The 70,565-nt window shown below is 46.0% G+C and overlaps 5 protein-coding genes and 1 long non-coding RNA gene across 8 annotated transcripts; 1 reads left to right on the top strand and 5 right to left on the bottom strand.

Moving 5' to 3' along the window:
- Nucleotides 1-7,395: 7,395 nt before the first annotated feature.
- On the bottom strand, nucleotides 7,396-8,248 carry LOC120655886. Its single transcript, XM_039933864.1, has one exon. The coding sequence runs from the start codon at nucleotides 8,166-8,168 to the stop codon at nucleotides 7,584-7,586; it is 585 nt and encodes a 194-aa protein (XP_039789798.1). The 5' UTR covers nucleotides 8,169-8,248; the 3' UTR covers nucleotides 7,396-7,583.
- A 12,610-nt stretch (nucleotides 8,249-20,858) lies between these two features.
- Nucleotides 20,859-21,842, bottom strand: LOC120653535 (ABI gene family member 3-like). Its single transcript, XM_039931259.1, has one exon. It carries the CDS (start codon nucleotides 21,840-21,842, stop codon nucleotides 20,859-20,861), a length of 984 nt encoding a protein of 327 aa, XP_039787193.1.
- Nucleotides 21,843-22,835: 993 nt separating this feature from the next.
- LOC120655882 (probable magnesium transporter NIPA8) lies at nucleotides 22,836-27,927 on the bottom strand. Of its 3 annotated transcripts, none has more exons than XM_039933861.1 (14): nucleotides 27,386-27,927; nucleotides 26,265-26,564; nucleotides 25,527-25,614; nucleotides 25,377-25,438; nucleotides 25,023-25,108; nucleotides 24,853-24,926; nucleotides 24,526-24,628; nucleotides 24,316-24,444; nucleotides 24,103-24,202; nucleotides 23,885-24,004; nucleotides 23,715-23,805; nucleotides 23,584-23,638; nucleotides 23,378-23,477; nucleotides 22,836-23,298 (listed from the first exon to the last, which is right to left on the bottom strand). In XM_039933861.1, the coding sequence occupies exons 2-14, from the start codon at nucleotides 26,355-26,357 to the stop codon at nucleotides 23,137-23,139; spliced, it is 1,263 nt and encodes a 420-aa protein (XP_039789795.1). In that variant the 5' UTR covers nucleotides 26,358-26,564; nucleotides 27,386-27,927; the 3' UTR covers nucleotides 22,836-23,136. The 3 variants fall into 3 exon arrangements, with proteins under 3 accessions (XP_039789795.1, XP_039789792.1, XP_039789794.1); XM_039933858.1 differs by having other exon boundaries at nucleotides 23,584-23,641; nucleotides 27,386-27,741; XM_039933860.1 differs by lacking the exon at nucleotides 27,386-27,927 and having other exon boundaries at nucleotides 23,584-23,641; nucleotides 26,265-27,362.
- A 2,908-nt stretch (nucleotides 27,928-30,835) lies between these two features.
- Nucleotides 30,836-35,289, top strand: LOC120655885. Its single transcript, XR_005667752.1, has 3 exons — nucleotides 30,836-31,069; nucleotides 31,154-31,207; nucleotides 34,947-35,289. It is a non-coding gene; the product is annotated as an uncharacterized LOC120655885 (long non-coding RNA).
- On the bottom strand, nucleotides 32,171-35,067 carry LOC120655884 (zinc finger protein GAI-ASSOCIATED FACTOR 1-like). Its single transcript, XM_039933863.1, has 3 exons — nucleotides 34,908-35,067; nucleotides 33,774-34,170; nucleotides 32,171-33,138 (listed from the first exon to the last, which is right to left on the bottom strand). The coding sequence occupies exons 1-3, from the start codon at nucleotides 35,044-35,046 to the stop codon at nucleotides 32,205-32,207; spliced, it is 1,470 nt and encodes a 489-aa protein (XP_039789797.1). The 5' UTR covers nucleotides 35,047-35,067; the 3' UTR covers nucleotides 32,171-32,204.
- A 1,282-nt stretch (nucleotides 35,290-36,571) lies between the features above and the next one.
- LOC120655883 (potassium transporter 19-like) lies at nucleotides 36,572-39,729 on the bottom strand. Its single transcript, XM_039933862.1, has 8 exons — nucleotides 39,545-39,729; nucleotides 39,214-39,436; nucleotides 38,879-39,118; nucleotides 38,756-38,806; nucleotides 38,420-38,680; nucleotides 38,267-38,319; nucleotides 38,044-38,158; nucleotides 36,572-37,961 (listed from the first exon to the last, which is right to left on the bottom strand). The coding sequence occupies exons 1-8, from the start codon at nucleotides 39,656-39,658 to the stop codon at nucleotides 36,814-36,816; spliced, it is 2,205 nt and encodes a 734-aa protein (XP_039789796.1). The 5' UTR covers nucleotides 39,659-39,729; the 3' UTR covers nucleotides 36,572-36,813.
- Nucleotides 39,730-70,565: the final 30,836 nt, after the last annotated feature.

Raw genomic sequence — 70,565 nt, 5'->3', positions numbered from 1 at the left:
CAGATAGCTGAAGTTCAAAAGATTTAGATTCGAAAGGGAAAGATCAGTGGCATATACAGATAGCTGAGCCTAGGTGAGCAGTAAGTTCAACAATATTTACAATTATAAATAACAGTAAAATAACCTGAAGTCTCTACACTTGCGAGGGTGTTATTTCTGGATCAATAAATTTTTAAGTTGTTCACCGCAGGTCCATATGCATCCACATATGCATGTAACGTTGACATGGCACGGTGATTGTACATTCCCGAAGCTGCCAACGTGGATTATAATGAGAATTGACGCATTTGCTTTTGGTTTTCTTCTCCACCATGTCATTTCCCTCCTCTAGTCTTCCTCTTAGCTGGTGTCGTGGTGTGCAAACCCACAGCCGGGTGGCGTAGTGCACCCGCCTAAACCCAGAGGGTGAGTACTCGGGGGTTAGCTAGGATTAGCCCAATCTCGGTGGAAGAACGCGATGAACACAGCAGGTTTAGAGTGGTTCGGGCCGCCGGAGAATAATACCCTACGTTCACTGTGTGTTGTATTGCTTGCGCTCTCAAGAGGTTGAGAGCAGGGTTGTTCGGAGTGAAACCGAGCTTGTGTTGTGTGAGTCTTGGCGTGTCCTTTTGAGTCTGCAGCGAGCACATCCCTTTTATATCTCAAGAGAGGCGCGTACATGGCCATTTAGTCCCCGACAGGTGGGCCCAACGATGTAGTATAAAATAACATACTGTACAGACATTATGGCGTTGCAGGCAACGGAGATCTTATTCCTGGATTTCCTTGCTTTGCCCGTGGGAATCTTCCGTCCGGCATAGCCATGCCCTATTTTGTCGAAACAGCGCCAGGGGGTAGCTTGCGGCATTGCCTGCCGCGTAGCTGAACGGGCCGTGTAGCTTGTGGCGTAGGCGGTATGATGAAAAGGTGACGTGCCGTCGTATCCATTTAATGCGGCAGACGGGCTCTGCGCGGATGCGGCGCATGCGGCTGCACTGTGTACCTCGGTAATATGCAGTCTACAGTGAGGCCTGACAAAGGCTGCCCCGCGTGCCACGGCGGCAGAGCACGCCTCAACCACCCGCATTGAATGCGGTGGGTGGGCGAGTCTTCCAGCGGAAGACTCGCGCCCGCGCCTGCGCCTGCGGGGTACGTGGCGCCCCCGGACCCCGCCTCGTCGGTATGTTGGTTCTACGCGTGTGCGAGGTCCGGACGGACGCGGGGAGGTCTCGGACCCCTATGGGGGGTCCGAGCCGTCGGCTGTTGGCGCGGAGCTTCCCCTCCTCAGGGACACGTGGCGTCACCGGACCCGTCCCAGAGCGGGGAGCGGGTCTGGGGCCGTTGGCCCGGTGAGGTAAGAGCCTGACCCGTAGGGCCCGGCTGCTCCGCCCCTTATGGCATAGTTACGGATGACTATGCGAGTCCTGCCTTGCTGCAGTAGGAGTGGGTATCCCTGCTATAGGGTACCGACAGCTGGCGATCCCATCACTTGGTGGGACCGCCCAACGGCCTGAGTGGGGTTGGATTGGAGAGATTGAGAGAGAAGAAGAAGATAAATGAGATGAGAGACGTACAGTTAGCATGCTATTTCAGTATTATATGTATGCTTGGTTGGCTACCATGCTTATTTGGTAGCCAACCAAGCATGCCCTACATGAACACATGGATATGTATGGACTTGTATTGAACAACTTAATAAATTTGTTGATCTAAAAATGCACTTTCTACAAATAATAATACTGACTCTAAGCAAGTGGTAGTAAAGGATATATTGAATGGTTTCCACTAATCCCTCAATCATGCATGTTTCCTGGGCCAAACTGTCACCACCAACCTTTTGGTTCGAGCATTTTCACCTTAGATTTTGGAATTCTTTGCACAATTCCACTATGAGCGAGCCAACATCAAACCGCGGCCAGCTAAAAATGAACCATACACATTGAAGCATTCGACTTCTTGTTTTAGTGCTCAAATTGCACTCCCAAAATGGTTTGAACTGAGCTGAATAAAAATTTATTTTGTGCACATCACATAGATGATGACAATTGTCCAAACTGTTGCTTCCTTTGGTGGCTTCGCTATTTTTGAGTTTCAACCTCGCTACCCCCAAAATTTCGTTCCATTTGGAGTAGCTTGTCCACGTTACCAACAAAGCATAGTTCTCATGGAGGGGATATATATGTGACTCATGGTCCATCAACACCAGTTGGCTTAGTGTAGTGGCGGAGGCAAGAATGATCGGTAGGAGGGACTGCTTCCTCTTCTACCACCTCTCCCGCCACCCCTCTCCTTCTTCCTCAGATTTGTAGGGAGGCTTGGTGGTTGTGGTGGGTGGGGGTGGGGGAGGTGGGGGGACTCCGTGGAAATCACGGTGGTAGGGAGGCTCGAGCCCCTTCCGTCCCACTAGATCCGCCACTGGTATAGTGGCCTTCCATGGAGTTGCCAGTGCGAGTGGTTCAACAGGTGGTGAACCAGCAGCTTCTCCAATAGCTACAATACACAATACAATTAAAAAAATCTCAACTTTCATTTCTATTTTGATTCACAATATTGTTAAATAAAGGTTGGTAAATATGTACTGGTGCGTCCATTTGCAATTTATTAAAATAAGTAGGGAAAAAATATATGGGCACAGACTACCACCATATGGACGTAGGCCAGTCTCAATGAGAGCTTCATGGAGGATTTCATGGTAATTAATATTATCAGTTTTGCTGACATGGCAGGGAGAGAGAAAGATGAAGTTTCATGGGATGTGAGTTTCATCACCATGAAACTCATCTTGCACATTTACCTAGTTTTCAGTCTGGGTAACTGTGCCAAGAAACTGTATAATGAGACTGGCCTTATGCAAATTTGGCCAACCACCTACACAGACAACTATCCTTGATCCGTTGATAAAACTTAAAATATGAAACTCCAAAGGATCATGCAAGAATCCTATATATTTTCCAGAAGATTTTTTCCCAACCTTCCACTGTTTGAGATTCGTACAAAACAATTACATTGTTGGATCACATTCAAACCCTAACACTACCCTCTCAGCCTCTTCATGTGGACCCGCTGTCCCTATTCACGACCGCCCTTGACGGCCCGCGCCACTGCTCGCCGCGCTGCCCTGCGCTCGCCGCCTGCTACGCCGACCTGGCGCGCTTGCGCTGGCCTACCCTGCGCGGAGCATTGTCGCTGGCTAACACGCTACCTGTGCGGGCTCGCTGGAGCTCCGGCCGCCACCACCATTGTCGGAGAAGAAGCGACTCCGTTGTTTAGAAAATGTTCATTTTTGTTTTGATATATGTTGAGTCTATTGTATCGAGATGCTAAGATAGTTTGTCAAAAATGTTGAATGTAGTTTTTTTTTATTTTTGAACTTTGTTGCTATATTTCTAGAAAATGTTGACTCCATTCTTTTTAAATGTTGAACTATTTTCAAAAATGTTGAATCTGATTAGACTTCTAATGGGGCCTAATGGGTGGCTTTATAGATACCTACCTTATCCATCTTGCGGAAGTTATATAGGAGCCCCATGATGATGGCGCACCACAGAATTGTACTAGGTCCATTGTACCATGTTAGCGTTTGGTAATAATCTATATCTCTTATAAAGATGATCCCCACTCACGATCATTGATTGTTATTTCTCTGAAACCACATTGAGCGACGTCACCTTTTTTATTACAGCCGTTCGATTTTAGGTACAAACTACATCCTGACTATCCATTATGGAATACCAAAGATCTTGCGCTTCCTCTTCCACAAATGATTTCACTTCAGTTATTAGAAAAACCATCAATCACACCACTCAACATTAATCACATCACTCAAACGTCATCAATTTCATTTCAGTTATCAGCCTCCAACAAGTTTTATAGCCCATCTCGATACCCTTCTCTGTTCCATCTTTAGCATGAGAGGCCTATCTAGGACCGGACGGATCCCCTCCCCGCGCCATCCAGTAGCGACGAAGAGGAGGGGGGCGATGAGTCCATAGTGGCGGCGACCGCGACAAACGGGCGGTGGGTGGGCGCGGGCAGGCAAGGCGAGCTCCGCTCCGGCAGAAGCGGGTGCGGAGGCGCCCTTGGTCACCGGAGAGCACTCGATGAGGGGTGTGAGCGGGGCCACCACCGGGGGTTGGGGAGAGGAGGGAAAGAAGAGGATTTGGTTGCGTACAGCTGGACCGCGTGTCGAACGAGTCGGGTTGGAGAGACGTGAGGAAGAACAAGCCAGACCCGGCCCGCTGGTGCAGTAAGATTCAGTTTATTATTCTTTGCCACTTTGTTTGCAGAGTTATCTAATCGAGCTCCATTTTTCTATGCGTTCGATTTGATTTTTACAAATTATTATTGATTGAGAATTTATTAGAAACTACTTTTTTAATCCCGCAGCAACGCGCGGGGAAATCACCTAGTAATAGTAACAACCCTCCCCCAAGATGGTGTGGCATGCTTGTCTCTGCCATCGGGGGCTGAAGGCGTGAGAGAACATAATGGCGATGATCAGTCGAAGGAGAGATGAATAGTAAATGCTTGAGGATAGTGGGAGGCCCCGATCTACCTCGCTATTGTTTTTATCACAACAGTAGCTTGTGACATCAAGTCTTGTGTTGATGTGATGCATCAGTCCAAACGCGCACTACACCACAACACCAAATTAGCAACAGATATCATTTGATAAAAATCCAACATTATGGATGAACACCAAATCGGTAATTTTTGTTTTCCTGAGCAACTATGTTTAAAGATTGGAAAAATCCCTTCTACACTCACTTGTAGCTACTCCATGTGTATCTCATGATGTAGGACGTTCTGACCCAATAAAAGAATATGTACGCGAATTATGTGATCATCTATAACATCAATGGTATATACGTTGAGTATATGATCATACATAAGTATATAGACATATTTATTTTTGTATATTAGTACTAAGGTATAATTATGATATATTTGAAAAAGGATGCTTTTAAATTTTTTTCATAATTACTCCTTTGAAGTATCTTAGAATTAGTATATAAACATACTCAAAGTGATAAATGAGTATGCGGACATACACACGGTGATATACTGATGATGAAGGTAGCTACACGCGAGTGTAGAAAAAACTCATCCTTCAACAATTAGAGATCATTCAGTGATTATATATTCACCATGAAACTATCGGTCAGTAAATAGCTAGGCCAAAAGTTTCCTTTAGATATTTTATAATTCTTAGATTTAATAATACTCACGGTTAATTATATTTAATGAGAATTTGATATATTGTTGATTTAGTATGTTTGTTCGAAAGAGAATTATGATTTTCATGCAATAATATACTTTTTGATATAAATGCATTTCTACCTGTTTGTCACGATTACCTCGCATTTGAACATTACAAATAGACATATATGTGACCACATTAATACATTTCAATACCACATGCAGTTTTGAAAGGAAAAATTCAAATATTTATATATTCTGCACTCTTATTTTCTTGTTCACTTTATGGTTTCTGAAATTTTAAAATATCCTTTTTCTTGGAAAATAGAAAATTTTGGCTGTGGCCTAAATACATCCCTAGAAAAGTTTCACCTAGAAAATCACCATGAAGTACAATTTTATATATACTGACTGACTCTATATGACTAAAGGCGCTTATACTGTGGACTAAAGTGATTTTGTGATTTTACCATATATAGGATAGGAACATATCAGGTGCAAACCGACCTCTTCGTGCAAACCGTGCAAACTCCAATCTGGACTACCAGATCAACATCCAAGAGTGGGCGTAGAGAGAGTGGGAGGGGGATTTGCAAAAGTGTGATTACCCAATTCAAGGGCGGGCAGTTAATTTTTTATGTAAAATTACTCAATCCCTCGTGCCCCTTGGATATTGATCCGGTGGCCCAAATTAGAGTTTGAACAGTTTGCACAAAAAAACTTGGTTTGCACCTCTGATATGTTTCCGTCCATATATAGCCTCTTTTTCACACTGTCGTAGTATCAAACTGTAGTCTATAGGGGTTCAAAAGGCTTTCTCCTTTTAAATTTTAGTGACTGGTTGTCCAACCTGGCCCAATTTTAATGTCCCCTGCCTCCCGACGGACTTTCATGGTGCGCTACTTGGGATCATGCGAGTGACCCAAGTGGATCAGTCACATAAGCCTATGGTGGGCTGTTTTCTTCTTAGATGGGTCCAAAATAAAAGAGTCAGATTGGCCTATATCAGTTCACGGTAAATATAAAAAACAATTAAAATGTTTTTTGGAACATGGAATAATTGTTTTATTGATGAAACAATTGTTCCAACAACAAAAAAATTGTTCCAACATAAAAAAAATGTTCTACCATGTATGATGGTTTGAATGCTAGCCGTCCAACTCCTAATATTTGCCCTTACATGGAGGAGACAAAAAAAATTTGGTCCGGTAGCAACCAGCTTTCCTTACAGATACCTTTCAAAAAAAAACTTTCCTTACATATAGAAAAGGGTACTTTTATTATTCTAGCCTCTGCCTGAGGCATGCATGTAAGTATGTAACCGTCAGTTCAACCATACGTTTTGAGAAATGTGTCTAAAAATAGCAAAAAAAAATAAAAAAACAAGAGCTTTCAATGAAAACACAATATTTTTTTATGAAACAGGAAAACACAAATATGAAACACTTAAGTACATAGTTGATTCGTAAACATTCACTATATATGGTTAGCCATGATCCTTATGAGTTATGACCATTTTATTCAAAGTGTGGCATGCCTACTTCATCATCGTTTGTTGCCTACTCTTTTTTACAAAAGGGACAATTAATATCATGGTCCAATGTGTCCTCGATATATATAACTAGCATATACAACCGGAATTTTCCTTAACACAGCTTCAGAAATGCTTACCTCGCCCAAATAACATAACTACTTCCAGAGTTCTAAATCATAGTTCACTTTCATTCTATAAATTAAACTTGTCTAACTTTGACTAGGTATATATCATAGCAAGGTTTTAAATAGCCAGATATAGCTGCCACTATAGATGGCTATATCTGTTAGAAAGAGCAGCCGCTATACATTTAGTCTGCTAAACATCATAACAGCAGTCATACCGCTAAACATCTTAGCCGGCAATTTAAAATCTTGGTTTATAGAAGAATATAATGACAATTAACTTCTATGAAAAATGTTATAACATGTACAATACCAAATAAATGCAATATTGATATATATTTACTGAAGCTAGATAAAATTTGATTTAAGACATATCTAAAGTGAACTACAATTTGAAACTAAGGGGGTGCAAATGATTTTGCTTAGCATATCTAGCATTTGAAATATAGTAACACTGTAAAAAAAACTACTCGTGCACAGGAATATAATAGATATATACGTAGGCCATTATTTATTCCCGACCTTATGATTGATCATGCGGCTATATGCTCGACTCAATTAACGACTATATGCTCGAATCGTATATTGTGCCACACTCACTCTTCGTACATAAAAAATCTACAAATACAAACACATTCTCGAGAAGTGAAGTAAGGCTCCTCCTCCAAATTTAATTTAAACCACACAAACGAACGAAGATCTCGCGAGATCAAGAGGACCACTCTTTGCACGCCATGATTATCGAGTCATGGCGAGCCCTGGAAAACAGCGGCGAAGCTCTGCGCCCTAAGCTGCTCGTAGAACATGTTGATGAACTCCTCGGCCCTGTCGTCCACGTCAGGAAGCTCACCGCACTGCGCCCACCCGTCATCGGCCAGCACCGCATCGTCATCTTCCTCCTCGTCCTCCGTCCCCAACTGACGATCCTGCTCTTCTACCGCAGAAGCCTCGGCCTCCGACGCCGCCGCCGCCGCCGTCTCTGGCGAACCGCACGGCGCTCGGAGCGAGCCGAAGCAGGACGACACGGCGCCGGGCACCCGGGAGCGCAGCAGCAGCCTCTTGGCGGCGAGGAACGCGGGGCTGGGGCTGTCGGCGCACGAGAACTCGTGCTCCATGAGCGCGCGAGCGGGCCACGGGCGGTGGTGGCCCTGCTTGCCGCGCCCGCCGTGGTGGCGGTGGACGAGCGCCAGCGTCCTCCGCGCGACCCTGTGCATGAGCCGGCGCCGCTTCATGAAGAGGTACTTGAGGTAGTCGCCGGTCAGGGCGAGGAGGCAGCGCAGTCGCCTGCCCGCCGCCGAGCCGGCGGAGCGCCGGCGCGGATGATCCTCCATGTGCGAAGTTGTGCCGAAGCGTGTGCTTCGCTAGGGTTTCTGCGAGAGCCTCTACATGTATGTGTGTGATGTTAACTTGAGGGAATCTATGTCCTGGGGATTGTACTTGGGTCAAGCCCGTGCCCATTTTATAGCTAGCTAAGCTGGGGTGTGGTAGCAAGCAGCCAGAAATTAAACAGGCAGCTGGGGAGTATTGAGATGGAAGTCAGAGGTGACACAAGGGAGGGGCGCATGATTTCGGGGCAAGAAAACGTTTTGGTGAATGGGAGAAGCAAGCTGTGGGAGCTAGCTGGCCGGCCGCAAAAGCTATGGTGCCTGCAACTTGCATTGTTCGTGATGGTCACGCGCTAACATCTGCTGGCTTTATGCATCCAGTTTTCGTTCCATCTCAAAACTATACATACGGAATTATTTGGAACTAGATCAAGACGTACTTTTCTTTAGAAAAATTAGATCAACATTTTGTGCGGCGAAAATGCTCAAAACGTCGTCTTTCAGACTACTGTATGCCGACTAGACTTAACTAGTACCCCGTGGATTCACGAACAAGTGGCGTCTTGGGCATCGGCCAATTAATATGACACAATTCTGAAATACAACTTTTATATTAGCTATTAATTAATTTTCATTGTTATATATATGAAGAAAATGTTTTTCCTGACACAAACCACTACTAGAAAACGGCCCATGGGAACCGGTTGAAAATGGCCTTAGGCACCGGTTTTCCAACCGGTTCCCGCCAACCGAGACCAATGGCCTCACCTTAGTACACCGGGTATTTAACCTGGTGCCTTAGTGCTTAGGCACCCATTGGTACCGGTTGGAAAGTCCAACCGGTACCAAAGAGGCTGCCACGCTGACGCAAGGTGGCAGCCCCTTTGGTACCGTTTGGTCTTTCCAACCGGTACCAATGACATTTTCCCTTTTTTCCCAAATTCAGTTTTCTTTGTTATATTTATTACTGTTTATTCTTTTATAATTGCTAAACGCACTCAAGCTCTACAGTACTATACGTTCATTGGTGTTCGTGTTCGTTTTCAGAGAATATTTGAAACTAACTAAAAGTGAAATGCGAGCATATAATTAAGCTAATTAGATGAACTAACATATTTACAAATTTACAAACATCAAGACATAATGTTTAAAAATATTTACAAATGTACAAGTCATGTTTGTAGTCCAACTACTGGCCCCCTCAGGAGGTAGACGGAAGTCCTCTATGGATGTGACCGTCGTGGTAGAACTCGCTTCTAGGATCCAAGATCTCGTTCAAAATGAATCCGGCGAGCTGCTCGCACACGGCGTTGATCTGATCAGTAGAGTAACATTCATCCGCCATTTGAGACATCTATCATTTAGAAAAAAAAAGGATTAACATCATGTGCATTAGTACAATTATGAAAATATACTAGTGAACGGTTTGGACGTACTCTCGTGTCTTCATCAGTAACCTTCCTGCATGGAGTCATGATGTGCAAGTAGTCGCATACGTAGTACCCGCACCAATCAGTTCCTTGTTGTTGTCTCGCACACTTAAGGAGAAATAAATAAATTACTCAATTTAGAACAATTTGGGATTATATACTTAACTAGACAAATCTTTATGAATCAACATACCGGATAATCCATGTTAACGTTCAGTTCAGGCCTCCATTGACCACGTCCTTTGTTATTTCTCACAAATTTTTTCCAAACCCTGCGCTCAAAGTTAAGTTTGATATTCAGAAATTGTTATTAACAAAAAAAAAGATTTGATTGTGCAAACTGAACTTACCTGTTCAAGGGGTATATGATATGTTCGATTGCGGACTTTGGATTTCTCTTTGAGTCAAAGACTATAAGATTGCCGGTCTCTACGGAAAGTATGAGTAAAATCCAATGATAACTGCGGATATAGATAGGATATATACATACATGCATTAGACGACTTAGTATTTATTTAGTAATATAATAGAGGATTGAGTCAACCAAGGCTTACCCAAAGTTGTATGGTATGAATATATAGGATTTGTAATTTTGCCTAGTCAATGAATCGTACATGTTTTCGCACGTTTCCTTGTAATTTTCGTTGAGCACTTTCTGGTTGACTAGCAAAGGAGACATGAAGCCGATCTGATGGTGCCATCCATGTTTTCGGCTTCTTTGGGTCTCCTGTCTAAACGATACAATAGAAATTTTATAATGCACACATATAATTATGTTCTTGTTAACAAAAAGTATTAATGTAGAGGTAAGTGATACTTACAAAACCCAAATGGTGATGATAGCGGCGTCGAGGGCTTGTCGATGGTAAATGTGATATAAATTTTCGAAGTACACCCAGAAGTCCTCCTCCCCGCGGAAGAAATCATGGTCACGATACTTGACTCCAAACATTTTCCCATGGTCCTTCGACATTCGCAGGTACCATCTATGCAAATTGAACATCTGCGTGCCTAGACTTTTCTCCTCTTCCTCAGTGACAAAAGGTTTTCCATGCTGGAATGGAGTAAGAACGGGAGCGACAGGGATTTCTGCCTCCACTTGCCCCGTTGCCTCCTCTAGCGTTAATCCAGTTTCAGAAAGAAATATCGTGGCCTGCAGGTCCGCCTGGAGTTGTACGTCCGTCGGGTATAGGAGTGGCAACCCTGGCACCCGGAGGGGCTCGAGTCCTTTTTGTTGTATGCCAAGCTGAGGAATGGTCTTGTCACATTTTTTCTTCAGATTTCTCACCTTGTGTGCTTTTGTCAGAGTACGATCATAGTCCGAGGGTAAGCTTTCCGGTTTTGGTGGGTTGTCTAGGTTTGCGAGAAGCTTTTTCCCTAGTTCTAGAGGTACCTTTTCCCTCGGCGGGGGGACTTTAGGCTTCAATTGTTCTTTTATATATTGAGCAGTCTCCTCTTCCAACTCCTCAGCAGTTTTCTCGTAGGTTAATTTTCTTTCGACCGTTTTCTGCTTCTTCTTTGAGGGTCCATCCGCTGGGAGGCCGGATGCTGTCTTTTTCTATCCTTTTTCTAGGTCAGGAGGAGTTGGAGTACTCGTGGCCCTTTGCGCCGGCGGAGACGGTGGTGAAGGAGGTGGTTGTGGGGACGGCGGTGAGGGAGACCGCGGAGACGGGCGATCGGTCTGCACGGGAGCCGTTGTGCTTGCAGTAAGTTTGATGTCGGCCTTGCGCCATAGAACGACCCCGTGCAGTGCGTCTCCCAATGTCTTCTCTCCATCCCCTCCAACGAAGTCGAGCTCAAGATCCTCATTGTTTCCAACTATCTGCTCGACTGTGACGGAGGTGTAGCCAAGGGTATCAGCCTTCCATGAATTGTAGTAGGAGGATTCAGGGGCAGGGCTGACATGTATGCGACATGAATGGATATATTTCTTGCTCGCACATGAAGCTCGCACGGTGTCGGCATGGTGACGTCGTCCACTGGATACCTCTGGTCATCTACCGCCGTTGGCTCAATCTGGGGTTGCTGTTCCGCTTGTACGTCGGGCGCCGCTGTGGATGCACAGCTGCTGCGTCGCTGAGAGACCGGGCTTATCACAAAATCCGGGTGTGACCCAGCAGTGCCCCTTTGGCTCAGAGCTAGCTGCACTGCCTTATTGACCCTGGCGTCCATCTGAGATTCCAAGGACGCAACCTTCCTTGTCATCTCTTCTTGCATGGCACGAAGTTTCTCTTCCTGTTCGGCTTTGCTCTTTCGGTGAGTCTTGCAAGAGGAATCTCCGGCCCAAGCAACTTTCCATGGGACCACGCCGATGCCGCGGGCTCGTCCAGGGTGTTCCAGATTCTTTAATGCCCTTGTCAGCTCATCATTCTCCCTTTGAGGATGGAATGTTCCTTGTTGGGTCTCATCTATTGCAGCGACTAGATCGCGGGACACTTCTTGCATATGCTCGGGCATGACCAAATTTCCATCCAACTGGTTTAGTGTCACGCCATTAGCAAATAACCACCACTTGGATCTATCCGGCCAATCCCAAGTCGTCGGCCTGATGCCTCTATCCATAAGGTCCTGCTCCATCTTCTGCCATTTTTTTATTGACTTCTTGTACCCGGCAGCCCCAAGGTGGTGGCTGTACTTCTTATTTGCTGCATTCACCTTGGCCTATTCGGATTTTTCTTTGGCTTCCTCTGATAGTTTGTATTGTTTGAACTCCTCCCAGTATGGTTTAACCTGAGGAAGATCATCCCAGTTCGGCTCCTTATCCTTCTTGATGTAATTGATGTACAACTTCTTCTTGAAAGTTGCAAAGGCAAGGGCCATCTTTTTCAAGGCACATTTCTTCACAAGTTCTTGGTCAACTCCTTCAGGAAGAGTGAACATATCCTTGAGTTCTGTCCATAGCATTTCCTTCTGATGTGCAGGCACGACGTGTTGCTGTTCTTCGGGTTTACTCATTTTCCATAGTCTTGTGGTGATCGGAATTCTTGCCCGAACAATAACCCCACATTGGTTGACAAATTTTGTGCTAGCAGCCTCTAGAGCACTTGGACAGCCCTCTGCGTCCACTTCTGTGACGACCTGTCTTCCCTCTATTTTCTTGGTTGGCCGGCGTCTCCCTTTTGACTGACTCAACGAAGTCGATGCGGAGGTCGACTAAATTACAGAAAAGATATGTTAATCGCAAAACTAATCTAACGAAGTCACCATGCATATAGTTTTAAGATTCGTACTAGAACATACTACTGTTGATTGGGCGGCGGCGCAAAGTCATCATCTTCTTCATCGGCATCTCCAGAAATATTCAGGAACGAATCAGCTGTCCGAGCATCTTCTTCAGCGATTGGTTGGGTGGTGTTGGCCCTCGTATCTTCGTTTATTGCGTCCAACATGTATTGCTTGACGACCTCGTCATCACCGAAGGGGTCCATCCTTAACTGAAACCGTAAAAATGTGTTAGAGTATGTGTCCATCCTTAAATGAAGCAGGAGAATTCAATTCTTTGAACGAATATGCATGTTTGAGAGAGAGAGAGAGTGTGTGTGTATGTTAGAGGGACAGAGAAAGAGAGAGAGAGAGAGAGTTAGTGAGTGAGTGTGTGTGTGTGTCTGTGTGTGTGTTAGTGAGAGTGTGTGTTAGGGTGTGTTTGTGTGTGTGTTAGAGAGAGAGAGTGTGTGTGTGTGTGTTAGAGTGTGTGTGTGTGTGTGTGTGTGTGTCGTGGAACGGGGTCGAGGAACCGGGGTTGAGGGTCGAGGTCTAGGGTTGAGGGTCGAGGTCGAGAGTCGAGGGACGGGGTTGAGAGTCAGGGTCGAGGGACGGCGAATGCATGAGTGAGTTAGAGAGCGAATACGAACAGGTTCGAGCTCGAGAATTAATTTAAATCAATCTAAATTACAAATGCAATACATGTAATCAAGAATTGTACATAAAATTATTACTCGTCGTCGTCATTACTCATTGTCGTCGTCATTACTCGTCGTCGTCATTACATTATATAGTGAAATACATGTCGTCGTCGTTTAACCATTAAATACATGATTAAATAAAATCTTTGAATGACACAATTCTCTATCTAAATTCTCTTCATTTCCTTCTATATATGAAATAACTTGAGTGATATCTTTACCTAGGACGAATGGTTCATCTCGATAGCCAAGCTCTTTCAGGTCTACCGTTGTCATTCCGTACTCGTCGATATCAACACATTTTCCTGTGAGTTTAACACAATGACAACGAAATAGAGGTATTTTCAACGGCCCATAGTCGAGTTCCTAGATCTCTTCAATGTAACCAAAATATGAGTTCATTTGGCCACTAGAGTCGGTGGCATCTATACGGACACCACTATTTTGATTGGTGCTCTTGTTATCTTGGGCACCTGTATAAAATGCGTAATCATTAATTTCATATCCTTGGTACATCAAGATTGAATTTGCCGGACCCCTGGCCAGCCAAGCTAGCTGCTCATGAATTTGATCGTTAGCCAATGACTTCCTTCTGCAACCAGGTGGCGAATGTATCGTTATGATGTTTTGTAATCCATGTCTCAGACTTCAAAGGGTATATGCTTCGCACAATTTGCATGTGCTCCTCCATGTATGGAGCCACCAAGGCTGATTGTTGCAGAACTGTGAGATGTGCTTTGCTCAACGTGGCATGATCTGTGGCATTTACTGATTTTCTTCCAAGTGCGCCCTTTCCAATCAGCCGCCCTAATGACGTGATACTGGAATTCCAATTGGGCAGAGTTCTTCCACATAGTCAACACAAAACTCAATGACCTCCTCTGTGACGTAACCCTTCGCAATGCTTCCTTCTGGACGAGCCCGATTACGAACGTATTTCTTTAGGACTGCAAAGTATCATTCAAAAGGGAACATATTATGAAGGAAAACAGGACCGAGAATACCAATCTCTTTGACCAGGTGAACTAGAAGATGCGTCATAATATTGAAGAATGATGGAGGAAATATCATTTCAAGACTGACTAAACTTTGGACAACATCCTCTTGTAGCCTGCTTAAACTCGATGGATCGATTGCCTTCTGTGAAATTGTGTTGAGAAAGACGCATAGCTTTATGATTGTTGCTCGAACATTAGCTGGTAGAATACCTCTAAGTGCAACTGGAATCAATTGCGTCATCAACACGTGATAGTCATGGGACTTTACGTGTGCAAATTTCTTCTCTTTCAAGTTCAGTAGCCTCTTTATATTCGAAGAGTAGCCTGATGGGACCTTGATACTGTTCAAACAGCCAAACATACTTTGCTTCTCTTCCTTACTAAGAGTGTAGCACGCAGGACCTAGATAATGATGTCCTTTATCCTTTTTTCTGGATGTAGGGCGGCCCGTTGTTTCATACATTGAAGATCTTGCCGCGCTTCCAATGTATCCTTTGCCTTACCGTAGACACCAAGGAATCCTAGAAGGTTCACAAAAAGATTTTTTGTTAGGTGCATCACATCAATTGCGTGGCGGACGTCTAAGACTTCCCAATAAGGTAACTCCCAAAAAATACTCTTCTTCTTCCACATAGGTGCACGTCCGTCATCACTCTGCACTGGTTTGCTGCTGGGTCCTTTTCCGAATACTACTTTTATATCTTTGACAATTTCAAACATCATTTTCCCACAACGGTGCCTAGGCTTGGTACGATGATCTGCCTTTCCATCGTAGTGAGCATGCCTCCTCCTTAATGGGTGCTTGATCGGAAGAAATCGACGATGACCCATATACACGATCTTCCTACAGTGCTTGAGGTACATGCTGTCGGTTTCTTCTAAACAATGGGTGCATGCCCTATAACCCTTATTGGATTGTCCAGAGAGGTTACTTAGTGCTGGCCAATCGTTGGTGGTTACGAAAAGCAATGCACGAAGGTTAAAATGATCCTCTGCGTGCGCATCCCACATACGAACACCCTCCTCTTTCCACAACAATAGAAGATCCTCAATCAGTGGTTTCAGATACACATCTATATCGTTACCGGGTTGCTTCGGGCCGGGGATAAGCACCGGCATCATAATGAATTTCCACTTCATACACAACCAGAGAGGAAGGTTGTATATACAGAGTGTCACAGGCCAGGTACTATGGCCACTGCTCTGCTCACCGAAAGGATTCATGCCATCCGTACTTAAACCGAATCTTATATTCCTCGCATCATTTGCAAATGTTGGGAATGTTCTGTCCACTTTTCTCCACTGCGACCCATCAGCGGGGTGCCTCAACATATTGTCTTGCTTACGTTCTTCTTTGTGCCATCACATCAATTTAGCATTCGTTTTGTTCATGAACAAATGTTTCAGACGTGGTATTAGAGGAAAATACCACATCACCTTGGTAGGCACCCTCTTCATTACACGCATCCCCTCAACGTCGCCTGGATCATCTCGAGGGATCTTATACCGGCATGCGTTGCATACAGGGCATGAATCCAAATTTTCATACTCACCTCGATATAGGATGCAGTCATTAGGACAAGCATGTATCTTCTGTGCCTCTAATCCTAAAGGACAAACAACTTTTTTTGCCTCGTATGTTGTCTCCGGCAAGGTGTTACCCTCAGGGAGTAAGTTTTTTATAAGTTTCAGCAACTCCTCGAATCCCTTGTCAGACAAACCATTTGATGCCTTCCATTGCAATAATTCCAATGTGGTACCCAACTTCTTTTGGTCTTGTTTGCAATCAGGGTACAACAATGTTCTGTAGTCCTCCAACATACGCTTCAGATCTCTCGATTTCTTTTCTGTTTCACAACCTTCCTCAGCTTCGCGCAGCATCTGACCAAGATCATCTTCTACAATGTATCCTTCAGTATCTTCTTCAGGCTCACCCATTGCAGTGTCATTGAAAAAGGAATTATAATTGGTTGCAAAGTCAGGAATCATGTCCTCTTCTTCTACATTATTATCCAGTACAATTCCTCTTTCGCCATGCTTGGTCCAAACATAGTAGTTCGACATGAAACCACTATTGAACAAGTGACTATGGATGGTTCTTGATGATGAGTAATCCTTCTCATTCTTACAGAATTTGCATGGACAACGAACGAAACCGCCATACTTGTGTTTTTCGGCCGCTTCTATGAATTCATGCACGCCATCCATGAACTCCTTTGAACGCCGGTCGGCCATGTACATTCATTGCCGACTCATCTGGGTCCACAATACATTTATATACATCATTGTACTGTACAAATAGTTCATTCATACTACCAATTTATAATAATACATTTATATAATTGATAATGCATATATTTATAATAAATAGATACTATTCACTTATCAAATAAATGGATAAAACATATAAATACAATAATTTGATAGTATTCAAATATCAAATAAATTGATAACGCATATAACTACAATAAGATGCTACAAATAAAAATAATTATCACATGTATATATACTCTTATTATTATTGTCAACTATCGAAGCCAAAGTTTGAAATGGTGATTATTATACGTACGTATACCAAGACAAAATAAGTCAGACATGAAGGAACAAACCTAGTTAGTCTGTACCCAACAAGGCTAAAATGAGACAGACTAAAATAACGTAATGCTGTTCTGCTCTTCTGGAAGAAAAACTAAATCAGCGGTAGAAAAAAAAAACAAGATGGACACAACACGGTTGATTTCCTTTGAAGAGAAAAGATCGATCGGAAAAATAGCTAACCTGCTTGGGCATCACGATTACGAGTACGCGCAACCACAGCATCAATTTTCTTTTTTTCTTTTTTTGAACGAAACGAGCACAGAGTGCCCCTTTTCTATTAATAAAGAAGTTAAAGCCACGGAAGGCTAAACAAAGACAAACACAGCATCAATTTTCATGGCCACGCAAGGCACACACTTGTCAGTCGATCGATACTGCTACTGCATCATCATATGCATGTTTGGCAAAAAAGAATATAATTCACACCTACTCGCCTAGCAAGACTGCTAGACATTCTAGATGGCCCACAGAGCTACTAGCAAGGCAGGCCATCAGGGCCCATCTGCATGACCATGACCCGCCGCGTAGTTACTTGAGCAGAAGAAGCTGGAGAACGGCCAGAAGACCGGGGGAGCCTCGTCCTCCCAATCGCGTCGCTTAGGCAACTGTGCGCCTGTTCTCCGCGGGCCGCTGCCAAGCTGGAGAAGCAGCTTTTAGCCTGATCGCTCGCGTCTCCATTGCTTCGTTTCACCGCAACCCGGATAAATAAAGCGGGATTAATTAAATTACTACTGTATGCATGATGGCTAATCCGCGTATCTGCCACTTCTAGCTCCGCGTTCTCGATCCAACTGATGCGCAGCTCCATCATTCGGTACATGCAGTGTGGGCGAGTAGTCCAAGTCCGATCCAGCTCTGCTAGCTGTTACTGCATGCTGTATCGTTTGGGATAACCGCCGGCCTTGTAACATGCAGTAACATACATGCAGAAATGCGCATCTTCCGCGCAGTGATGATGAGAGGTGGTCGTCATGTGGGGTTGGTAGTCCACGCACAAAGGAAGGCGTAAACTTACTACTGCTGGCTTGCAGGTGGCTGTGGCTAAATGAACGATAACTACGTAAGCGTCTTACAGCCCTAACTGATTGATACGAAAAGATTATAAAAAGTTCTATTGAAGCTACATGTGCGGAATTTGACCTTTTCAACTTAGATTTATTCTATAATATAAACATATATTGCAAATATGGTGCAAATAATAATGCTCAAGTTTTGTTAGGATCCGATTCAAATAGAATCCCCATGCTTCAATAGCCCATGTGTAGCTACACAGAGAATATCATGGTTAAAAAAAAGAGTAACCCCTAGGCTAATGGTGCGACGAAGAATCCGGGCTGAACGCTCACTTAATTGATATTTGTAATAATTTGGAAACATGGGAAAGTTATTTTTAAAAGCACCTTTTTGCATATAAATATTAAATCTCACGAGAAGTGTTTTAAGTAAAAAATTTTATTTTCAAAAATATATATATTTGGAGATCTAATTATTAGAAGAGCACACATAATAAGGATACACGGAAAAAAGCTAATAAGAGCATGTGCAACATGCCACCTTAGTCAACTTCTACTTGAATAACTAGAACAAATGAGTGTTGCGTGAACAAAGAGATTAAGCGTGATGAATAAATAATATTATGCTACAAACAAAATGATTGAACATCACAAATAAATTGTTGTATGCATGGATAAATTGTTATATACAGGGAACAAATAATTTATCACTATGAACAAATCAATCCACGAAATGAAAAATAAACACACATGCAAATAAATTTAGTCGATAAATTAAATAAATAATATCACATCAAATTAGTCTACAAAAGTGAACAAAAATGGTTGCACACGCAAACAAATTATTTTAAGCTGCAAACAAAATATGCATACTTGATGAACAAATTAGTATAAAAAAATAAAGATAAAAATCCGTAATATTAAGGAGAAAATTATAAAATATTAAATAAAAAATAAAAGGAAAACATTATATATATTGCATATAAATTATTATATAAAATACAAATAAAATAAAATAAAATAGAGAACCTAAAAAAACAGAAAGAAAATAGAAGGAAAATGAGTAGAAAATAAAAAAGGAATAGGATAAAAGATCCTTTCCCCTAAATATATCATTAACACAAATGACTCTCTCACTTCTTTATTCATGGGCTGAATTTATTACTTTCGCTTCATCCGATAGCCTTGATGGGTCAAATTTTCGTTTCCCTCCCACTTCATGACGGGCTGTGAATTTGTAGCACATATGCCTCTCCATGTGATACAGCCCATGCATTAGCCTGCATATATTCTAAGCCGCAGGATGATGCAGCCCATTTGGCTTGTGTTCCAAAGTTCCGATGCTCCTTCAGAACAGAAGGACCATATATATTCCATCTGCCTTTTGCTCTTTCAATAGAGATTACTGTACGTATGTACTCAGCAAAAAATTTGAAGGCCTACTGCTCACGTTGAATTTTATCTGTAATTTTTTAGTTTCTGTCACAAGGTTAGGCGCAAGGATCTTAAGACTTTTCCGTACGCTAGGGCTGCTAATGGGTTGGGTTGAAATGGGTTTTATGGGGTGGGTTTTGAAATGGAGAGTGTTTGGATGAGTTAAAATGGGTTGTATTAGTTAATGGGGTGGGTCGGGGTGGGTTCTATATAAACGCGGGTTGAGGCGGGTTGGGGTGGGTTGAAATGGATACTTTTTATAAAATAGTATAACTATATATTAATGTGGGTCCCACGTGAGAGCTGGACTCTGAAATTAAAACCACGTGTTTATATCAGAAAATTTTATCGAAATTGACTGAATTTTGTTGGAGATGACTCAGTACGACTGGCAGCTATTTTGTGCAAAGCAGTGTGGCTAGAACTACCTGTGGGCCCCACATAAAGAGCCGGACCCTGGAATTAAAACCTTGCGTTCACACTATAAAATTTTATCGAAATTGACTAAAATTTGTTAGAGATGACTCAGTACGACTGGCGGTTACTCTGTGCAAAGCAGCGTGGTTAGAACTACACGTGGGCTCCACATCAAGAGCCGGACCCTAGAATTAAAATCTCGCGTTCACACTATAAAATTTTATCGAAATTGACTGAAATTTTTAGAGATGAGTCAATATGACTGACAGATACTATGTGCAAAGTAGCGTGGCTAGACATATATGTGGTCCCCACATTAAGTGTAGAACCACTTAATTCTTATGCATATTAGAACCCATGGATTTTTATGGGTTACCCGCTTATAATGGGGCGGGTTGGTTAGAGTTGAGAAATTAACTAATTGGGTTGGGTATCTAAATATATTAATTTTGGGTGGAGTTGGGTATGGTGCGGGTTCCAACCCATTAGCAGGGTTACGTACACACCACAAGAGGGACCCATGGTCTATTTTCCACCACCGAACTGGAACATAGTTCAGTAAATTAGACTTTTGATGTAGGTACAATTACAATTTTTTTTTGTCTTTCTTATTCAGTTATTTTCTCGGAACAAGTTAATATATAGGTGCATACAGCTCAATAACGATACATATATATGTATCACATTGCCGAAGTTAAAAATATGAATAAAATTAAGAAAAAAAACAGTCAAACGAGCGTATCTACGCCTGCAAGGCTCAACTGTATGCAGTGCCCGACAACTACACGCCGCGCGCCGGACGGCTCCGCGTACCATGTAAAACGCGGAGGCGGGGTGGGCAGGGCAGCACCAAGACATGGTCAACCAAACTAGGAAACCCGTGCGTGGCGTAACAACAATGGCTTCAGCCGTACAGGCACCGATCATCCCATCCCGGCGCAGCCGCGTACCCGCATCCCACGCCGTACAGTGCCGGCGCCGCCGGCGGGTAGCAGCTCACCGGAGCAAGGTCCACCGTCGGATACATACCGCTGGCCGGCACCGCGTCCACAACTGGCGGGTACACGCTGCAGGCGGCCGACGACCCTGCCAACGGCGGCGGCGGGTAGACCGCAACCGGCTCCACCGGAGTCGTGGACGGTGGAGGAGGGTAGTACCGCGCGACGGCTTCTGCTGACACCGGCGGTGGGTAAATCATTGGTAAAGTTTGATCTGCCAGTGGCCACTCTATCGCCGGGTACAGCCGCGGCGCCGCGGTCGTGGGCGGTCGTGGGTGCGCGACGGGACTGGTGGACGACGCCGTCGGGTAGAGCGGCGTGACGGCGAGCTCGCCGTCGCTGCTGTGGCCGTCGCCGCCGCCGTTCCTGTCGTGGAAGGCGTAGGAGAAGGAGATGACGCCGTTGGGCTGCCTGACGTCGGGGCCCGCGAGCTGGTACGACACGCGGCGCGTCCGCCCGTCGGCGACGAGGTCGCGGACCGGCACCGCGGCGGACGCGGCCAGCTTGTCCCCGAGGACGGCCACCTCCGCCTTGAGCTCGAACCGCAGCAGAAGGACGTCGTCGTCGTCGTCGTCGCCGTCGCCAGTGTCCTTGTTGCTGCTCTTTCCCGCCGCCTCCACCTCCGCCGGCAATGGCGACGGCGAGGCCTCAGGGAGGTAGAGCCGCAGGGGCGCGTCCCACTCGGGGTTCACGCCGCCGGCGCGGTCCGTGGGCGTCTTGACGCGGTGTGGCCGGCGGGGGCCGTGGACGCCCCTGGCGGACGACGGGGTGACGAAGATGGACGCGTAAAGGCAGGGCGTGTGGAACGGGAGCGACGACCTCACGCCGCGGCACGACACCCAGGTGATGTCGATCGCCGCCGGCTCCGGCCGCCGGCGCGGGAGCTCCATCAATCAATTGCAATCTGCGAACTGGGTAGCCGCAAAGGAGAGAACGAAAGCAAGCAAGCGAAGCGGGGACTGATCAGAAGAAGCTGCGCGCTAGGCGCTACTCTGTGACGACTGCCGGTGAAGAAGGTCGAGCTGTAGAAGATGATGCTTGTACCCTAATGCGTGACGAGATCGGCGACGACGTGGCTGGCTGGGGAGGTTAAGAAGGTGCGGCGGGCACGACGACGCGGTGGCGGGGGACGGGACGACTGCGATGCGAGCAATAAGTCTTCGAGGGAGGAAGGGAAGACAGGCATCAGCATTTGCTCCAGATGGGGACGCTGCTGTTACTAGCGAGCGGGACGGGTCACGGGTAAGCAGCCCAACGAACCACCAGCTCGAGTGCTCCACAACTTGGCTCGCCGATCGCCACGGCGCCGATGAGGACGGAGGTTGCACGGCAACTTCTTCTCAGTTTGCCCGCCTGTCCGTGTCGGAGAGCTACGCGTTTCCGTACCCCGGCCGCCGGCCTCGAGGACCACTGGGTTTATTGCCTGCACAAAAATTCTGGTAGTCGATAGGGAGGGCACAGGGCAGTAACCAGCCAACCAGCAAGAAAGAACTTCCTCCGATCACACAGATTCAGATCGAGAAACGAGTGACTTTGGAGATTGGACTTCCACTATCTAGAACCCCAGAGTTTTGCAAAAAAACATGGTACGATTCTTGCTAGAATCATATGATCCTCTTCAGCGGAAACCGGCTATCTCTGCCTATTCGGGGAAAGCAACTACGGTGATCTATCTCTGAACATAACGGCTTGTGACCTACCCCATCCAAAAAGAATGTGACTCTCACTTCCCAAGAGGTCAAACAATTGCAAGTTTAACTAAATTTATATATATGTTAGTACAATCTTGTATAAATTTGATCAATTTTTTTTAACTTGTTGGAACATTTTGTATGTTAGATCAATTTTGTATAATGCTGACTTGTCGCCACAGTTCACGAAAAGAATGAAGAACTTGTCGCCACCCAATTTCTACTGACTTGTCCGAATCGCTCGAATTTTCATCCTAAAACGGGTTGTTTACACATGTAGTACGGGCAGCTGTTTCCAAGAATTACAACCTGGGTATGGACAGTGTTTAGAGAGGAGGGGCGGGGGGCGTTGAACTATACACTCTTACAGGCTAACATCTAACTATGACTTAGAACAGATAATTGCCCTCGGGAGCAACAAAAAACTTCACTGGCATCCGTAGGCAACATCGAAAGTCAAGACCTTTGATGTGTATCTATAGATCAACATCGGCTATAGATTACTCCAATCTGTGGTTCGTAAGGGGACATACTTCGACCGCTCGTTTCCGATTCCTCTGAAGCCAGTTGTTCTTGATGAGACCATGGGCATTGCAAGCACCGACGAAGCGCTTATGCTCTCCTCCCCAAGGCCAAGGGACATGGAGCATGCCGACTGTAAATAAGATCGGATGAGCAAGGTGGACCAGTAACGGATCTACAGTAGAATCAGGTCCTGGAGGAAAGATAATCACCTTTGCCTTCAACAATACACGTTTTGCTTTTACTTTTACAGAAGTTACAAAGGAGTTGCTACCATCTGCTTGTGTCTCTTCCATATGCATCTTACCATTTCTGCAATGTCCAGGTTATATGTTAAACCATAAATTCACAAGTAAATTACTGGACACAAAATGCAATGGAGCAAAACTTGAAACTTTCAACAAGTCTGAAAAAAAACCTGTCCATGTCAATTACGGATTCCTCGGTGGCGCTCAAACCATCTTTGGTGTCAGCTGCTGAAAATTGACCAAGAGTGAAAAGTCATGCATGTTTGTGTGAAAGCACATGAAAAATCAATGTTTTACCAACCTTTACTGTCATCGGGTGCTAGCAAGGAGATCCCCAAGAAGACAAATGTCATGCCCAACACAAACATAATTATCCTAAGAGTATCAAATACCTGATAGAGGAAAAACAGAACCTTCAGTTTCTAATTGAGCGACACAAGATTCACATTTTTATCACAAACAGGCACTCACTTGATATTCCTGAAAGTAAACAAATCCTGTACAAATAGAGAAGAAGGTCCATGCAATTTGAAACATTGGAACAATCAGTATTGCATCAAATAATGACAGCCCTTCATTCAGTCTAGCCATCTGTCACATAGGGGAGTTGAATTAGACAGCAATGTATAAAAACAATAGCATGTACAGTGGTCTCAGCCCTAAGAAACAATGCATTCAGTTAGCCATACCCAAAATCCTGCAGTACACAGAAACAGCAGAACAATTGAGTATGTGAACCAGCTATGGAACTCGTATCTGCTGCTCATAGTTAACCTCAGCATATTAGACCTGGACAGAAAATGGAAAGGGGGAGAAACAACACATGGTAATCAGCACCGAATAAATCTGAAAGAATCAGCAATGGTGGATGCATGGATCTTGATGAATACAATATAACCTACAATGATTTTGCAAACAAGACTGAGCAAGATCCAATAGCACCCGATACAACAGCATAAGAAAATGGCAACATTGTTCGCCAATATGTACCAGCATCTTTCGAACTATTTGAAATAATAGTCTCTCCACTCCTGCAACAAAGTTTTTGAAATTGGTAAGGAAGAGCATGACCCTGTTACTGAAGAGACTAGGTTTTATGGATAAGGTCTCACCTGTAGAGATAATGGTTGAATGCAACCACAAAAACCAATGACATGCAATAAAGAACAAACACCAAATTGCTGTATTTTGCTATCAACTGCTCCGGTGTGTAAACTGCCAAGTGCCAATATAATTTTAGTATCAGCAAATCTGCTTAGGAACCACTAAATACTGAAGTTGCACAGCTCTTCTTTGTAAATATGCTGCAGTTAAGCTTGCTGCTTCCCTCACATGCAAGTCATGTTTAAGATATAAAAACAAGCACAAGTGATATAGGCTCAAATTTATCTTACTAAAGGACTACATATATTACAAATGGAGGATGGAACAACCCATACCAGGTGATTGATGGTTGCCGAAGGAAACTAAGAAAATGTTGCCAAAGACAATAAACGTTGTGGCTACCATGACTCTGGAAAAAAAAAGAGCAAAAGCTTAATCAATCTCATGATTCCATGCATGCTTGTTATTTTCATTTCAGTTACCACAAAGTGAGAAAAATACATACTTCACTGAAATAGTCTTGTTCAACACAAAATAGGCAAATGCAATATTGGACACAAACTGGATTGATCCAAGAGCTGCAAGAAGTGACTGCAACATAGCAAAATAAATCATCAATTCCCACACTAAAACACTAGATTGAAATGTAAAAGAAAATATATCGGATGCATAATGAGTTATAAGTAAGAACCAAGCAGAGGTGGAAACTGTAGGACTAAGCACCTCGTCTTTTTTACCTCAAGAACTAATGGAAAACGCTATTCCTATATTGCAATGATAACAGAGAACGAATCCACAATCTCTATTCTTGACATGTTTACACACAATCATTAATGACTCTGAGGAGATCATAACGAACCTGTGCAGCATATGCAAAGGACATGAAGTTGAGGCAGTTGCCAGCAGCAAAGAAGAGTATACCTGAATGGAGATGTAGCATTAAAGTTGGCCTTTATTAATTTATCAAAGACTCTAGACTTGGTACATGAGTTCTATCAGACAGGATTACCTATTCTCCAAGTCTGGAAATGCATAACTGACTTTGGAACAAATTTGTCATTGCCCTCGCTGTTGTTAATTGCAGAAAGCTTTTCTCTCTGCCAAAGAAAACAAACAGAATTTTTTTATTGTTCCACCGGGTAAAATAAACCTTTGTTCGGCCATGTAGAACAACATAATATTCACATATGGGAACTGAACCTAGTTCGGTTGGTGGGATGTGTGGGTGTACACCACCACCCAAGTTCAAGTTCTCTTCAACATGAGCTTGGGTGCCTATTTCTTCTTACCTAGTTTCTTATTGATTGTATTTATTTCAAAGGATGTTCAGCATTAATGTAGAAAATATGGTCAAACGACACAGCAAAGATTAGCTGTTACCAAAATTGGGCTGGGGAATCAAGCTATATTTGCTGCGATGTCCTATACTTTGTTGTCATATGCACAATTCTTTGCTTAAAACATGTTTAGGTCATTAGGTGCACTAGAAACAGCAACCTAGCCAACCAGGATCCTAATTAGCTAATACAACATTTTCTCATGAAAGCTATACCTATATTACTGGTGTTCAGTTTTTTTCTCTCTTTGGCAAAAATGAAGGATCTAGATTAGAGTGTTTCACACCCTCATATGTCCCCATGGATCACACTAGGGCAGCAGCATGTCTCCCCTGACCATCTCACTGAAGCACATATATATAGTAAATTAGAAGAACTAAGAGCACAATTCAAAGACATGTAATATCCACCTGATCATGGCCCAATTTCAGAAGGTTAGTACCGAAGTTTATGGCAACACTCCCAACAATGTTTATCAACGCCCCTATAACCCAGTCGCCCATGAGTCAAGCGTACAGGTATCTCCTACAAATATATGGGGTGCTCCTTCAACAAGTCCAGTATACAACAGCACATTGCTCTTGTTTTCTCCAGAAGACTTCAAACCATTGAGATCTTTCTTTCTCTCTCTACTTTTCTTTCCCTTTCTGCGTGGGTGTGCTCACCCAGTAGTCTGTCACAAACCTCCAAGAACCAGTGTGGAGCTCAGCCTGCAAAGAAGGCATAAATGCCGTATCAAACACACACACACAATCGGGATGAACCAAGGATAGCAACATTTCAGGAGGCATTCAAAGAGAGAGGTTGTCATTAAACAAGGCATTCAAAGAGGACCTATCACCACGCTGCCGAAGTGGAGCATGGTTACCGCAAGGCTACAAGCTTACCAATTGGGCATAGGATCCTCCAATGGACATCATCCCTGGGGCGGGCAACTACTTTTGTGTTTAACAATGGCAAGCCACACTAACCCGTTCACCTTTTCAAATTTCAACTACCCTTTCTTTTATTGTCCTTGCCAGATAGAAACAACCTCAAATTCCAGCAGCCTGTCGTGAGTTAATCACCAAACCGGGGCCTACCCACGATCTTAAGCAAGTACAGGGCGAACCAAACAATTTGAGGAGGAAAACAAGCAACTAGGTTGTGCAGGCAGCAGCACCAGGCACGGAATCAGAAACGCGGTAGATCTCATCCCAAAAGATGGAGCAAATCCTTTTGCATATGCAAGGGAATGGGCACCACGGCATTTCCGTCTCAGATCTACCTAGTCCGAGCGGCGAGGCGAGCTAGAAGAAGCAATCCGCACGAAACAGGTAGGGTTGTTTGAGCAGTAATTGCGTACAGCGAAGCAACATTCAAAACGATGACGATAGCAATAACGATTGGGGGAAAGCGCGAGCAACCCCCCAACGGTTCCGAACCTCCCGGGACAATTGGGAAATGGGGTTCCGATAGCTCCCAGATTGGTGCTCGCGTTCCAATTTTGATTTTGGGAACCGAGACGTCCTGGTGGATTCCGCAAACTCACCAGCAAATCGCGCCGCGCGCTTGCTCCTCAGAGCGGGCGGCAGGGGGGTGGGGTCTCCGCTCCACTGCTGCCCGCGCGCCGCGGGGCCAGCTCACGACGGCACCCCGCGCGGGCGGATCCGCTGACGGCGAGGTCCGCCGAGGACGCGTGACGACGAGGGCGGGCGCGGCGAGGAGAGGCTCTGCGGAGGGCGGCGGCTGGGAGCAGGGGATGCTCGGGTGGCCGCGGCGGCTGAAGGGCGCGAGAGGATGCGGAGGCGAGGCGGGGCAACGAGCGAAGCTGCGATGTGGTGGACGACGACGAGGTGGAAGGGAGGAAGGAAGGGGAGGGAGGGAGAAAGGTAAGAGGTGGTGGGCACGTCAAGATTCGCGCGCGCCGTCGGATCCCCGATCGTGCGGGCCGCGGGGGACGTGGGGCCGGGAGAGGGACAGCCGGGCGGACAGCCCGGGGGCACCTGCAGCTGGTCTCTCGCGCTCCTCTTCTTCTTCTTCTTCTTCTTCTTCTTCTTCTTCTTCTTCTTCTTCTTGTCCTGGTGGAGTAGCAGTGGTAATCGTTGTTTCTGCGAGTTGAAACAAAGGTCTCAGCCACCGGTTGCGGGTGGACTTTCGTTTCGTCACCTTTGGAGCATCTTTTGAATTTTTTTTTGTGCTAGCTTTGAGGGAACATTAAGCTAACATTCTTTTTTGCGAGGTACAATTAATATAACCTACCAACATTCAGGAATGGAGGTTCAGATTTCTACGTACAAGCTGTACTTTTCAATTGTCGTCTGAATTGTCATTTTCTTTTACCTTTCTTTTTCCACAATATCACCAGTTTCTCTTCTATATCATACGGTTTTACTGCATATTGGAACTGCTTGGTTGGATACTAAAATATAGGCATTCCAAAATATAGATTTGCCGAAACATAAGCATACTAATCTTTTTACCGAAACATTGACGAGTTTGGGATGCTAGTCCGTTTTTTTTTTATCTTCAACCAAATAAGTGCCAAAATTTATAGATTTACCCACATTTTGGTATCCATACATTTTGAAAACGAACCAATCAGCCTTATTATAAACATGGTAATTATAGGAAACTAATCTAGTTACAAAAATGAAGTTATTAGAGGCTTCAATTGGGGGTATGATTATATTGCCAAAATGGTAAAAACAAGAAGGAACGCTGACACGTACTCCCTCCGTATCATATTTAGAAGTCGTTCTGCGCATGTACGTGAGTTGAAGAAAAGATGTCGTTGTGGCGCAGGGAGGCCAAAATAGACGGCATTGCCCTGCACGCGCCGCACGGAGTAAATACGCCTCCTCGTTTTATGCCCGCGCCGCGCCTGGTTAACTACTCCTCGGTTCCCCGCGCCTCTTGACTCCCTCACGACTACTCCATCTCGCTCACGTGCACGACTACTCCATCTCGCTCACGCGCACGCCTACTACTTCGTTTCGTTGCTATAGAGACCGGCGGCGCTCGGGTGCTGGTCGCCGCGGACGGCATCGGGCCGGAGTCGGAGGTGCTCGCCGCGGAGGACATTGGGCCGGAGTCGGAAGAGGTCGCCGCGGAGGACGTCGTCGACCCGCTGCTGTCCACGGACGACTCCGACCCGATGGTGCTCGCCGCAGACGGCATGGTGCCAGATTCGCAGGAGGTCGCCGCGGAGGACGTCGTCGACCCGCTGCTGTCTACGGACGACTCCGACTCGATGGTGCTCGCCGCGGACGGCATGGTGTCGGATTCGCACGAGCCCACACAGCGCCAATGCAAAACCATGCAAAAATTGTGGTGACAAAGACAGAAAAAAGCAGCGGCTGCCAGGGGTTGAACCGTGGACCTCCGGCGGCCTCGGGCCGTGGAGCCTTGCCAACCGAGCTACGATAGATTGCTGTATAGGCAGCACCCTCAGCCGTATTTAATAAGGGTAAGACAGGAAAACTAACCCCTAATTAATCACCCCTTGGTAATCGTACTCATGTCCTAAACGTCATCTAAATATGATACGGAGGGAGTACGAGCGTCTACCGGGAACAATGCCAACAAATCTTAAGATTAGTGTAATTACCTTATGCATCTCTTAGTATCAACATGTACGTCATCTGCCACTAATTAAAAAATAATCAGGTAAAAAATATGGTTGCCTGTGCTAAAATTTAAAAAAAAAACAATCAGTCGGTACGTACGTATATATACAGGTGTATACCTATTAGAAATGCACTAGTTTTGACCAAGCAAGATCGGCGGTTGATCCCCCACATTCTCCTAGCTGTGGCTGCACGCCTGTCTTTGGTGCCCGTCGACGAAGTACGGACGCGTTGTCGGGCATCTTTCAGCTTTGATTATCAAACTGTGCCTTCGCTGCTCGATCGATCTCCTCCGTTTTTAAGCGTGGAGCATGTGATGTGAGCGAGGAGGGGAAGCTTCCAATCTCAGCGTCCACACCGGTCATTGGTCGCTGCTCTCGGCCCCGGCCGCCGGTGACGACGGCGATGTGGGTTGACCCGCCGCGCGGGCTCCGAGGAGGATCCTCCACCAAATCACCAATCGCCACACGGCTCGGGAGTCGCTGGTCAAACAAGGCTGGTTACTCGTTACGTCAAACAAAGCCAGATTCTTCATCGCATCATTTTTCTCCCGATTTATTTTGCTTGTGTAATTGGGCATGCTGTCGCGGTGTCATGTTGATGTGGCTACCGGATACTGCCTTAATCCTAAAATAAAGGCATTTTCTAGAAAATTTTAGATGCGTTGCTAGCCAAAAGAAATGATCTTTATATACCACTAATTACTCGTAGTTGTGATTGAAAGTCACATTGCAAAGTAGCATCAATTAATAATTATTTGATTGGTTCTGTATATCTTTTAATATTGGTGTGGATATTACTTTAATCAGATGTACCTCACTAGAATCCGCGAGTACATTCTGATAGAAATTTGAACTCTACAAAAATACTTAATTTCAAATGAAAGAAGTGGGAATGTTTTATTACTACCGGGGTTAGGCCTGGGGCCGCATGATCCACTGCACTGTCGAAGTGCTGTTGCACCGACGGTGGTTACCACGCTTTGGCATGCAAAGCAAAGCCTTTCCTTGTCGTCGGTTAGGCCGTCCGCGTTCGTTAACCACCAGTGGAGTTCCAGCTGCTCTCGCTAGCTATTCTACCAAACATGTGCATGATTTTTTCTTTTTGTCTCCGTGAGGTGTGCCAAACAAATACAGTGACATGTGGTCAGGCCATGAACCCTTTTGACGCATCAATCGAGCACAACACACGTGTTTCCCAATCATTGTTGGCCTGTGGTTTGGTCGCAACGGGGATGGCAGGGAGCCTGCGACTGCGAGGACCTCACGAACGGACTTGCGCGGCCGAGGGGAGCAAGTGGCTGTCGTGTACGGAATCCAGCTGCGGCTGCCGCTTCGGAGGACCGCAAGTGTGAAGCCCAACCGTAAAATCAGTTCGCTCAGAGGCCCAGAACTTGCAAAAAGCCCAACTGCAAAGCCCGGCTAGTCTCGGTGAAACCTTCCGCCGGCAGCGCCGGCGGCCACCGGCCATGGCGGAGAGCCGGAGAGCTCCCCGGCGGTTGCTAACCTCCGGCGCCGTTGGAGACAGCGGGTATATAACTTAGTCAGCTCTCTTCTCGGAGAGGATCCGTCCCCCCAAACCTACCTGCCGCTATTACCGGAGTGCTGGTAAACAGACCTCAATCTGATTTTAAAGTAAAAATTTCCCGTCCTAAGCTTTCAGTTTGCAGTTCCTTAGCCGGATCCTTGCAGGTCGGTCTCGTGGATGCCGGAAGAAATTCATCTGAGCCTAGGGATTATATCGAGGTAAGTTCAGTTACCAGATTAGATGGCTACTAGTTTGGCCAAGGCATCTCGTTTCAATATTTCACAGAGATATGGACGGTACAAATCTTTGAAACTGCAGCTTCTGAGGCCTCGTTCAATAAATGTTTCGATAGCACAAATGTGCGAGGCATGGCTTAGTTACTAACATATATGACTGAAGTATTTCGATCTCATGCCAACAAAATTGACATGTCTGCACAGCTTCAGTATAAACTAGGTGTGGCAGTCTAGTGCTGACGTACTGTTTCTTGGACGGCGTATGGTTTAGTCATAAATCAAGCTCAACCATCACTAGCATCATTTTGCTCTTTTGGCTTTTCTTCTGTTACAACGTTAATGGAACTTTCCGGTTATGGGTATTCATATTCTTAATGCTAGGAACACATTTGGCAGCTTTTGCATTTTATCCTGTGTACAGATAGATTGCTCTTATGGTGCATTAACAAAAAGAAGTAGAGAACACCAAAGTACTATTAGGAAACAACATTGTGAAGTTACTTCATAGCCCAAAACAATTTGGATCATGGCTCCTGGATTAGGGCATTAGTTGTGGGAAAATAATGGGAACACCACATTCATATAACTAAAGTCTCGTAAAATTAAGAGTAAACAAAGAGCAAGAAATCTGTTGTCTGCGGTTCTTCTTATTTTGTAACTGTGATAAATTAAATTGTTGACCCCAATGGATTGTTCTACAATTTGCATCCACATGTCCTGCTTTCCTTTTCCAACAGAATGCAAACTATTTATTGATATCTCTTGAATGAAAGTACAGAAATTTCTTAAAGCTATCCATTTGGTCACTCTGATACTGAGCTAGCCCTTAATCATCCTATAGAAATGCTCTCTTAAACCCCATTTAGCCTAACAGAACAAGGCTTTTACTGCCTGGAACATGTTAATACCAGCTTAATGGCTACTACTTCAAGGACAGCTTAGCTGAAGCTGAACTACCAGAGTAAGTAAAATGTCTGCATTAAGATTCCCATATGGGTTTCTCCAGTGCAGCGGAATCAAGAGATGACTGATGGTAAGAGTAGATATGTTCCTGTGGCTTCTGCTGCTCATCAGAATAGCTTAATGCTGTCACATCTGCATTGTAAATCTCAGAACTCATCTCCAAATTACCGCTGCCTCCTAAGCCCAGAAAGTCTTGGGTCAGTCCAGCATCTCCTACCCCTGAAATATGTTCCTGCCTGCTGTGCTGCATCTGACTTCCAGGAAATATGCCAGGGCTCTCCTTTTCTGCTCTCATGGAAAATGAATGATTCATCAGTCCAATTAAAGGCACTGTAGTAGGTCTGTAACTACTCACCCATGGTGAGTTCATCAGAATGTTATTGCGGCCATTCATGTAAGAGCCCTCATCTTCAGCTGTTTTGATGCCAACACTATTAGCTGCTGAATTCCCAAGGGAGTCTCCTTGGCTTCCAGAAGATATGTCCATGTGATCTCGAGGAGTAGTCACATTACTTGGGAAACTTTTTAGGAGCAATGGTGATATAGGATCCTGGCTGGTCTTTGCTCCCATCTCCGCAGCTTTCTGTAGCAGTGCAGTTGCAGACATGTATGGAGAATTCATGGGCATATAAGGGTAGCTTGATGCGCTTCCATCAAGTGGAAAGCCTGAATCCTTGGGTGATATCTGGTTGGAGAACAATGCTGTGTTTCTTGTAATGAGAGCATAAGGGGACAAAGATCTCAGATGACTGTCTGAATTATGGTCATTGCTAGATAAGTTTGCTATCACATCAGTTGGTGAAGCGGAGAAGGTAGGTACTCCATGCGAAAAGATATCCTGCTGGTGACCATGCAGACTTCCCACCATTGTAGCAAGGCTGTGGTTTACCCTGGAATTGTCCTCAGCCAATGCATCACAGAAGGCTCGATGTGTGATGAAACTGTCCTTTCTGCATTTACATACAATAGAAATTGAAGGCGTACATTTTGAAAACTTGAAATGTGAGATATAAATGCTCATATATAAATACCCAGCAATGCTAAATGATGTCAAGTAGTTCCAAAACTCAACATTTCGTTGGCATTGCATTTCTTCAGTTGCTGACACAGTTCGACAGAAAATTGAAGAAATAAATTTTCAAAAGTTGAAATGCAAGCTTATTTGTTTATAACAAATTAGCCTCATTGACAACACATAAGTAACCTTCCAGTTCTTGTACTTCACATGAGCAGACTTGATGAGTTTCCATTGCGTGTATTTTTCCTTTGAAGCACATAAGCTTTGTTATCATGATTAGCACTGAGCTGCTGACATATGCTTCACTCAACACTCTCAAGAACCTATCCTTTGACCATTTTTGTTTTGCTAGCTGCTGTTGTACATAACTGCTATATACCTTGGTTTAGGTTATGTAATATAATAATATGCATAAGGTCATAATCATTCACTTTTCTCATTGGGTCACACGTGCAGAAGTATGACAGTGTGATACAATAACATTTACCAAATTCCTTGATCATTCTACAGCCAAGTGTAGCTCGTTTGACTACTGTCTATGGTGTTGTTAGTTGAAGAGAGACATACCTTGAGAAGATTGTTCCACAGTCACATCGGTACTCCTTGGTGCCACATATCTTTGTGTGAGCCTTCCAGTCAGATTGAACAGCATACTTCTTTGAACACCTGTCACACTTCCACTTCTTCTCCCCATGCTTCCTGGAGTAGTGCTTTTTTATGCCTGTGAGATCGCCCAAAGCTCGGCTTGCATCATGATGAGGACAGGTGAGCTCAGGGCAGACATACACCTTCTTCTTAGCTTCGGTGCTGCTTCTCTGCTTCAGCTTCCATGGTAGGTTATGGCCTCTCCTGTGGAGCTGGAGGTTCTGATCTCTCTGGAAGCCCTTGTGGCAGACCTCACATATGTATCTGTTTGTTGCTAGCAGTGTCTTAGGTGACAAAGCCACTACTTCCACATCAGGATCTGCCAGAGGGATATCATAAACCCATGTTAGGTTGTCACATGTTGAAGTGCACATTCAAATTATCATTTTTATCACTTCAGTTTCTAACCATGTCACACATTGAGACCTATCAAACAGTCCAGTTTCTTTGCTACTTCAGTTGTCAGTGAATCACAGTGCCATAAAGCGCAAGATTTGGTTTCTATGATAATTATTATCCATTCAGAATCCTTTGGTTCCTTTTATGTATCTCAATTCTTGGTTGGCATGAGTGTGGACAAAGTAAAACTAACTATTGCGGCGAGCTGATACGAATGGTGAAACAAAATAAAGCCTGTTGAAAGCTATAATCTAAGATAAAAACATGATATCATGTGTTCTTAGCAAAAAGCCAAATCAACAAAAGAACATTTTTCTTGCATACGTGGATTCTCATGTGGAAAAGGATAAGGTAAGACTGTTATATACAGTTTCTACCGAGCTTCAGAATTTCAATTACCATTCATCTATCTGCTTTGTTTAGTTCCTCATAAATTGTAAGTGAGAACCAAGATCATTCTTTTAAACATTGCATTGATGATGAGTATATTTTATTGCACTTTCACGTGTGTTTGTATAGTCATGCAATCTTGATTGGAAAAAAAGTTGAGACATGGATTTATTATTTACAAGCATGATGGCTAGCATCAATTGAAAAGTGCTGTTATTAAATGCTTTTAGAAACCAAGTGTGCTAGTTGAAAATTGAAGCACCATACCTAGATTTCCTGGATGACCTCGTCTCTTTTTCACTACAGGCATGACAGTGTCACCTTTGCTTGACCCAGCCGCACAAGCTTCTAGCTTCGCCTGCTGCTGGAAGTTGTTGAGAGATTCCTCTTCCGACGTGTTTGACATTGCTTGTAAGTCCAGATACTGGTTGCAGAGGGTGCCAGCAAGGTGAAGGGGGATGGTGATTTATGCACAACGGAATGAAAGGGGCTGCAATTAGACAATAGGAAAATGTTTCATTAAACTTTCAGTCAGCATCAAGGACTGCAATTCTGCCGCTATTTTTTAACTGATGGAATGCGAATCTGATTGCCTCATCAGCACGAATGTTCCGTTTATTGTTTCTATAGATTTTGTCAGTATCCTGAAGTTTGCTAAGAAAAGCTCCATGGGAGAAGAGAACTAGTCTTGAGCTACGTGCTACTGTATGCTCATCTCGTTGCACTCCGTTTACTGTTTTGCCTGGTGAGCTACAGAGAAAGACCATCATCTGGAGGACCAGAAAGATTTATGAACTGCAGGCGGTAATTTTTGCTGCTGATCTTTTTACATCGTCGAATCTGTATGCCTTGCAGTCATCGACAAGAGAGGCGCTAGTGTATGTCATGTTTCACCCTGGGGATTAAAGTAGCTTGTCACCGTCAAGACGGATGGTTTGGGTGGTAAATTGATAAAGTTGTTTTCTCGAGATGATGTCGCAATCAGACGGAGGAATAAAATCGAGGCGATCTGTGTGAAGAGCAGGCAGGAGACGGCTTCGCCGGTACAAGGGAGGATGCCAACTTTGTGATCCGGGAGAAGAGACAAACGTTGGCCGCAGTTTTTATATCCGGCTTGCCGTGGTATCAACCTCCTCTCTTTGGTGCAACTGTGAGATCTGCCTTTGTTTTAGTATTTGGAGTTTCCTGAGCTGCATGGAGCCTGGAGGTTTGAAGAGTTCTACGTCATGTCTTCCAATGCAGAAGCTGTGTTACCAGATGAGGCTGAAGTGTATGTCAAATGACCGTTCACCGATTTGACGCCATCTAGTTATCACGGTGAATAGCAAGGTTCAAGTTCTACCATGACTTTAATCCGTCGGTTATTTGGTGGTATTGTTAGGATTTGATCTTATGGCATCTCTGTTAACTACAGCTTTTCGATTTCGTCGGGCTTTATTAAGTTCTTACTACCAAAAGCAAACAGTAGCAGGTGCTTCTGTGTCTCTGTGGTGATCACTGCTAGTGAGAGGATGGAATCCATGAGGGGAATATCATTTGTTCAAATTGGATTCAATTGAGCGCGTCCACTGTATCATTAACTGCACATAACAAATCATTAGGAAGTGTCCTGGGTCTGGTCATCACTCACTCTGGAGCAAGCTGTGGCAGAGTTTCTTTTCCCCCGGGAGCCATGCACTGTTTACTGATGATGAAGGGAGGGCCTGGCTCATTCGCTGACACCGAATACAGTACAAACAAAGAGCCAAAGCCGTTATCCGGACTGCCCTATGCTGGCATCCTGGTTCAGCAGCTTGTGGGTCAAGAGTTTCAGCTGAGGCCTGCATACCTCTGAATATTAACAGACAAGAGAAAGGACAAGGAGCAGATATATTTACAGTTTCTGCAGGACAACTACTGAAAGGGACGGCATGAATGAGGCCTCTGATTCTCTCCATGTCTAATTGGCTATTGTGATCTGTGCGCACTGAAGGAATGGCCGGCTGGCGCACCGCGGATGTTGGCAATTTGCAACAGAGACAACTATTACTAGTTACTACCCATGCAAATACATTGTGCACAAGAGATTGATGAACAGTCGCTCCAACTGCTAGAAGCACGCCATTAGAACAAGGAGAGGAGCTAGCACAGGAAAACAAGCCCTAGGAAGTAGGAATTGAGAAGAGACCGCGGCTCAGATCTCGTAGGTGACGCCGACCCGGAGCAGCTGGTCCTTGGGGATGGACAGCGCCTTGTGGCTCTCCCGGAGGTTCTTCCGGAGGAACCCGTACACGTTGTTCACCACCACCCGCTTGGCCCACGACGACCCCGGCGCCGCCGTCACACTCGCCTCCCCCATCAGGTACACCACCCCGCGCGCCGCCTCCGTGTCGATGAACCGCTGCTCCTGCTCGACCGCCGCCGCCGCCGCCGTCTGCGCGCGGACGCTGTGGCTGCCGACGCCGTCGCCCACGGCGGCCTCCTCCCGGACGAACACCTTGAGGCGGTCGAGGAGGAACGCGGCGAACTCCCTGTGGCCCTCCATGGTGTCCCTGTAGCCGTACCGCGCGACGCAGCGGAAGACGCTGTGGCTGACGGGGCCGACGCGGCGGAGGATGAGGCGCTCCGGCGCCGCGACGCGCGGGACGGGGAGGTGCTTGATGGACACGAAGACGAAGACGGCGTGCACGGAGGGGATCTTGTCCACCAGGATCTGGAACACGGGCGGGATCCCCTGCACGAGCTCCGAGTAGAGCAGGCCGACGCCGCGCACCCGCCGCACGTCGCGCCGCGCCAGCACGGAGCCCAGCTCCGCGGCGGGCATGGCGCGGTCCACCTCGTGCCAGTAGCGCAGGACGTGGACGTAGTGCCACGCCGCCATGAGCCCCATGAGCACCAGCGAGAAGCAGAAGGGCAGGTACCCGCCGTCGGCGAACTTGGACAGGATGGACGAGAGGTACACGAACTCGGCGAGGCCGAACACGGCGTAGAAGGCGGCCGCCAGCGCCGCCGGCGTCCGCCACACCAGCAGCATCACCACGGCCATCAGGTGCGTCGTGATGGAGAACACCGTCACCACGCAGATGCCGTACGCGTTGCCGATGTTGGCCGTCGTCTGGAACCCCAGCGTGACGGCCACGCTGGCGGCGCCGATCAGGAAGTTCACCTCCGGGAGGTACACCTGGCCCTCGTACTTGCTGGAGGTGTGCACCACCTCCACCCGCGGGAAGCAGCCCAGCGACTGCGCCTTGGACAGGATGGCGAACGCGCCGGACAGCATGGCCTGGCTCGCGATGATGGCCGCCATGATCGCCACCACGAACACCGGCCAGAACATGGGCTCTGCATTGTTTCGATTAGCTCACGTCTGCAGCCTTGGCATACGTTTTTGCTTACTAGTGAATGCACGAACAGGCCGTAGTACCTGGGATGGACTTGAAGAAGGTGTCGCCGACGTTCTCAGGAAATCTGTGCAGATAGGCCGCCTGACCCATGTAGCAGAGTGCGACGGAGGGGAAGAGGATGCAGGTAAAGCTGATCTGCAAGAGCGAGCGAATAACTTGGTAGGATTAACTGTACTGTAACAGCTAACGTCCGGCAACTGAAGAGTGAAAAACTGAAACAAATTGAGCTATGGCTGCTGGTACCTGAATGGCCCTGATGTTGAAGTGGCCGAGATCAGCAAACATGGCCTCCGCGCCTGTTTCCACATGACATTGCAAATAGCCGTCAGATCGGGGTACTGTATCATCAAACGTTTGAAACGGGCAGTAGATCAATCAATCTGAAGATACACATACCTGTGATGCAGAGGATGACGCCCCCCAGCGAGACCCAGGCCTCCTTGCCGTTCCTGCTGAAGTACTGGACGATGTACGCCGGGTTGAAGGCCCGGAGGATGGTGGCGTCGTGCACGGCGAGGTTGTACAGCCCGGTGCCGGCGATGAGGAGGAACCACACCGAGATGATGGGCGCGAAGGAGTAGCCGACCTTGTCAGTGCCGAAGCGCTGCACCGAGAAGAGCACGACCAGGATGGCTACCGAGATCCACACCACTTGCACTGCAGCGGCAAAGTTAGCCAATTTACCATGAGGCTCACAAGTTAGTTGGTATCTGAAAGCTGCAGCATGCGTACATTGTGTCAAGTTGGGCGCTTTCTCCCTGATCCCACTCACTGCCGAGAGCACTGCAAGAACAGATCCATCAGCAACAGATCGATTCCCATTCTTCGAACCCGCATCTCCGAACGTGCGCGTACCGGAGATCGCCGGCGTCAAGGTTCCGTCGCCCATGACCATGGAGGTGCCGAGGATGGTGATGGTGAAGAGCCCGATCTTGGCCGCGTTGCTGGGCTCGAGCTTCTCCTTGAGCCGCTGCGCCCGCCGCAGCCGCGTGTCGGCGCTGTAGTTGGACACGGTCGCCTCCTCGGTCTGGTGGTCCGGGATCATCCTGATCTTGGCGTACCGCGAGATCAGCGAGTACAGCGCAAACGTTCCTCCTGTTTGTTTTTTTATTCATGCATGAAACCATGTTGGGAAAGATTATTGATCGATGCCAATAACGCTAGGCAGAGCCAGGTAATAATAAGCTCACCGTCGCCGTCGTCGTTGGCATGGAGGACGACGAAGACGTACTTGAGCATGGGGATGAGGATGAGGGTGTAGAGGATGAGCGAGAGCACGCCGAGGAGGTCGTCGGGGTGGCGGATGCCGCCCGGGAACGTGCTCGAGTACACGTACAGCGGCGACGTCCCGATGTCGCCGTACACGACGCCGATGCTCTGGAACGCCAGCATCAGCGTCCGCGCCCAGCTGCCCTGCACGCGCCAGCCACCCGTGTGATCGACCGTGTCAGTGCCACTGATGCCTATGAACAGGCGTACGAAGAGAACGAGCTGACAAGAACGTGACGCTGAGATCCTGACCCCGGAGCCGTGGTACTTCTCGTTGGACACCTTCTCGGCGTCGCCGTAGAGCGAGTCATGGCGCTTGAGCCTCTCCGCGGCCGCGCCGGGGCTCTCGGCGGCTTCGGCTGACATCCCGCTCGCTGCCCCTCGCTGGTGTGGTGGAAGGGGTTTATGGTGGATCGGCAGAACCTCTAGGCTTCAGATCCCGGCGCCCTGTTACAGATACCGTGAGACGAAGACAAAACCTCAATTCCCAAAAGTACTAATCTGTATGACAACCACGCAGATCAGACAGAATCTATCCCCAAGACTGCAGATGGAACTTCCTGCTCCCCGTCAACGGCCGTCAAGACGACTGGCTAGTGTTCGGTTCAGAAGTTCAGATTCTTCAGAACAAACAGAGGATGCAGTGCATGAATGAACAATGATGACGGTCATGGTCAGAGGATGCAGTGCAAACAGAGAGAAATGGATGGAGCTGCGAGAGAGGTCCCGGGAGAGGAGACGAGGAGGCCGGGGGCGGCGGAGGAGATTACCTTACCCGGGATCCGAACGGAGGAGGGGCCGCCGCCGCGCTCAAGGGTTGCAAGCCCCGTGTCGTCTGCACCTGCGCTGCTGCTGCCATCTTATACGCACGACGTTCGCAGGGCCGGACGGCGCCATCGCCCCGCTGGGGGGGAACAGAACAGCTAGCCTCCGGTGCCAAGCCCGGAGCCCGATCAGCTCACGCCTCTGCGTGTCTCTCTCCTGTCTCGGCGCCGCCGCCTCGCGAAACGATGCTGGGGGCCGGGGTGTCCTGCGTCCGGCCAGCCCTTGCGTAGGAGGATGACGTCTCTATCTCTTCTGAACCTGCCATACCGGCAGGCGGTTGCTACGTAGGGTTAGTTAGTTTCACCTGCCTGCCAGCAGCAGCGCGCAGAGCTAAAATCTTCGGCTTGCCAGGTCAGGCAGGCTTGCTTGGTCATGCATGCGCGGTACGTTGCCGTTGTACGTGGCCGGCCGGCCGTTCCGTTCCGTTCTGTTTTGGACAAGATGAAACGGCCGTACGTGTCTTCGGCTAGGAAGGGAGACGCGAGATCGGACTCGATCCCCACGGGACCAGGGAGATATTGTGCGGCTTCTTCGGTCTGAATTTATTGCGGTACATAAATCTCTTATTTGAAACACTTGAATTTTATTGATCAGAAATTGTTAGTATTTCTATATCTTATCTAATCAGCAGATGAATCTATTCTGTACGATAATAATCCATGAAGTTTTAAATAACAATGCTTAGAGCTTAGTTTGGCAAGGTCCCGGATGGGGTTGAAATGGCTCCGAACGTGGCTCATCTGGTGGAGCAACTTCTGTGGTGGAACTAAAGCTGTTTTCAGAAATATTTAGCAAAATAACTTCTTTTGTATTTTTTAAAATGGTTGTCACATGCGAATGTGGCTGGTTTGAACGGATGGATTGATTACTTCACATTAGTTTATAATGAGTTCATTTGAAATAAAAATAGTGTTTAAGCAATAATTATGTTTTCCCTAACCTGGGTGAATAAGACCGAAGCACAACAGCTGCCATGACGCTCGGTAGCCCCTGCCCTTCCCCTTCCTCGATCCACCTTGGCATGGTCATCCCTTGCTGCTTGGGCTCTGGAATGCCTTCACATCTGCCACAAGTCTCGTAAGAAAATTATCATCCTAAAACTGGATTTTGAAAAGGCATTTGACAAAGTTGAACATCAGGCTATGACGAAGATCATGGAGCATAAGGGGGTTGGGCCTAAATGGCTGCAATGGATGGATCTCATTTTTTCATCTGGCACTTCGTATGTTCTTCTTAATGGAGTTCCAGGGAAAACCATCCATTGTAGAAGATGAGTTAGACAGGGTGATCCCCTATCACCTCTCATTTTTGTTCTCACTGCAGACCTACTACAAGCAATTCTAAATCATGAAAGGAACCTGGGCAGGCTGAATTTACCAGTTCATCTAAACATACACAAGACTTTCCTATTCTGCAGTATGCAGACGATACTTTGATTTTCATGGAAGGTGATAGTAGTCAACTTGTCAGATGATATTTTGATTTTCATGGAAGGTGATAGCAGTCAACTTGTCAATCTGAGAAATATCCTACAAATATTCTCAGCTTGTACAGGCCTAAAAGTTAATTACTCAAAATCAATGCTTGTGCCTATAAATTTAGAGGAATCTGAGTCAGTGAACTTAGCACAATCTTTTGGTTGCTCAACTGGATCTCTGCCCTTCACTTATTTGGGTCTTCCACTTGGTCTCTCAAAACCAAAAGTGGCAGATTTCCTCCCTATGGTTAACAAATGTGAGAAAAGACTATCTTGTACAACTGCTTTCCTCTCTCAAGCTGGAAGATTGGAGGTCACAAACTCCATCTTCACTGCACTCCCAATGTACTACATGTGTACTTTCAAGTTGCACAAAGCAGTGATTAAACAAGTGGATAAATATAGGAAGCACTGTCTCTGGAGAGGAGCTGACATCAATGCCAAATCTCCTAAAGCTGCATGGGAGCTTGTGTGCCTGCCAAAAGTAGAGGGAGGATTGGGAGTTTTAAATCTAAGAACACAAAATAAGGCTCTCCTTCTTAAATATCTGCACAAGTTTTTCAACAGAGCTGATATTCCTTGGGTTCACCTCATTTGGGAGAAATATTATAGCAATGGCACACCTCCATCTACACAGAAAAAAGGATCCTTTTGGTGGAGGGATATTCTTAAACTTTTGGATGCATATAAAGGTATGGCCATGGTGAATGTGAAAGATGGTTCTACCTGTAAACTTTGGGATGATCTTTGGCTACATAGAGTACCACAATTACATTTCCCTGAGCTCTTTTCTTTAACTAAATTGCCTGACATTTTACTTAAGGCTACACTTTCATTGAAAGGCCCTAGCCAATTTTTTCTCTTGAAAGACGCAGGAGAACTACACTTCATTATATTAAGAAGAGAAAGGGAAAGATCCCTGAAAATACAAAGCAACACAAAAAGACACAACTCAACACCAAACTCACACCGGAACACACATCTAAGCACTCACACACCCGCCCCCATGATTCCTAAATCATTCACGCCTGTTGACAAGTAATGAAAGAAAAAACGACCACCAGCGCCCCTCCTTTCATTCCACTGATGTAGAGGCAGTAAGGAAGGAAATTCCTTGAGCCCCCGCCATCGACCATAACTTTCTTTCTTCGCTGGACAGAATAAGAGCCCGAGCCACATCAGGGGCGGCTTTGTCAAAGACACAATTGTTTCGTTGAGTCCATATAGTCCAAGCCCCAAGAATGATAAGAGAGTTGATTCCTTGAAGCACTAGAACACTACTGTCAATGGTGATCCTCTCCCACCAGTCATAGAAGGATGAATCTGAAGGCTGCGGAGAGAGAGCTTGCAGCCCGACCTGTGAGAGGAAGCGATGCCAGAATTATGAGATGATTAATTGTCTCTGGTTCTTGGTCACACATAGGACATGGATCAGGATGAGGGAGGCCTCTTTTTGCTAGGCGATCCGCAGTCCAACATTTGTTATGGGCAACAAGCCACATAAAGAAAGGGCATTTGGCAGGAGCCCAAGTCTTCTAGATTATCTCCCAAGGTCTAAAAATAGTTGCCCCAGGAAGAAACCCTCATAGGCTGTCTTCGCAGAGTATTGCCCATTAGCTGAAAACCGCCATATGTGTTTATCTTCCATTTCAGGCTGCAGCTGGAAGTTAGACAGAATATCTCACAACTGAAGGTAGTCTATGAGAACTCCAATAGGAAGACCACCTTGAATATCCGAAACCTAAGCATGGTTGACAAGAGCTTCTTGTACTGTTCTCTTCTTGCGTCTTCTTATTGGGATAGCAGCCATAAGGTGAGGCGCCGAGGCCACCAAGTTCTTTGGGCCGGAATACTTTGAGCCAAGCGATCATGCAATGCCCCCCGCGTGCTTCCCTGCAGCCTCTCCAAAGGAATCCTCGCCGAATTTTGTCTATCGCTTTGATTGCCCATGCTGGAAACTCAACAGCCATGAAGAGGTAAATGAGCATTCCAGTAAGCACAAATTGTACTTGGACCCTTCTCCCTGCCTTAGTCATTAGGTTTGCTTTCCATCCTTGAAGTTGATCAGCAATTCGGTCGATGTAAGGCTGCACTTGTTCCTTGGTTAGTCTCTTTAGGGAAAGAGGCAAGCCAAGATATTTGCATGGAAAATCCACAAGGGCGCATGGAAGCAAAGTCTGAACAATTGATATATCCGTGTCCTCGTATCTAATGGGCATTACATTGCTTTTTTGCAGGTTGGTCTTGAGCCACGTCGCCTCCCCAAAAAGGTTAAGGCTGTCCATGGTAATCTCAATGTCCTCAGCGGCAGGGCGGAGGAAAAGCACCACATCGTCCGCATACATGGAGACACGGTGCTTGAACGCCCTCCTGGATAAAGGCAGCAGTCCTTCATTGGCAGCCTTCGAGATCATATGCCCCAACACATCCATGACCAAGATGAATAGCATTGGCGAGAGGGGGTCACCCTGTCGCAGTCCTCGACGATGAGAGATGTGATCACCTGGGACTCCATTCAACAGTACCTGAGTGGTTGAAGTGTAGAGAAGCCCACTGATTATATCCCGCCAAATCTGTTCAAACCCCAAATGTTGCAAGATTCGAGGAGGAAGGGCCATGACACCGAGTCAAAGGCCTTAGAGATATCCAGCTTTAGCAGTATGCGAGGTTCTTTCTGTTGGTGAAGATATCTGGCAGTCTATTGCACTAACATGAAATTATCCTGAATGAAGGCACTCTGGACAGGTGAGACCATTTCCTGTAATTTAGGTGCAAGGCGATTCGCCAGCAACTTGGTGACTAATTTAGCAAAGCTGTGAACTAAACTTATAGGTCTGAAATCTTTGGGCTGATCTGCATCCTCCTGATTGGGAAGTAAAGTGATGTATGCTGTGTTGAGAGTCCCAAAATTAACGAGCTTCCTACTCCAGATTGCAGAAATGGCAGCCATGATGTCCTCCTTTATAATGGGCCGGCAAGTTTTATAGAAACGACCTGTGAATCCATCTGGACCACGCGCTTTGTCAGAAGGCATCTGCTTAATGGTGCTCCACACATCTTCTTCAGTGAAAGGAAGATCAAGCTCAGATAGGTTATGTTCAGAAATTCCCAACTCAGCTAAATTAATAGTATGTTCTCTAGTTGTGCAACTTCTCAGCAGATTAACATAAAACTCATCAATAACCGCAGATTTGTCTTGTTGGCTGGTGCAGATTCGATTTCCAGAAACAAGCCTCCCAATGAAATTCTTCCTTTTCCTGTGCCGGGCATGAAGGTGGAACATCTGCATGTTAGCATCCCCATCTTTTAGCCAACTGATTCGTGACCATAGACGTGCCATTGTGCACTTGAGAGAAGCAAGAGCTAAGCTGTGCTTTTTGAGATTATTCTTAAGCCAAAGCTCCTAGCCAACTTTTTCATCTACCGATTTTAGAAGTAGCATTGCAGCAGTTGACACTTCTAGCACAAGATATGTCATCTTTTCAGGATGAGATGGAATCAGACATTTGGTCTTATATTTGGGGTTCAGCTTTCTTTTCCTCATCAAAGGCCTATAAACATCTCATAGGTCATAGAGTAGTTCATTCGAGTTTCAATTGGCTATGGAAATCATCATGTCAGAATAAGCACAAAGTTTTCTTTTGGTTACTACTTAATGACCGGCTTTCCACTAGAGAACTTCTGAGGAGAAGAAGCATGGAGCTACCATCCTATCTATGTGTTTGCTGCAATCGTTCAGTGGAAGAATCTCTGTCACACCTTTTTTTGCACTGCCCCTTTGCTCAAAGCTGCTGGAACTCTATTGGACTTTTAATAGGGAGGTCTGACCCTTACAGTAGTCTGGAGAACTTAAGAACACAGTTAGGAGTGCCATTTTTCATGGAGATCATCATTCTTATGAGCTGGTGCTTTTGGATGCAGAGGAATGATTTTATCTTCAAAGGTCTACAGCCATCCCAAGAGCAATGTCGTAATCATTTCGTCAGAGAGTTTGCCCTAGTTATTCTTAGGGCAAAAACAATCGTTAAACAGTAGATGACATCATGGCTAGAAGCACTTGTGTAATTTTGTTGATCTTTTTCCTTTCTTTTCTGGTTTCCAGATCACCTTTGTAATTGAACACATTTGGTTTACTTTATATATATAACCAGTAGGGAAATTACCCCTCCTGTTTCATAAAAAAAGGTCATCCCATGCCTCTGGCCCAAGCTCGGTTGCACGTATTCCTACGCCAGCGTAGGTTTCAGCTAGGCCGCCCATGTTCTCCTGCAATGGCAGCCCTGCAATCCCAAGGTGAGCTGCATACACTCCCCCACTAACCCTATACCTGGCAGGTTAATATGAGTTTGTTCCATTCAGTTGACTTTTAGCATTTTGAATTACTTTTTGTAACCATTTCACATGGTTGAATTTGGGTAGGCATTTATACAATTAAGCATAGAAATTTGAATAGATTGGATAAACTGCCATAGATTTCAAAATGCATTGAATGAATTTGGATACAATTTTGTATGTTGGAAATTTTGAAATTGAAAATGAACTTTTGTGTTTGAAATTGAATTTTGAGTATGGCTAAATTTATATACATTTACTTGGTTTCACTACTACACAACCCTTCATTTGTCCCGGTTCCTAATTGGCTTTAGTCCCGATTTGTCAACCGGGACTGCCTGGCCTAGACAAATGTGCCTAACCTTTTTGTCCCGATGGGTATGGAACTAGGATCGATGCAATTTTTAGAACAAAAAAAAAATCTCAGCCCCCCTCCTGCCGATACCTCCAGGTTCCTATCGAGTAGTTCTTGAGCTCCAACTCCACCTTGGCCATAGAGATGCAATCAAATCAAGAGCAATATACAATCGAAGGGTTCACATCACATGAGTTCAATTTGATTCATTATACAACAATTGATTCACAACACATGAATTCGATTTGATTCACAGTACAACATCTAATTCACAACACACTCACAAATGAATCATTCATAAACACTAACTCATCTCATCCGTAGCATCTCACCACATGGATCCGTTGCGGTCGGGCCTATCCTCACGCCCGCTGAGGCGAGCCGAGCTACTGCTGCCACCGGCCAGCCAAGACACGCCGTCCCCACCCACGACCGACTGCTGCTACTACTGCTGCGACAGTCCGCACCGAGCCGAGCCATCCCTGCCCATGGCGAGCTCCCGACGGCGGAGGCGACTGGCCGGGCCACAATGACCTACGCCTGGCTGCGTGCCGGGTGGAGGGCGGCGGTGACTGTGTTGATGGTCTAATTTAACTCATTTTGACCATCAACTCGGGCATAAAAATCATGCATAAACATGGAATAAATGGTAGCTTAGGATCAAATATTAACATATTCCACAGATGCTGGTTTGAGATTGTGTGCAGGTGAATTTAAGCTAAATTTGGAGTTAGATGGCAGGTCATGATCAACTTTTCAGCAAATCAGACGGCGACACGTGTCGTCACATGGATCAAAGGGCCCACTAAAGCAAGAAATCCTACATCTCATAAGCTTAGACACATGTCAAGGCTATAGGGACCCACCAGGAAGCTTCCTGGCCAAAGGCGGTGGCTAGAGGTGGGGCCCACCAGTCAGCCGAGCACCCTGGTCGGCCGACCAGTGGGTCCCACAACCAACCTCCAGCCTTTGTGTGCAGCTTTTTGGTTGCTTTCTTAAGTCGGTTCTACATGCCTCACCTGCTGCAACTCGGCCGAGAAGACCCATTTGCTCCAACATATAAATATGAGGGCTAAAATAGGACACACACATCTCACACCCTCACCTCTCATTCTTCACTTAGTTTGGGAGCTCTCGTTAGGTGCTTAGGCAGCCTAGGAGGTTAGGAGAAATAGGGAGAGAGTGAGGAGAAGCCGGGGGAAGTGCCGGGCCTGTCGGCACTCTTCTCTACTTGTACCTCGACGGATGCTTATTGGTCTGTAAGTGTTCGTGACTATTTCAGTATTCATATTTCATTTCAAGTTCAGTTAATAGTTTTATGTTGTTTACTGGATTGTCTAGTAGTATTATAATAGTTAGCTCTTGTCTACGACTCCTGATGGAGATGGATGTTCTTGGCCAGGACTAGAGTTAGTAAACGATAGTGTAGGCGTGGTGACTACTCTAGACTTTACCATTCGATTGTTGTGCCTTCATAGTTTGTAGAGGTAGCCTACGGATGGTGATAGCTCTATTTAGTGCCATTGTAATCCTCCACATTCGTTTACATGATAGCAGCCTACGCAAGAACTTCTAGTCTGACCAGACGAAATTGGTGCCCAACGTAAACAACTGATTCTTAGTCTAATCTTACCTTGAATCTGAATAGTCCTCTCTACCCCTTGATCCTACTAGTGTTGTGTTCTTGGATGAGCCTGAATCTTAGATATCGTACTCATGTTCTCTTGGATTCGATAAACCTTAGAATATTTTGAGGTGAAAACTACATCGATATCCGTATGCTTGCGGATTCTTTCGTGAGGTTCTGTATACAAAAGGCAGCTTTCTGGCGCCGTTGCTGGTTAAATCTAGTAGCGACATTAGGAAACGCCAACAGGTTGGCCAGGCTATGGCGGCTTGCGCCTGGCTGCGTGCCTGGCCGCGACTCGCTAGCGCCTAGTGCGGCTCGCCGGCCAGCGCCTTGGCAGCGGCTCGCCAGGCTCGCCCGCATCTTGGAGGGGAGGGAGGAAGCTTGGGGATGGAGGGAGGGAGGCCTCGAGGGAGACAAAGAGATAAAGCTAAGAGAGAGGGGAGCGAGTTAAATAAAACCAGATAGATCGGAACTCGTGCGGTGGATCTATTTTTCCTGGTTGGAGCCACCAACAGGGACTAAATATTTTAATCCCAGTTGGTGACTCCAATCGGGACTACAGGATATTATTTTGTCCCGGTGGGAGTCTCTAATTGGGACAAAAAAAAATCTCTTTTTGCCCTCCATTGGCTTCTAGATTCCAGACCCGGGACTAACACTTTTATTGGTCCCGGGTCCAACTGTGTCCGGGATAAATGGTCAGAATCAAAGATCTGTTCTGTAGTATTTTGAATTGCTATGGTGACAAATGAAGGTGGTCATGGAGAATATGTTGAAATAGAAGAGAAAAGAAACAGAGAGTCACAAGTTGGAAGCATTTTTTGGGGGCCCAGGAAACAGTTAGTCCGTATTGTCTTTGGTGGTTATGAAATGGATGTATTGCTAGACTTGCTCTAAGCTAACCAAACAAACACGAAAATGTCCATGTCAATTTCATTGATAGAGATGAATCCTTTTTTATCTCAAAACTTCAATTTTGGACTATAAGATGAATGGAATTCCATAGTTATACGGAAAAGATCTCGAATCTTGAAATGACAATATAGACTAGCAAATTCCTAGACCTTTCTTTTTTTAGTAAATATGCTGTGTGTTTAATATTAGATTGTGTCCTATGTCCTTATGTTAAGACAACCAAAAAGGCAAATATCAAGTTTGGCTCCATCTGAACCATCAGGGACTCGGGGGTGTAGCCATATATGTTTGGAATATCATGCATACATGCCATGAGTGAATATCAATTTTGATCCGGACCACACTTGTGTTTAAATAATGCACACATCCTATGTTTCAAAGGACCGGAAGTCTTTTTTAATAAATTCTTAAAAAAATAAAAAATAATGTGTCTTCAATCAGTCCGTCAATTTCGATTTAAACATCCCTTAAACGAGATTTGGTTTAAACACATCCATTTTTGCCGCCGCGGCTATGTGAAGCATCCTTTCGAAGTTAGTAAGGGACGCCGCGCCCCTGCCTATATTCTCTCGCTTTCCCGTTTCTTCTAGGTGCTACAGTAGAGAGCGGCGACTGCGAGGCGAACGAGTGCGGGGTTGATTCTGCTCCCTCCCCTCCTGCTCCGGCGACCTCTTCGGCGCCGGGAGCAGAATGGGGGGGGATCGACAGCCGCTGTGCATACTAGTCTAGATAGGTTAGGTCTAGGAGTAGTTTGGGTGCTCGGCGTCGACTACGGCGGCGGAGCGTTGATCCGGGAGTGGCGGCGGTGACGGCACGACTCCGGCAGAGAATAAAGGTCTTCCCTGCCAGCGGCGATGTGTGCTTCTTCGTCGGTGAGGTGATGCTTTTGTTCCTCCTGTGTGGTTCCGGCGGGCTTGCCGGCGGTTCTCCCGGGAGGTTTGTTTCCCTGTCTACTTGCGGAGGGGGGGGGAGAATTTCCTGTCATCCCTGGTGGTGACTGCTTCTTCCGGGTTGCTGCGGTGGTCGGCGACTGCGGATGGTTTCGGTCGTCGGTTCTTGGGCCGGCGACGACGGATTTTGGGCTCCTCTTCTGGGCTGGCGTCTTCGGCGTCGATGCCGGATTTGTTTACCTCCATGCCGGATCTGGGGGCGGCGGCGGTGGCAGTGTCGTCGGCTTTCCGGCATGGAGGTTTCTCTACCGTTCGCGTCCGGACACGGGTCATCGATGGCTTGACGGCGGCGACGGTTTCGGGGGCGTTGGATCTGCCTTTCGCAGGTCTGCACATCCCCACCGTGGGGGATGGGGAGGATTGGATGCAAGGGAGGAGGAAGATAGGCGGGCGGGAGCTGCCTGGCCGGTTTCGGCGCCGAAAAAGCGCGGGGTTCGTCTCCAACTTCGAGCCACAAGGAGTATCAGATATCGGTTCCATTTGAAGCCTTTGCGCGAGGGATGCTTCTTCGGCTTGGGTTATGTGCTTGCACCTTCGTGCTCCGGTGATCATCTGTTCGACGGTTTGGTGAAGGCGGCGGCACTTCCGGTGAGCACAGGGGATCCAAAGGACTTGTGTTTTGTTGTTTTTCTAGGGTCCTCTGTGTAGTTTGGTTGCAGTTTTTGTATCCTTCATATCGTCTACGGACATGTCTGTATTCGTACATATTCATGGATGTATTCCTTACCGTATAATACAGATATCTTTGCACAAAAAATATAAATTATAATTTTATTTAATTCAGATTCATTTTTTATTTGGTCCTAAAAAAGTCGAATCTAGCCATGCTGGATGTTATTACAGTGCCCTAACCACTAGGTTATTAGAGAATCTCCAATAGATTACTCATATCTCATATCCAAAATATATTCTCTTTCCATTACCAATAACTATTTTTGTGTTTTAGTTAATAGTTACTACACCAGACTATCAAAATGCAATCACCAAGAATATGGTAGAGGAAAAATCCCCTACATTTAAGGGAGAGAGATGTGTTTTGGTGATTACCGAAAACTTACAAGTAATGAAGATTAGATTGGTAATTTGTTGGAGCACCTTCGTCACTAAAACATTAAGTTTTTAGTATTGTGGAGAGTAGTGATGAGTAATCTATTGAAGATGCTTTTAGAAGCCAATTTGTGTTGTGGTCCATGATATCAGTGGTAGCTGTACTGTTGGCCACTGAGTCCGAAACTACCGACTTTTTACGCTGGCTTAACGCGTACGTTGCGGTAAGTGTTTCTTCTTTGGTCTAGTGTGCCGCCATGGACAGAACTTCATCGCTCATCATTTCATCCAACCAGGCGAGTATGTAGTGACTTGTAAGTTGTGACTGGCCCCTGGAATGGATCCGTTTCCTTTTATGTGGTCATATCTGCCCCCCTCGCGATCGGCTGCTACACGCATTCAGCAGGCATCCGGGCCCTGGCAGTGCCTGACGACTCGAAGTGTCGAACGCATGCATTGTTCTTGTCCACAAGCTGATCTCTGTCTCTCCACTCCACGATTTTTTAGTGATAAGAAACAAGCTGACAGACTGACGCTGTTGATGCCCTGACCCCTGATCGAAGAGAAACTCCTTCCGTCCATCACACGCGCATACACACGCCTTCGTCGAGAGAGAACGAACGAAGAAGACGGCGACGCAACTGCCGTAGTTGTCGTCCTGGCTGCTCCATGGATATGGCGCAATGATCAAGTTCTCGGCTTCTCGCTCTTAATGAGCTACTCCAGCGGTCGCGAAGTGAGTGACGCTACCTTGCCTTGGAGCCTTGTGCGCATCCAGCGGTGTGTGCGCTAAGTGCTGCGCGTGCTTGTTGTTTGATCCGATGATCTCGCGGACGCGACCTGCCCACGCACCGCCGCGCCCTTTCTGTCGCGTCCCTCGCCGCCGGCCGCGCGCGGGTGACCAGCTGATGGTACTGGCGGATAAGTACAGATTGCTAACTGTCAGCATCGATTCTTACTGCTCGGTCGGAAGCCCGAGCCCCGATGGGCATTTGTTGTTTTTTTTATTATGAAACTATGGCATTTGTTGTTGTGAGCGCATTCCATACACATGAATTCATTTCGGGTTGGGAAGGGTTGAGAATGATAGAAATAATAAGGGCTCTTTCGGTTGTTTTGTATTTGATCCGGATGGGAAGAATATGTAGAATAAGAGATTCATGATAGATACAAGAGGAGACCGAAATTTATTACGGATCAAGAAGTAATTGCAATAAAAACAGATTCATAATAGGTACAACAAGAGACCGGGATTGATTTCACACCTCTCGACTCATGGATTGATTAACGGTCTCTTGTTGTTGCAATTAGTTCTCGATCCGAAATAAATCTCGATCTCTTGTTGTATCTATAATGAATATCTTGTTCTACATATCATTCCCGGCTCTGATCGAATCCAAAAACAACTGAACGAGCCCTAAGAGACACAATAAGAGATCGGGATTTATTCCGGGTCGGAATTGCAACAAAATAGACTCATGATAGCTACAATAAAAGACCGGGAATCAATCCATAAGTCCAAAGGTATGGAATTAATCATGGTTTCTTGTTGTACCCACTACGGGATATAGGCCGTTTGCCGAGTGCCTCGGGTACTCGACAGAGCCTATAAAACACACGGCAAAGGCTTTGCTGTGTGCTGCCCTCGCCAAACATGACACGACATAAAAAGAGACCGCAAAGAGTTGTTTGTCGAGTGCTTTCTGTCAGGCACTCTACCTTTGCCGAGTGCTGAGAAGTCTCTCGGAAAAAAAAGGAGGATGGCCAAGTGATGGTGATGGAGGCTTTGCCGAGTGCCATGACAGTAAGGCACTCGGCAAACCCTCTTACTTTGACGAGTGCCTTGGTAAAAGCACTCGGCAAGTCCTCCCCCTTTGCCAGTGTCCTCGCCAATAGACTCGGCAAAGCCAGGGTGCATAGAGAAGTGTCTTTGCCGAGTGCTGTGGTAAAAACACTTGGCAAAAGATCATGTTTGCCGACTGTTACATTCGTCAAAGGGTCTCATTTTTCCCTATTTTTATTATTTGGTCACATATATCATATCCCACATAAAAAAATTACAGGCATCACTATAACCATCACATGCAGTTCATATAGTCATAGGCAATCCATAACTAGTTCACAAATGCAAATAAAATTTAGTATCGTTTATCCACAACCACAAGTAGTCTACAAGTGCAAATACAAGCAAACCCATACAAACAGAGTCCATGCAATTATTTCACAACCACAAGTACCCACTGAGGTGGTCACTGCTGCCGCAACAACAAATCCAATTCATGAGGCCCATCATTCAATGCCGTCAATTGATTATGTTCAAAGGAGAAGAATTTGCATGTGTGAGACAAGATTTAAGCTAGGAACATACACACTAAATCATTTATACTCACAGGAGTAGTTGCAGGAGGAGGTGGAGCAGGGAATAAAATTTGTGACGGAGGTTGACCCATCCTCTCGCCAAGACATTGCATGTACTGAAACATCTGCTCCATCCTCTACTGCTTGGCTTCGATACTCTATCGCTTGGCCTCAATCCTCTGTCATTCAGCCTCCATCCTTTGTGCCATCTCCTCCTGTAGCCTTCTCTCTTCTTCCAACTGGGCCTACAATATTTTACCCCAATATTACAATGCAAAGCAAACGTATATAAAAATCAATGAACTACGAATAAAATTGAAATAACCTGGAGTTCCTCCATCCACGACTGTGTAGTGTCCGGTCATGGGAGTATGGCTAGGCTTAAGCTCGTGCTCCTCGCTCGAATATGTGAGAACGTGGGAGTTATGGCCGTGTCGAGTGTGTTGTCGCCAATCTAGTACCAGCCATATTTCTTGCATCCTCCCACCCTCATGACGACTTCTCCATCAAGGGGTTGGGTGCTCAAATCATACTCTAGACCATGGACCTCCCTTGCCACCGATGTGTACTCAGTGATGCGGCTGTGGATGGTCGCATTGCTGTATGCCGAGGGCGGGTCCTCCTGGTTGTAGTTGACGTCGAACGTCGCCTTGCCCTTGTGGGCCCAAAACCCATGCCTTGAACAAGGAGCAAGCCTGGCCACCATGTGACGCCAACTGTGAAAAAACAACAAGATGATTAGAAATAATATAGAATTGAGCGTTAGAATAAAGAAATGAATTCATGTACCCATCTAGTTGCGTATTCGTCGAGGGTAAGGTTTGCGATCTGGCCCTTTTCAACCCTGCTGCGACTTACAATGTGATTTCGGTGATGCGTCAGCATATGTGAAGCGTCCTGGTCAAGATCATATTATCGGCCATCCCCACAATTGATTCTCTTATCGGCCTTTTGCATTTTAAACGGAAAATCAATAAAGTAACATCTTGTCAGCCGATAAAACCAATCAGCTTTCCAGGAGCCGATTAGTACTAGTAACGCATACAAAAATTGTCTTCATGCTCCGATTCAGCAGCCCACTTGCCGATATGCTTTATCTGGCTCTTTGCGAAGTAAGCCAAAAAAAATTCATCAACAACTTCTAGTGTCCACGCCGTTGACTCTCAATCCATCGCTCCAATTATTTCTTCCATTGTGATTTAATTTATCCTTTGAAGACAAGAGCCAATACTTCGGCAACATTGCATCGGCTATTCTTTATAGAATATTATATTGATTTTGAATTAATGCCAACAAGCCGATGCTCACTCCCTTGGCTAACGAATCTTGAGATGGTTGTCGTAGACGTATATTCATCTGAAAAAAATATGAGCCTTATATCTCGTGTCCTACCATAGAGATGATACCAACTATCCGGTAGCTATCGGCACACCTTTTCTGAATGCCTGTATGCCCATGCAATAATATTTTACTCTTTTCTTGCCATTGGATCAATATTCATTCAATATTATATCTAATCTCCAGATCGGCAATCCTATATGCATTTCCTAGCCGATCAATCTTCATCGGCTATAGTATTTAATGCAGTTGCAACTCTGTCCACCTGGATCCCAGGGAAAATAATCTCCAAGTAGCCGATAATTCTGAGCAATAATTTTTTGCTCTTGATCATCTGGCTTCCACGGAAAACAAATTCCAAGCAGCCGATATTCCTGAATAATATTTTTGGGAGATGGGCAATAATTATTCCAAGAAACCATCTTCTTCCTTGCCTTTGCAACCTCCATCCATCCATCGACTACTTCAGGCTGGAAGAATAAAATATTGACCATCCTTGGCAGACGGCCATCAAGCATAATAATTTCTATTGATCCAGACCTCTCAGGTTCTTTTTTGACGTATGGGCATGAAGTCAGTTTTATATTCTTTACCCATTCAGTCAAGCTGATTTTAGCCTCTTCCTTCTTAATTGCTGGAGCTTCTTCTTCGTGAGGCTTTTCAAGGCTATGTTCTTCTTCACATTGGTCTCCGTCTTTGGATTTGCTAACCGAATTTTGTGCTTTATAATCTGTGTCTCTTGATTTATCAGTCATTCGGGAATTCAACTTTTCAGACTCGACACATTTATTTTCGTTGTTCACTTTGGCCATGCAAGACGGAAACTAATCTTCGTTGACCCTCATTAGCTGTGCAAACTCCTCCCACTGAGCCTTTTCTTGTCTAATAGCCGATTGGACCTGATGATGGATTGATGGCTGAAGAACTGATGCTTGCGGCCAACAGCTACTTAACCGCTGTTGTTGATGAGTCATCAGCTGTAGCTGCTGGACCATTGACCATGGTTGATGACAGGCCATCGGCTGTGGAGCCGATGCATAATATTGATAACCACCTGTTTGAGCCAATGTTTGATGCTGAACTATTGGCTGTTGTGGATGTGTTATCGCCATAAATTAACAGAGTTAATTACTGGGCCGCGAGTGAGTTGGGCTTCATGAAGAAATTAAAGAAGGCTTACGAATCGGCTCCTGCGTGAGCATTTGGGCCATATGGGCCATGTATCCTTAGATTTAGTTCAGATTGAGTTAGAGATAGAGTCCGATATGGACACATTAGTTTAGATTGTTTCCCAGGTCTCTGGACTATAAATATGTACCCTATGATATTCGTAGAAGAAGAGAACGTCATCACGTTTTGCAACAACACCTTGGCGCAACGCCGCCCCTAATTCTAGGGTTTCATCCAAGTAAGCGTCATGCTGCCCTGATCGTCTTCTTGCGATCAGGGCAGCATTGTTCTTGCCTCTACCTTGGTATTACTCGTACTGAAGCGTTTTTGATGGGCGAGTAGTGCTAGTTATCTTGATGTTCGTAGCATGTCTATTAGTAGATCTATCATGCTCTTATTGTTTACCATCTACGAATATCATGTTTTCTCTATGTGTTCATACTTGATCTTAAGCTAGTTCTCATCGTAGAGGATTAGTTGCATAGAGTTAACACCTTGCTTCTTTTCTATCTAGTAGATCCAATCTGTTACGGTTTGTTCTTATTTTATAAGGATTAGCTCAATATCTGCTAGGTTAGGCCCTGCAAACGGATTGGATGTTCCGGTGATATAATAGATGCTTTATCTTAGCCTTGATAGGGATTGTTCCGGAAATCGGCTTTTGCTAGTTCTTAGGCCTCTGTTTTCGGTTATGGTTTAGTTATCTGTTATGTTCGCTAGGCCTAGTTACGTGTAGTATGTTTCGATCTAGCAGTGAGGCTTTTACTGTCGTGGATCGAATCAGCTAGATTTAATTGAAGCAAGTTTTCCATAATTATTTGTTTTATTCACCAATATCCGGATAGATGCAGATCCAATCTGACACCGGGACTCGATCGGCTCTTTAAAGCCGATGCAAGAGTCGTCCCGGGGAGCCGACCACGGCTTGGACTTACGTTTCCACGTGTTTGTGTATGCAGGCAAATCGTTGCAAGCACGTTCGCACCTTCCTGATCGGGTATAGGTCAGGTGGCACGCCTTACATTCTCCGGAATCTTCGGCGTGTGTCGGATTGCGGGCCGTTGTCCGAGGAAGCAGTGCCTGCCAGCGCCCCGGCGACCTCCCGACTCTTCGTGTTGCCTGTCGCTACTCGCCGGTGGGTTTTGATGGACAACACATTCTGGCACACCCGGTGGGACCTTCATCAACAACAACGCCCGTCGTAGAGATGACTGGACCTCAAGACCAAGTTCCTGTTCTGCCGGTCACCAAACCTGTCACGTATGAAGAGCTGACTCCAGAACATAAGCAAAAATACGATGAGGTCAAAGCTCAGTTCGAAGCCGATCTCATCGGCTTTTTTGAGAGGACCCGCAACCATGGCATCAGGTGGAAGGGGTTCTCACCAGAGGGCGCTCTCGACAATGTTGATCTGTCCATGCCGTCAGAGGAGCGATCCAGGGCCCTACGCTAGGAGAAGAACTATATGGTGGCTCATACGCTCCATCGGCACTCAGAAAGCCTGGTGAACGAGCTTGAGCGCGTGGCACATCGCGTTGTCCAGGAGGTGATCAAGAACCAGTACTCCCCATCGGGACCAATTCTGGGGAGTCACAGGGGGGAAGCCTCACTCCAGTCTAGGCCGCCATTGCCATATTCACTCGCGGCAGCAGGACAGCAAAGCTCGCCGATCTATGTTGTGTACAAGATCAGCGGTGATCCTGGAGAGGGCCAGTTCCTGAACGAGCCGCCTAAGGAGATCCCGCATGGCTACACGTGCGTGTACATACCTGACAACATCCGCGCAACACACACGGGGCAGCTGGTGGGTACAGGAGCCTCAGGAGCAGACGTAGAAAAACAGGCATGGCTGGCAAAGTATGCTACCGGGCCGAGTGCTGAGCCCTCGGCCCTAGGAGTTCTTAGTGTGGAGCAGGTCAGTGCAATACTAAGGGACCAGTTTGGCATCCTGCCCAAGAAAAAGGCGATCGGCTATTCCAAGCCGTATCCAAGTGATTATGACTTGATCCCGTTGCCACCCAAGTATCGGCTCCCAGAGTTCACCAAGTTCAGCGGATCAGAGGGGGCCAGCTCTATTGAGCACGTGAGCCGATACCTAACGCAGCTTGGGATGATCTCAGTATCGGATCCTCTGAGGATCCGTTTCTTCTCCCAGTCTCTCACGGGTTCAGCTTTTGGATGGTACACATCACTGCCTCCAGATTCGATCCGGACTTGGAGGCAGCTGGAAGATCAGTTTCACATCCAGTATCATTCAGAGGCTGCTGAAGCTGGGATTGCCGACCTCGCTCAAGTCAGGCATAAGCGAGGGGAAAGTGTTTCAGAGTACGTGCGGCGCTTCCGAGAAGTCAAGAACCGATGCTACACGTCGCACATAACAGAAAAGGAAGTGGTTGATTTGGTAGTTCTAGGACTCGCTAAGCCGATCAAGGATCTGGCTTTTCAGTTGGAATTCATCTCTCTGGCACACATGGTGCAGAAGCTTACGGCATATGAACACTACCCCCCTGATCTGTACCAAGAAAAGTTCAAGCGCCATGTTAATATGGCCCAAGCTGGTGATTCCGATGATTCTGGCGAGGAACAAGAAGTGGCTGTAGCAGAGTGGACCCGGGGGGCAAACCCCGTCCCATGCAAATGGGTCAAACAGAAGGGGCTTGTGAAGGGCTTTGACTTTGATGTGGCCAAGGCAGAGCAGATATTCGATCTACTGCTCAAGGAAAAGTCGTTGAAGCTCCCAGAGAGTCACAAGCTACCGACGACACAAGAGCTGCAGGGGAGGCTGTACTGCAAGTGGCACCACTCATTCACCCATGCCACAAACGACTGCAAGGAGCTACATCGGCAGATTCAATTGGCTATCGATCAGGGCTGATTAATTCTGGCCCAACACACGATGAAAGTGGACAGTCAACCATTCCCACAAGCTAACGTGGCGAAGCTGTCAGATTTCGGATCCGAGGGCCAGAATTTGGCATTCCAGATCAACATGGCGGGACCCATGTGCCGCCGTGACGAGTAGAGGAGAGAGGCCGCTTCTGGCAAACCTGTGAACAGAATGTTGGTCGACACTGCCGCCGCAGTCAACCTGATGCCGTACTCAGTGCTGCGCCGGTTGGGTCGTTCCACTGCTGATCTTATCAAGACCAATGTGATGCTCAATGATTTCAACGGTCAGCCGTCAGAGGCACAGGGTGTCCTCAATGTGGAGTTGACAGTTGGCCGCAAGACCATTCCAACATCGTTCTTCATCGTCAACAGTAAGAGTACATACACAGTGCTGCTTGGGAGGGATTGGATTCACGCAAATTGTTGTGTTCCTTCCACGATGCACCAGTGTTTATTCCAATGGGATGGCGATGAAGTGGAGATGGTCCGTGCAGATGATTCCAGCGAGGTTTAGTTTGCAGACATGAATGCCTGGGATGCGGAAGGGCAAGAGCCGATCTCAGGGACCGCGCTGGAAGACTGTGATCGGATTGAAGCGACAAAAAACGGGCTGAGGCTGGTCTTATCCACTGGCCTCACAAAGTAGACACATCCTGGCAAGCTACGGAATCCAACAAGGTTAGAGAGGCCGGTCCCAGCGACCGGCCCCAAAAAATGAGTAATATGTACTTGAGGTCTCAATTGTTATATTATGTACAAACAATGGCCTTTGCTGAGAATTCAGTTTTGAATAATAATGGGAATATGGGAACGGCCAGCCCATGCGGTTGGCTGGAAAATTTTTCTTGTTATCTCCCTGTGTTTGCTGTCGATGTTGATCTTTCAGACGGCGGCAAGTTAGGGTACGGGTTTACATCTGCTGACAATTTGGAGGAAGTCGATATCGGTCCCGGGGATAAGCCGCGACCGACATTTATCAGCAAAAAGTTAGACCCGATCTTGCGTGAACAAATGATAGCACTGTTGAAGGAGTAGCGGGATTGTTTTGCATGGGATTATACTGAGATACCCGGTCTAGATAGAAATATCGTCGAGCATCGGCTCCCGCTTAAGAAAGGATTTCGGCCGTTTCAGCAACCAGCATGGCAGATGAAGGCCGAAGTCTTAGAAGAGGTTAAGAAAGAGGTGCAAAAGATGCTCGATGCAGGATTCATCAGGCCATGTCGGTATGCAGAGTGGATCTCCAGCGTGGTCCCTGTACAAAAGAAAGATGGCCGATGGCGAGTCTGCGTGGATTTCAGAGACCTCAACAGAGCAACGCCAAAAGATGAGTATCCGATGCCTGTTGCAGAAACATTGATCAACGCAGCAGCTGGTCATAAGATGATGAGTTTTATGGATGGTAATGCCGGTTACAACCAGATTTTTATGGCCCCAGAAGATGTACACAAGACCGCGTTCAGAGTACCAGGTGCGGTCGGGTTGTTCGAGTACTTGGTCATGACCTTTGGATTGAAAAATGCTGGTGCAACGTATCAACATACCATGAATTATATTTTTCATGATCTCATCGGCAAGTTGGTAGAGATCTACATTGATGATGTTGTGGTCAAGTCCACATCGGCTGGGGGACACCTGGAAGATTTGCGTCAGGTCTTGGAGTGGACTCGGAAGTTTGGGCTCAAAATGAACCCAAAGAAATGTGCCTTTGGTGTATCAGCCGGTCAGTTCTTAGGATTCCTGGTGCACGAGAGGGGAATCGAGATCGGCTTGAAAAGTCAAGAAGCCGTAAGGACAATGAGACCGCCTACTACGAAGAAGGAGTTACAAAAGCTCATCGGCAAAATCAACTTTGTCAGACGATTTATCTCCAATCTATCTGGGCGCATCGAGCCGTTCATGGGTCTGGTGAAAATCAAGTCCGATGCTGAGTTTCGCTGGGGGGCAGAACAACAGAAGGCTTTTGATGAAATCAAGGAATATCTATCGAAGCCTCCAGTGTTGGTTCCACCCCAGCAAGATAGGCTTTTCTACGTGTACCTGTTCGTGGGTGACACTTCCATTGCTTCAGTATTGGTTCAGAAGCACGACGGCCAGGAGTGGGTGGTTTTCTACCTCAGCAGGCGCATGTTAGACGCCGTGACCAGGTACCTCGAGATCGAGAAGCATTACCTCTGTTTATTCTTTACATGTACCAAGCTTCGTCATATTTTGCTCTCGGCGGAAACGATTGTCATCTGTAAATCGGATGTCATAAAGTATATGCTGTCGGCTCCAGTTCTAAAAGGCTGGCTCGGAAAGTGGTTGTTTGCATTATCGGAGTTCGATATCCGATATCAGCCTACGAAGGCAGTCAAAGGGCAGGCACTGGCGGATCTCGTGGCAGACAGGGTCAGCACCGATATAGCTGCACTATTTATATGTGCATGGGCCATGTTTTTTGACGGATCGGCATGTGATGATGGATGCGGCATGGGAATTCTGTTGGTATCACCGCAAGGGGTGACTTATTCTTTTTCCATCAGAATGACTGCTCCATGCACCAATAATTTAGTAGAATATGAAGCTGTGCGCAGAGGGATGGAATTACTCTTGGAAGCTGGTGCAGAGGCAGTGGAAATATTTGGGGATTCGAAATTGGTGATTTCTCAGCTCACGGAAGAATATAAATGTGAGAGCGAGGCTCTTTTCCCAATATGGATGCAATGCCGTGAGTTGATGTCACAGTTCAGGTACATTAATTTCCACTGGATACGCAGAACTCTGAACAATGAAGCCAATGATTTGGCACAGATGGCTTCTGGATACAAGGAAACAGCCGATGGAGTCGATGTAGAGGTTCAGTTTCTAGAACCCGGAGACTGGAGAGCCGATATCTTCAATTATTTTGAAGGATTCGGCTCGGGGGCACCCAGAAGGATAAGACTCAAAGCCATGAAATATGTTCTGATTGGGGACGACATGTTCTACAGGACTTTGGAAGGGCTGCTGCTTAAATGTCTGGGACCTGCAGAGTCGAATCGGCTTTTGCATGAGATTCATGAAGGAGCCTGCGGCACTCATCAATCGGCTCATAAGATGAAATGTCTGATTAGGCGATCGGGATATTACTGGCCTACCATGCTTGAAGATTGCTTCAAACTTTACAAGGGATGTCAGGCATGTCAGAGATTCGGCAAGATTCAGATAGTGCCGGCGTCAGTAATGAATCCTATTATTAAGCCGTGGCCGTTCAGGGGTTGGGCCATGGATATGATTGGCCAGATTAACCCGCCGTCTAGCAAAGGTCACCAATGGGTTTTAGCTGTCACAGATTATTTCACAAAATGGGTGGAAGCGGTACCCATGAGATCGGTGGCATCAAAAGATGTGATCAGTTTCGTCAAAGAGCACATTATTCATAGGTTTGGGATCCCTCAGACCATTACGATCGATGGAGGATCGGTCTTTATATCGGAAGAATTTAGAAAGTTTGCCGATGACACGGGGTTCAAGCTGATCAGATCATCCCCATATTATGCCCAAGCTAATGGACAAGCTGAAGCATCCAACTAGAGCCTGATCAAGCTGATCAAAAGAAAGATCGATGAATATCCTAGGCGCTGGCATGAGGTGTTGTCAGAAGCTTTGTGGGCATATCGAATTTCGTGTCACGGATCCATCAAAACGTCACCATACCATTTGGTCTACGGCCAAGATGCTGTGTTACCATGGGAGATTACGGTCGGATCAACGCGTGTTGAGTTTCAGAATGATCTATCGGCTGAATAGTATGCAGCCTTGATGAACGATAATGTGGAGGATCTTACAGAGCTAAGACTTTGGTCGCTTGAGAAAATTAAGGAAAACAAGGCTAAAGTTGCTCGTGCGTACAACAAAAGGGTCAGGCCGAAAGAATTCCAGGTTGGAGATCTAGTTTGGGAGGCAGTGTTACCATTGGGAACCAAAGATAGAAAATATGGCAAGTGGTCTCCAACTTGGCATGGGCCGTACAAGGTTGATCAGGTTTTGCCTGGAAATGCCTACATGCTTGAGGAGTTGGATGGTGTCAAGTTTCCTGTGGCTGTCAATGGCCAACACCTTAAGAAATATTTCCCGAGTATGTGGGAGGGTGAATGACAAAAGCCGATGAAATCCATCCGGCTGTATCATGAGAGGCCAACACGTTGAGTTTGCCAGTAAAAAAATAATATATCATGAAAGGCTAACACGTTGAGTTGGCCAGTAAAGAAAAAATATATATATCATGAGAAGCCAACACGTTGAGTTGGCCAGTAAAAAAAAGGAGATGATATATGAGAAGCAAGACAGCCAATGTGTGACCATCGACTTAAGATGTTTTAAACATTTACAAGTTTTCCGGTTAACAGGCAATACTAAATGTGTCTTGAGCTTATCTATTAGTTCAGGAATTCTTTAATGGCATGGATGGCTTCTGTACGGACGGCGTCTGCTCGTGCTATGATTGCTTCGTCATCCTTGTCATCGCCTGTTACTATCTGCCGACTCAAGGTGCTTATCTCTGTAAAATCTGCTTGTATCTGCTCGGCTATTTCCTGGGTTTCTCGCTTGGAGTTTGCAATAGAAACTTCCTCGGCCTGGATGAGTTTCTTGGTGGTGCGGACCTTTTCTTCGAGTTCCGCCAATTCTTTCGTCAGGAGGTCGAGTCAGTTCATGTTGGCAGACACGTCAGCTTTGATATCTAGAGTTGCCTTCTTCTGGTTGAGGGCCTTGCATTTTTGGGCAATGTCAACTTTCAGAGAAGTTTGAGAATGACGTGCTTCTATTCTTTGTTGTGCTCTATTCACTTCTACCCGAAAGAATGGAAGATTACTGGCTGGCCAGAGCTTAATTTGCAATGGCTCCGGGAGTTGGGATTCTATTTGCTCGAAGATGTTCTTTATTTCGCTGGAATCACCAACTAGAGCAGTAATTGGAGTAGAGAGCAGACACTTGATATTCTGAAGCTGATTTGTAACTGTAATCGGCTGCTGTGGTGACTGCACCACTGCATTCGGTGCATTCAGTCCCATTGATGCTGGGTCAAAGGAGAGCAGGTCTGAAACATTGAAGCCCTGCCGATATGATAAAGATTATTTGAGTAAAGTACATTAATGGAGTGATCAGCTGATTTAAATCGGCTCGTAGAGTTACCTGTTCTGAACAAGGAGTGATGATCGGTTCAAGTGTAGCCGATCCAGTTGGATTGGAGGTGACAACAGGGGCTTCGATTATGTCAGCCTGTTCATCATACACATCCGTCAGAGCATTGGGAGTTTCAGTTGCTCCAGTATCAGCTTCGTGAATGATGGCTTCGTGTTGCACTGAGCTACTAGTGTTAAGGTTGTCTTCAGTTGCGTTCTGGAAATAAAATTACAATCAACCAGAGTATATATGTATGCAATAAGGGAGAGGTTTTGGTAAGATAGACTACCTGGTTGGTGTTAGACTCTGATGGACTCGGGGAAGCTTGTGCTGATTTCTTGATGACTCGCCTCGTGATCATCTTCCTTTTCTTAGTTGGCACTCGAGGGGGGGGGGCATAATTTGCAGAAGATTGTCTTCGTTTAGAAGCCGACTGGAGTAAGTCTGGCTGAACAGCCATTATTACTTTCTTCATTGATGGTGATCCCTTGCAAAAAGAGGACATCAGGAGCAGTTGGAAGAAAGTGGAATGGTTCCCCGTTACTGGTCACAGGTGCTGGACCATCTTGTTGCTGTAAGAGAGGTGAGCAAGGATTAGACAAGTAAAAGGATAGAGGACTCAGAAGGGATAAAGTGCACAGATTCAGTACCTCTTCCTCGGGGATTACATATTCAGGATCAATTTGCTGCAGTCGAGGACCTAGAGCTTTTCTGAAAACATGAGTTTTCCACATTCCCCACCATGTGCAGAAGTCGATTGATGAGGAAGTGAAGGACAGATCGGCTGGTATTGGAATGTGAAGGTTGTCAAACATGCTGTAGCATCTTGAACTGGTGATACATGGCCCACATAGCCCAAATGCTCACGCAGGAGCCGATTCGTAAGCCTCCTTCAACTTCTTCATTAAGCCCAACTCACTCGCGGCCCATTAATTAACCTGTTAAATTATGGCGATAACAATTCCATTATTCGAAGCACATGCAATTTAAATTTGAATCATCCCAAAAAATTCTTTTAATGAAATAAATTTATGAAATATAGCAAACAGACCGAGAATATACCAAATTTAACATGAAGTACCACATATAGTATGTAGACAAGAAAAAAAGTTTGGAGGATAGAAGTGAAAAGGTTTTATTTAATTTGCCGAGGACAAAAAAGACACTAGGCAAACTACTATTTTTTTGCCAAGTATATCTAAAAATACACTTGGCAAATATTTTTCTTGGCGAGTGCCACTAATGGACACTCGGCAAAGTGCTAACAGCCAGCGCTAGGTTCAATGGCCGCCGCATGGCCATTACACGTGGTGGGCATGTGCCGGTCTTTGCCGAGTGTCTTTTAGGAGGCACTCGGCAAACACAAGCTTTGTCGAGTACCTTGCTTTTTGCACTCGGTAGACAGCTTATTTGCTGAGTGTATATGTTATTTTTGATGTGGGTTTCTTATGGTACACTTGGCAAACTGCTTGTGTGTCGAGTGCCTGAAATATTGCTCATGGCAAAGCTCTGAGCACTCGGCAAATAGCCGATTTCTAGTAATAACCTATTGTGAGCTATTTTTTTACAATTAGTTTCCGACCCGAAATAAATTCTAGTATCTTTTATATCTCCAATTGTTTCTATCATTCATTCCGGAATGAATGGCTCCTTGGTCACTTCTTGTTATCGCGTGAGTGGGCCAAGAAGAGCGCTGGCCTAATCGGATGGCTGTTGTACGTACGGTAATGTGGACTCGGCTCATTGTGTTGCCCAGGGAAAGATCGAACTGAACCACCCTCTCGTGTTCTCCCCTTCCTCCCCTATTCAGATCTCACCGGAGACGTTCTTTTGTGTGTGCTGATGTACTGTTGACACACAAAAAAGGCCCATCCTGGCATCCTCACGGGAGCCAACTCAAACACGCAAAATGAAAGACTGAACAAGAAAAATGAAAGGAATCCAGATCCAGCTTTCTACCCAAATTAAAGCTGCTAAGACATGTAGATCTTAATTAGTACTAATTAGTAGGCTATATCCTCTGTGGCATTGAGGTGAGTTTCAAAAGCCTAGTTCTTCGCCTCTTCAGAGTTCAGAGATCTGGATGCCAGAGATAAGATCACCATTCCTTTTCACAGTATATTTGTAGCAAGATTATTAGCACAGCAAGCTAGCAAGATTACAGTCAAGTAATTCATTATTTTGTATTACAAAGACCAAAATAGTACAAAGCCATGTATAGTTAATAAACAGCCACATCCAGGCCACCCCACATATACATCGCCAGTTCATCAACTAACCATAAAGCTAAAACATAGTTGGTGTTCGCAGCTAGCACACGATCGACAAACATGCATCAACAAACATCGTTGGTAGCTACCGAAGGACGCTAATAAACACCGTACCCATGCATCGTCGTCATCAGTCAGTTTGGCACGTAGGTGGCGTACACGCCCGGCGCGATGGGTGCGCCCTCGAGCACCCAGCCGAACTCGTCGATGTCGCCGTAGATCAGGTCGACGAGCGCGTCCTCGCCGCCGACGACCGCGGCCAGCTCCGGCATCTGCCTCGCCTGGCGGCGTACCCGGCGGTAGTGGTCCAACTGCCTCGCGACCTTGACCGCCGCGCGCTGCGCCTCGTCTGCCGGGAAGGTGAAGCCGCCGGCCTGCGCGACGAGGCCAACGTTGTCCGGGATGAGCACGCGGACGCCGTCCACGTAGGTCACGCAGAAGCATGCCGGCGCGGCGTTGCCGCGGCTGCCACCAGCGCCGTTTTCCATTGCCTACTCGCTCCTCGCGGGGTTCTTGCTTTTTTTTTTTTTGAGGGGCGCCGGGTTCTTGCTGGGACAATGTGGCGGGTGCCGCGGCCCCCAAAATATATAGGCCGGGCCACTGGAGCGGGGGGGGGGGGGGGGGGGGGGGGGGGGGTGTTCCTTGTGCCTTGTTGAATTGGTGCCGGGCTTTGGGCTCGGAGTCGGACACTACCTACGAGTTTTTTTCCCCCTGGGACAGACAAGTCGGCCAATGTAAATCGGTCGGATTTGTTCACACAGACACCGTCAACGTTTAGCGGTTGGCCGAGGGCATGCGTCACCCTTTCAGCGCGACGATTCCACAAATATCACCTGAAGCAAATCAGGTAGGCCGACGGGTGATTTCAGCCCACGCAAGCAGAAATCTATTAACCTACGATGAAGGCCCACGAGTAGCAGGCTGACTGCACCGTACGCTGGTGCAACTTTTGCATGCCAACGGTGAGACATGAGGAAGTGCGCTTGTTTTTTCTTCTCCCTTTTACATTTCTTTCCTTTTCTGTTTATTTTTATTTGTTTTTTACTTATTTCCTTCTTATCATTTTTTACTGTTTATTTGCAATGCTGATAGATATTTTCATTTATTTATTCGCAATGCTAAATTATTTGTTCACTTTTTATAGATTAAATTATTCCGTGACGTTGATTCATTCGTTCACGATATTTATTGTTTATTATTTACCCTATACATCTAAAGTTCGCGATAAGTAATATTTTATTCGTTGCACATTACTATTTGTTCGTTATGTTTAACTTTTTCCGCAGAAAGTAATAATATTATTCTTGTTCCTAAAATATTTGTTCCCAATAACTTAAATTAATTAGTTAGTATTAGAAAAATGTTTTAAAAAATATAGTGATATTCTTTTTATGCATGTGTAGAATCTCTCTTCTATTTTTTACTGACAACATGCATGCAACATTTTTTTTGGTCGTGATGTTCAAATTTTGTCTGCAGTGTACAATTATTTGTTCATCGGGTTTAATATTTTGTTCGCAAAGAGATATGAATTTGTTCGCAATAGTACATATGTTCGAGCTTTATCAAAAAATATTAAAAAAATAAATTTCTCCAAATATAGTTGTGGTCTTGTTTTGAAGATCTTGACGTATGAAATACAATGGCGTAATCGGAATTTAATTTGGATATTCATATGAGATTTATAGATTTTTTTCAAACTTGTTTGCATATGGGTGATGTCACTATTTTGTCTTTTTTGCATGCATGTATATGCCCTTTCACTCCACATGTAAACAGTCAAATTTATTAGGCTGTAAAACAGACCATCACGTGTGGAGTTTCTCCTTCAGCCGATGGTGGGATGTCCCATCGCCGACCTATAACCGCGCCTCTTTCAGTCTCCGCAGAAACGCTACTTGCTTCCGGAGCCAGATTCAGTGACTTTACTCAATGAAGTCACATTGCAACTTTCCCTTCATCTCCACCACTTACTCTCGATCCAACGACTCGTTTATTCCCAAGCAAAAGGGCCCAGCAGCCAGTGAGCGGTCTTGCTGCCTGCCATGTCTTCTTCGAAAGGGGAGGACACCGGTTTTGACGTATGTCTAAATCTTTGCACTTTATATTGTGTGTTCTGTACTAAATTTTGCTAGTAAAGTAGGCCTGAACTGTCACCAGATCTGTGTTCTATATATTGTTTCGTATGTAATTGTGAAGCGCCCCCTCATAAGAGAAGACTTAAATGCGATACAATATCAGTCCCAGGAGGCTGATAACACATTTATTACATCAGATGATACATCACCGTACAACTTTACGCGGTAATGGGCAGTGAAGCGCCACTATCGCGAGGACAACAACTACAACCCAAACAAGAACGTGAAGCACGAAGAAGTCATCAAAGTCTTGCGCCATATGGAGCTTCTGCGGGTGACCCTATCCACATGCAAGGTTGGGTGCAGGACGGAACCCCTACTCAACGTCCTCAGGAACAAAGTCTGGATCATTCTCTGTAAAAATTAGGAAAGGGGTGAGTACAAACGTACTCAGCAAGTCCAACCACACCCGCGGAGGGGGAATAAATAGAATAAAATGCACAGGATAAATCAAGGATAAGGCTAGCGTTTAATTTGCGGAAATCTTATTTATATGCATGGGTTTATTTGATAGAAAAGGGTTTTCCAAAGCGATTATCTTGTACCGAGTTCACGTAGGGTTGATCCACACATGATCCCAGTTTATAAGTTGCTACTGGACTCCCCGTCTGCCGTAGCACACGGCACAGCTGCCGGACACTTTCCAAAATAACTCACGCCAACCCATCCATTTCCAGCAGAAATACTAGTTGTGTGACTAAACCGTAACTCGCCCAGTACCGTGGGCATGGCTATTCGAATAGGTTTTAACTCTGCAGAGGTGTGCAACTTTACCCACAAGCAGGGTACCACAACACGATCATCTTAGTGTCGGTGCAGATCCCAACAAAGCCATTACCCACCTTAGCTAGACCTGACTAGCCAACACGAAATCCACCAAGGGGCCATTGACCTATCACCGAGGTTTAATCGGGGCATAAGTCACACAGAGCTTATCCCTTCTCCTTGGTCACCCGTTGCTCTCAGCTCTCCTGATGGCTATCAGACTAACTAGTGGGGTTTATGCTAAGCCGTTGCCACATACAACGGTCGAGTGGTTTGCATGATAGTTGAGTTAGGCAAGGATGACACATCAACTCGGTCCTTAATTGTGACAAGATGGATATCTCCCACCCTTGCTCAACCACACAGGTACGAGCACACCTTTTGGCAATTCACATAGAAGTGCCATCCATCTCATCTTTCTTTTGTTTCCAAAAATTCCACATTCTCCCTTCCCACACACTCACACATTTTCCTTTTGTAAAACAAGTTGTACCATATTCAAGATCCTAAGCGTTCTAGCAGCGATTAACATCCAAATAGAATAAATCATATTCATACATTAATCTAGGTGGTCAAGGAATGTTTATAACAAATAAAGGGGTGGCTATCCAACCGGGTTTTAGCAGCAAAATAACATGCAGTTTTGAAAACAGGCCAATAGGTTGTGTTTATAAAACTAGGACAAAATATGCATCAAAGGATGGGATTGCACTTGCCGTTCTCAAAGCCTTCCAGGAAGTCCTGATCGAGGTACTGTCCTTCGGGTTCGCGGTACTGGTCCTCGCACACTTGCTCGTGGTACTGCTCGTCGACGGGTTCTCCTTCGTTCACACCATGATCTACGACGCACACAAACAAGCACACAATAAAGAAAAAGAAATAAAGTTTTTATCGTTGAGCTCGAATCGGGAACAATTAAGATATAGAAATAGGAGTAATATTTTTGGGAGGTTTTCTAATGGCACGGCTGAAATTATGTTAGAAATGGCATGGTAAAGTTTCAGGTCAATTGGAGAGTGTTTGGCGCATGAAATGATAGGTTAAAGAGAGGTTTAGGGGCTAAACCGGGATTAGGGGCCTATTTGTAAATAGTTTTGAGGGTAGAAGGACTTGATTATAATTTCTAGAAATATCTGGGGCATACTAGAAAGGTGTAGGGGTCTATTTAAAATTAAATTTATATGGTGGAGGGCTAGTTCCCTAAATAAATAAAAGTGGAAGGGCTTTTCTTCAAAAGTGACATATAGGGGGGGACTCTTTAATAAATAGAAGGAAGGGCAGGGGGTTAAGGGCAAAACACCCATTCTTCCTCCTCCCCTTCGCTGGGAAACAGAGGAGGGGGCCGAGGGGCGCCGCCGGCGGCCTGGCTGGCGAGACAAGGCGCGGTGGCGGCCGTGGGAGGGGGAAAAGGGAGAGGGAGCCTTGATGGATCGATTCCCCCACTTGATTTGGGCGAAGGTGGCCTGTGGAGGCGTGGCCGCGGTGGCCGGCGGAGGCGGCTGGTGGTGAATGTGGAGGCGGCGCTGCGGGCTCGGGGAGAGGGCGCGCGGTGGTTGGAGGGGTTGGGGGGGGGGGTCGAGGAGATCCTATACTTGCCCTCACCTTGGGGGAGATGGCACGAGGAGACGGCGCGACTGTGGGCGGCAGCCGGCTCTGGAGCTCGGCGCGG

The sequence above is a fragment of the Panicum virgatum genome, chromosome 1N (assembly GCF_016808335.1).
Source record: "Panicum virgatum strain AP13 chromosome 1N, P.virgatum_v5, whole genome shotgun sequence".
Taxonomy (NCBI): domain Eukaryota; kingdom Viridiplantae; phylum Streptophyta; class Magnoliopsida; order Poales; family Poaceae; genus Panicum; species Panicum virgatum.
Note: the sequence above shows the minus strand (reverse complement) of the source record. Positions and strands in the feature narration are given on the sequence as shown.

Coding starts and splice junctions, on each gene's coding strand:
- LOC120655886 (XM_039933864.1), bottom strand. CDS start 8,168: ATGGAGGATCATCCGCGCCGGCGCTCCGCCGGCTCGGCGGCGGGCAGG.
- LOC120653535 (XM_039931259.1), bottom strand. CDS start 21,842: ATGGAGCTCCCGCGCCGGCGGCCGGAGCCGGCGGCGATCGACATCACC.
- LOC120655882 (XM_039933858.1), bottom strand. CDS start 26,357: ATGGGCGACTGGGTTATAGGGGCGTTGATAAACATTGTTGGGAGTGTT. Junction 24,445..24,525: donor TTCAACCATTATCTCTACAG/GTGAGACCTTAT, acceptor ACTTTGTTGCAG/GAGTGGAGAGACTATTATTT. Junction 24,005..24,102: donor TGTGTACTGCAGGATTTTGG/GTATGGCTAACT, acceptor CCTATGTGACAG/ATGGCTAGACTGAATGAAGG.
- LOC120655884 (XM_039933863.1), bottom strand. CDS start 35,046: ATGTCAAACACGTCGGAAGAGGAATCTCTCAACAACTTCCAGCAGCAG. Junction 34,171..34,907: donor AGGTCATCCAGGAAATCTAG/GTATGGTGCTTC, acceptor TCCCTCTGGCAG/ATCCTGATGTGGAAGTAGTG. Junction 33,139..33,773: donor TGTGGAACAATCTTCTCAAG/GTATGTCTCTCT, acceptor ATGTAAATGCAG/AAAGGACAGTTTCATCACAC.
- LOC120655883 (XM_039933862.1), bottom strand. CDS start 39,658: ATGTCAGCCGAAGCCGCCGAGAGCCCCGGCGCGGCCGCGGAGAGGCTC. Junction 38,807..38,878: donor CTTGACGCCGGCGATCTCCG/GTACGCGCACGT, acceptor CTGTTCTTGCAG/TGCTCTCGGCAGTGAGTGGG. Junction 38,681..38,755: donor AGCGCCCAACTTGACACAAT/GTACGCATGCTG, acceptor TTGCCGCTGCAG/TGCAAGTGGTGTGGATCTCG.